Source organism: Hippoglossus hippoglossus, chromosome 23 (assembly GCF_009819705.1).
Source record: "Hippoglossus hippoglossus isolate fHipHip1 chromosome 23, fHipHip1.pri, whole genome shotgun sequence".
NCBI lineage: Eukaryota > Metazoa > Chordata > Actinopteri > Pleuronectiformes > Pleuronectidae > Hippoglossus > Hippoglossus hippoglossus.
Window position 1 is genome coordinate 3062085 of NC_047173.1, and position 60948 is coordinate 3123032.

At 42.0% G+C, this 60948-nt stretch overlaps 5 protein-coding genes and 6 non-coding genes across 15 annotated transcripts; all 11 read right to left on the minus strand.

Annotated features, from left to right (window-relative positions):
- Nucleotides 1–10027: 10027 nt before the first annotated feature.
- asb13a.2 (ankyrin repeat and SOCS box containing 13a, tandem duplicate 2) lies at nt 10028–18472 on the minus strand. Of its 3 annotated transcripts, XR_004613139.1 has the most exons (7): nt 18330–18472; nt 17301–17488; nt 16920–17072; nt 16679–16817; nt 15711–15902; nt 14407–14624; nt 10028–10953 (listed from the first exon to the last, which is right to left on the minus strand). XR_004613139.1 is itself a non-coding variant. In XM_034578726.1 (6 exons), the coding sequence occupies exons 1-6, from the start codon at nt 18370–18372 to the stop codon at nt 14497–14499; spliced, it is 843 nt and encodes a 280-aa protein (XP_034434617.1). In that variant the 5' UTR covers nt 18373–18472; the 3' UTR covers nt 14272–14496. The 3 variants fall into 3 exon arrangements, 2 of the variants coding, with proteins under 2 accessions (XP_034434617.1, XP_034434616.1); XM_034578726.1 differs by lacking the exon at nt 10028–10953 and having other exon boundaries at nt 14272–14624; nt 16679–16813; nt 16916–17072; XM_034578725.1 differs by lacking the exon at nt 10028–10953 and having other exon boundaries at nt 14324–14624.
- Nucleotides 18473–18594: 122 nt separating this feature from the next.
- Nucleotides 18595–21616, minus strand: asb13a.1 (ankyrin repeat and SOCS box containing 13a, tandem duplicate 1). Its single transcript, XM_034578727.1, has 6 exons — nt 21574–21616; nt 20497–20672; nt 20037–20193; nt 19379–19513; nt 19009–19200; nt 18595–18892 (listed from the first exon to the last, which is right to left on the minus strand). Exons 1-6 carry the CDS (start codon nt 21614–21616, stop codon nt 18735–18737), a joined length of 861 nt encoding a protein of 286 aa, XP_034434618.1. The 3' UTR covers nt 18595–18734.
- A 494-nt stretch (nt 21617–22110) lies between these two features.
- LOC117757396 (rab GDP dissociation inhibitor beta-like) lies at nt 22111–34199 on the minus strand. Its single transcript, XM_034578517.1, has 10 exons — nt 33965–34199; nt 28341–28448; nt 27971–28070; nt 27589–27723; nt 27241–27439; nt 26985–27116; nt 26591–26690; nt 25627–25798; nt 24489–24688; nt 22111–23235 (listed from the first exon to the last, which is right to left on the minus strand). The coding sequence occupies exons 1-10, from the start codon at nt 34196–34198 to the stop codon at nt 23083–23085; spliced, it is 1533 nt and encodes a 510-aa protein (XP_034434408.1). The 5' UTR covers nt 34199; the 3' UTR covers nt 22111–23082.
- Nucleotides 34200–36130: 1931 nt separating this feature from the next.
- On the minus strand, nt 36131–46924 carry ankrd16 (ankyrin repeat domain 16). 3 transcript variants are annotated; one of them, XM_034578521.1, is made up of 8 exons: nt 46914–46924; nt 40482–40857; nt 39026–39246; nt 38757–38799; nt 38357–38465; nt 38112–38273; nt 37721–37799; nt 36242–36405 (listed from the first exon to the last, which is right to left on the minus strand). In XM_034578521.1, exons 2-8 carry the CDS (start codon nt 40823–40825, stop codon nt 36242–36244), a joined length of 1122 nt encoding a protein of 373 aa, XP_034434412.1. In that variant the 5' UTR covers nt 40826–40857; nt 46914–46924. The 3 variants fall into 3 exon arrangements, with proteins under 3 accessions (XP_034434411.1, XP_034434412.1, XP_034434410.1); XM_034578519.1 differs by lacking the exon at nt 46914–46924 and adding an exon at nt 42841–42970; XM_034578520.1 differs by lacking the exon at nt 46914–46924 and having other exon boundaries at nt 36131–36405; nt 40482–40982.
- trnay-gua lies at nt 40290–40377 on the minus strand. Its single transcript is given in 2 exon segments — nt 40290–40325; nt 40341–40377. It is a non-coding gene; the product is annotated as a tRNA-Tyr (tRNA).
- Nucleotides 42260–42450, minus strand: LOC117757740. The gene has a single exon (XR_004613195.1). It is a non-coding gene; the product is annotated as a U2 spliceosomal RNA (small nuclear RNA).
- LOC117757746 lies at nt 45112–45302 on the minus strand. Its single transcript, XR_004613200.1, has one exon. It is a non-coding gene; the product is annotated as a U2 spliceosomal RNA (small nuclear RNA).
- On the minus strand, nt 46324–46514 carry LOC117757747. The gene has a single exon (XR_004613201.1). It is a non-coding gene; the product is annotated as a U2 spliceosomal RNA (small nuclear RNA).
- A 1580-nt stretch (nt 46925–48504) lies between the features above and the next one.
- LOC117757748 lies at nt 48505–48695 on the minus strand. Its single transcript, XR_004613202.1, has one exon. It is a non-coding gene; the product is annotated as a U2 spliceosomal RNA (small nuclear RNA).
- A 2074-nt stretch (nt 48696–50769) lies between these two features.
- LOC117757749 lies at nt 50770–50960 on the minus strand. The gene has a single exon (XR_004613203.1). It is a non-coding gene; the product is annotated as a U2 spliceosomal RNA (small nuclear RNA).
- Nucleotides 50961–54286: 3326 nt separating this feature from the next.
- LOC117757395 lies at nt 54287–60530 on the minus strand. Its single transcript, XM_034578516.1, has 12 exons — nt 60454–60530; nt 58803–59345; nt 58572–58723; nt 58404–58481; nt 58233–58324; nt 57698–58137; nt 57283–57592; nt 56925–57134; nt 55763–56306; nt 55440–55652; nt 54665–55348; nt 54287–54407 (listed from the first exon to the last, which is right to left on the minus strand). Exons 2-12 carry the CDS (start codon nt 59342–59344, stop codon nt 54391–54393), a joined length of 3282 nt encoding a protein of 1093 aa, XP_034434407.1. The 5' UTR covers nt 59345; nt 60454–60530; the 3' UTR covers nt 54287–54390.
- Nucleotides 60531–60948: the final 418 nt, after the last annotated feature.

Genomic DNA, 60948 nt, shown 5'->3' on the forward strand with positions numbered 1-60948 from the left:
GACCTTTATTCTACATAGACACTAATTACAATGCTGCTGTGCTTCCAGTTTATGACGTGCTAACACGCTAATGAATCCGTTAAATTCTTAACCATGATTAAGTTCATTTAAGTACTTCTTTAATGGTGCTACTCCCAACCACTGCACAGTTCACCAGGGTATAATCATAGCTCATCAACCTTAAGGAATAGAAATCACAATATTTGAGGATATATCTAAAAATATATACACATACTGACTTAATATAGCTGATAAGCAAGATAGCATGAAAGTTCCAAATAGTAGCTGAAAGTAAATTAATAAACAATTGAAATATTTAGCTAAGAAAGTAAATAATGCAAAATAAGCTAAAAATTCAATAATCATTGCAATGTGCACCTTCTGCCGCCATGTGGTTATTGTGCAAATGCAAACTTGACCAAACAGACAAAACACTGACTGTAGTTTAAATAATAAATGTAAAATAGCATCCATCTTGAAATCAAAGCATTTGGAAAGCTACGTGTTTGTCAGTAAAGAATAATTGTGTTCATCTGACCGAGCTGTGTTCACATCAGGCAAAACCTATCGGGAGCTGCTGCTGATTGGTGTTAATGGCCTCAAAATAGAAAGGTATGAGCTGCTCGTATCTATTCTTGGATCAACTCTTCATCCAACACATTCAGTTGTATTCTTTTATTTTTTGACTGTCACAGATTTATCTTTTCTATCCCATAAGTTGCTTAACAGTTGTCTCTGCTTAGTTAAACAATAGTTGCCTCACGTTGAGCTGCCACATAAATATTCGGTCTTGATGCAGTGTGAAGCGGAGCTGCAGTGGAACACTAAGTGCAAGCAGGCAGATGCTATGCAGTCTGTTCAGATGGGTTGAATGTGCTGAATGCTGCAGGAGCCAGTCGTATGACCTCCAGGATTCCAGGCTTCACACAGTGACAGCTGAAGAAGACCATGTTCCCTGGTGCTGCTTCCTCAAGGCTGGATAACGTCAAATCGTGGCTGTGAGTTCACTGCATTCAGAGTCAATTGAATTTGAAAGACATTTCAGTGAAGACTCCGCACCGTGCACCGAGCAGGCTCGTGTCCAGAAGGTTGTCAGTCCAATCCCTGAGCATGCAGAGGAAAACTGGTGGGAAGAATTCAAAGAGCAATGTCTTCCACTCCCTCGTTACCACTGTTGAAAGGTCCTTGAGTCTACAATTTCATGTTATTTTCCCTCTTCACGGAAAAAAAGTTGCTGCTGTCAAGAGATTTCTTTTGTATTTTTGAGATGCATTTTTAGTATTTATGAAATGACTTGCAGGCCGGATCAAACGCAGGATCAGTGTTTCTGTTGGGGTCTTAAAAATTAAAAATAAAATAATTTTAGGCCTCAAAAAGTCTTAAATATGTTAAAATATTATGCACTAGATCTTAAATAAGTTTTGGACGGTCTTAATTATTTGCATTTAGTGCTACTTCTGTCTTGTTTTTTTAGAGAATGCTTTAGCGGCATGTATAGTTTGTAATGTCTGTGTGTTACAGTCTTTTCTCAAGAATACAGATATCAGCACACTGTAATAAAACTGCAAACAAGAATTCATCTGAGAACACTCAGCTTGTAGTTTGTGAGATAACGTGGCTTTCGAGGGTTATTCTCTATTCAGCTACTTCGCCTTATCTTCAGTTTTTGATTCTGGGACTCCAATATTACTTCGTATCTGTCGTACATGACATAGGTCCTAAATTTATTTAATTATGATCTTAGAAGTCTTAAATTTGACTTGTTGAAACCTGCAGAAACCTTGAGGGTGTATATGGCAGGGAGGCCGGGGGTTCCCCTGCCTTACGTTGGGGGGTAAATGTGGCTGTGAAGCAGAAACGGAAAGAAAATTTGTGCTCAGTGTGTCATGGTTTTGTATTTTTGAGTGTTTATTTTTCCGCCTCTTTATTAAGTGTTTTCTGTTTAATTATTACCTCGTGTTTCTTGTACTTCCTTGTGTTTATGTTTGTATATGAGTTGTTTCGGTGTCGCATGCTTTCCCACTCCATGTTCTGTTTCCTGTTTTATTTTGTAGGCTCTGTTCCTAGTGTGTTTTCTTCACTTCCTTCTCGTCTGCACCAGTCCTCATGTGTTCCACCTGTGTCCAATTGCCCCTGCCTTCCCTGTGTGTGTATATAAGTCTCTGTGCCTCCCCTTGTCGGTTCGTTGTCTTAATGTCTGTCTTAATGTCTGTCTTCATCCCTGTCGTTATACTTCATCTCCTGTGCTCCGGTCCTCTGCTTCTTCTCGTCTTCTCGTAAAGCTTCCAGTGTTTTCCCCTGTGTGCTTTTTGTTTTTTCAGTTTTTTGACTTTTTGAGATTCTCCTTTGTTTGTTGTTATTTCTGTTGGCCATTAAAAGGACACTTTTTTGTTTAAACTCTGCGTCCTGGGTCCATCTGCTTCACCGAACCTGACACAGTGAATCTATAACAGATTTTTAAAAAGTTGTCTTTTAGTTTCTGTGAAGCCGCTGAAGTGCTTTCAATGCATACCCACATTAAAGCCCTGGAGCCTCATTCATAAAAGTGTGATTCTGGACTATACCAACAGAAGACAGATAGAATACACATATTTATAAAACTCTGCACGTGCACGTCAAATAAAAAATGTGCACACGTGGGCAAGCTTCATATTCCACCCACCTCACTCCCACAATGCACCATAAATGGTAAATGCAAAACCCCTCATGAATATTGATGTGCACACATGATGTTCCCCAGGAAACACAGCAGCAGTGTTAGCAACAAAAGAGTGTTTGAGAATGAACATGATGGCTGCAGCAGCTGGAGATGGAGTCAGCTCCTAAACACAGTGCGGGCGTCATAGGGCACAACCCACTGCCTGCACAGTTTAGGATTGACCGTGCAGATGGCGTGTAACTATCAAATACAACATAACACTGCTGCCCTGATTCTTACGATAAAATGAATTCAGTAATCATATTTTTGGTGCAAAGGGAAATGAAATGTGTGTAAAGTTCGGCACCACCTCATCATCACCAGCCTCCACTGTTTCGAAACAGGTATAAACACATTCCCCCATCATGTATTATTTTATTTTTCATAAATCTCATCTTCTTTGTGGGGAGTGCCGTGAACATATTTCAAACCCCATTTTGAGTGTTTGATTCGTTATTTAAATTGAATAAAGAGCAAAATCAGGTGTTTCTGTAAATGTATGTAAATATCAGTGTTTTCTACCTGCTGGTTGGGTCACATATGATCTAACGGTTAACTCAAGCTGTCTTCACCTTGACACACATTGGGCCAGGTCTTCCCGGACATCTTATCTTGTTGCAACAGTTATGCAACAGCTGTAATGAACACGGCCCTTGGTCAGCAGACATAGCACAGCAAAGTTTATCTCTGCGTCCTCAGGACACTGGTGGACCTGGAATTGAGATTGAGAGAGCATGTTGGTGAGCACAGTCTGTAGCTGATAGTTTGGTCAGTCTCACAGAGAGATGTATTTGAACCGTTGATTCTTGTCTCGTTTGACCTTTTCTTGAGGTAATTATGGTTGAGCAGTCCATGGGAGACCCCGGTGGGTTGTTGAGGGGAACTACTGGGAGGGACGCTGCCATGGGGTGGGAGGACGAAGAAGGGGGGGCTGGGATTTACATTTGTACAACAACAAAAAAACACTTTCATTACTTGTATCTGTCACTTTTGCTCTGGTTGCAAGAAAGATTTGTGAAAAAAAAAGGTTCTTGTCTCATAACAATCGACAAATCCTCATTTGTGGAGCAGTTTGTACTCTGATTAAAAGAGTTACAGGAAATTGGATGGTAATACGGATAATGGCTGCTCTTTACCACTGGTTAGCTCTGTCTAGACAGGTTGCTGGGTTGGACAAAATATCGCTGAGGCAATATATCGTTGTCCTGACTCATGAGATACGATGATCGATATGCTGGCACCAAATATCTATATTTAGTCATTTAGTTAAATATAGTTTGGACTTTTGTCAGTTTGTTGATATTTTACATTGGAATGATGGAACATGTGGACACTGACAAGTGGCTGTTTGTTTGTGTTTTTTTTTTTTCACAAATCAACCACTAATTTATGACTATTTGTACGCTTCAAAACGTTTTGGGGTATAATTTGTTTCATTGTGTATCCACTCCATTGTTGTTTGTGCAATGACGTTGTTCTGGTGTTGTTGTTCGGGCCTGTGTGGCATGATTTCTGTTATCTATTAACAAAGATGGGAAGTACTTGTAATTCTCTTTATTTAATTATATAACCCTAATAAAAATATAATTTAAAAAAAAGGACTTCAGAGGAAGTAAAATAAGACTTTTTGCTCTTTTGTGTGTGTTGTTTCATCTCAGTTTGTTTCAAACTCTGTGAAACTGACACCAAATTGCAGTAAATAAATGCACAAATCCTGCACTTACCTTATTAGGAGCATTGTGTATTCTTCTTTGGATTCAGTTTTGTGTGAAGGGTCTAAACAGGGTCTGGACTAAACCATTTTCTTCTATGCTCAGAAGTTTGGAGGCTTCTAGAGGACGAAAACAACCGTTCAGCTACATTGAGGACATTGAGGATATAAAAACCCTCTGAAGTTCCTCTGTCTCCCTTTGAAGAGCTGGTCAAAGCAGGTTTATTCGTTCACTCTCACCATAAAAAATAAGGAGGAACAAGAAGTACATTAGAATTCCACAGAACGACAGAAGGTGGTCCAGCCCTTGTGACCGTCTAGAACTTCGCTGGAAAACAGAGAAATGTCCAGTGGGCCACTGCTGAGAAGACATGCGTCACTGCAGCAGAAGACAAAGGACTGAGAGGGAGAGCAGGAGACTAGGAGAGAGTAGGAGACTCTGCTGACTTCATTCACACTGGAGCGACGGGAACTGAGGCAGCGCTGGGACGGGGGACTCCCTTCCCAAAATACAACCAGATGGCTCGATCATCTCGCTGCGTTTGAAGTGTCCCTGTACTGTGTGTGTGTGTGTGTGTGTGTGTGTGTGTGTGTGTGTGTGTAACCCTGGGTGCAGACTTCCAGACACGTGAATTATATTTTCTCAGACCCAAGCAGCCTCTTCGACTGTAAGCGTGGGAGCAGACTGCAGGGTGGAGGCCAGACAGAGTGACTGGGATCCTCTGGAGTCCTGCTGAAAACAATTAACTGCAGCTCAGAAGTCTTTAATTTAGTGGCATCATCAATAAATTATTACAATTACAGTGTTAATCCCCTACATCTGCTTTTCCCGTCGACATCTCTGCTGTGTTATAATTTACACGATGTGCGTTTTATGGGTTCATGACGTCTGCTGTCCTCAGTTCTTTGTGTGTTCTGCTTCCTTCCTTCATTGAGAATCCAAGAAAGTATCTTGCAAGGATACACAATCGCAAACCAGAAAAATGTATTCACTTTAATTGCGATTAACAATGTTAATGCTTTACAAACCAAGTAAGTACAGTGGAATAATTTAGTGACATCCTTTTGAAAAGTCAATTTTTATAAGTGGGCATCTTCTTTTCACCATCTCTTCATTTTCGAGATGTCAGTGGTGTATAGAAATGCTCTAAAAAGACAAGGCAGTATATGCAGGAAGATTGATTATAGGTCTTTTCCTGTTTTTATTTTTTTATTTCATGTTATTCTCTTATCCAGCATGCATCCTGTAACTTAATATACTTGTAGCATTTTGCATTAAAGTTCTGAAAGCTTACAAAAACACAAAAGAGCAATGATGTCTGCTTCAAATGTGGATTTACGTTCACTCATCGTTTTTTGGTGAAGATCTTCATTCAAAGGCCAGAGGCTGTAAATAATCTTCCCTCAGCTTCGGTGAGCTCTCTCTCTCTCTTTCTTCCTCCTTCTTTCCACATGGTTTCAGTTCTGGCCCGACTTTATGACAGAGGCACAGCAGCTGCTGCGTCGGATACTTCACGTCTGTGGAAATCAGTGTTCCGCGTTCAAAGTGTTCCTCCTTTCATTCAGCAAAGCGCCCGGAAGAATCTAATCCTGTCGTTCACGGGACTGGCTGCTGGTTCGGTCAGGACTCACAAAATCAAACGCCACGTGTGGAAGAAAAAAAAAAAACAGTGAGTATGATACCCGACCATGTGGACGGATAAAAGAGCAACGTCCAACCAATGAACAGCAACAAAGGGGCGGTTGATATACATTTCATAGACTTTTATGCTCCACATGTGATACTGTTAATCAAATCTAGAAGATTATTCAAGTCCGTGAATCTAAATTGGGATTTCATCAGTGCAGGTTTCTATTAATGCTGACACATTTTTTTATATTTAAAGTGTTATTTTGTGCCACAGTTTCTTTACAAAACATTTTCAAGAACATTCTTTTATTTTTTTTGCTCCAGTCCTTTATTGTTAAAGCACCACAGGATTTACAGGGATCTGTTGGCAGAGATTGAATGTGACATTAAAACCTAAGAATCGTTGTGTTTTCGTTTCCATGAGGTGAGCCCTTTTATATCTACATCCGGAGGGAGGGGTCCTCTTCCATGGAGTCCACCATGTTGCACCATCATGTTTCTACAGGGACTCAGAATGGACAAACCAAACACTGGCTCGAGAGATGACCTTTCGCAATTTTGTTATCTGAAGGCCACACAAGGTTCTTATAGGCTTTGAAGGCAGGGGTCAGGTGAGGGGGTATTCAACTGATTGCAGTCTTCATCCTCACCACTAGATGCCACTAAATCCTGTGTGCACCTTAAAGCATCACAGCTTTCCTCGAGAGCTGACGACAAATTGTGATGTTAACAACATTAAAAGAACAATATCTTTAAATCAAAATGCCTGGATGGACCCTGATAACAATTCTGAGAACATATATGAATGTGAAAAATGCCTCAGGAGTAATAAGACCATTAAGAAATTCTGTGAGCAATAGGTGTGTCAATGTCAACTGGTGTTAAAGTTAATTTACATTTAGGGAAACACTTTTTTGAAACTTCTGTGTGAATGTGTGTTTGTGTTAAAAAGGTGCTGATATCAATTTCATGTCCGTGTGTAATACAGAGACTGTAAAAAGAGGGAAACAGCCAGACTGGCTCCATGCAAAGTACCTACGATTTATGATTTTCAGGGGCGAGTTACATATGTGCTGAAACACACTCAAGCATTTAGAACCGCGCAGTTTGAGCTATAGCTGGAGACACTGTACATGTGGATAATGGGCTTTCAGTGAATACTTCCAGGATGGAAACCACAAATGACTGTTTCACCTTTCGACTCGTGTGTGGAATAAATAAACAAGGTGCAACCTGTTTGTCAGGGAGCTTTAGGGGTCTTTGTAGGGGTCTTTTTGAACCTTGGCTAGCTGTATCACCATGAGAGTGATATGACTTTTTCTGTCACAGTAGGAAAGTATTATAGTAAATAAAAATATGTGTCATTCCTTTAAGTCATGGGCAATGCATGCCACCTTTGCAGTAGGGTCACTGCATTTCCGCCCATAAGTGAACAAATAAAGACAACTAAGGACAGGTTGACCTACTTAACTTCCCATTTCCATGTAGCTGTGGTCGCTGAGGCAAGTGATGATTGGATGATATCCAATATTTGATATGATGTTTGGCCCAATAAATCTTTTTATACTATGGCAGCTAACTTCCCATTTTCTTACATGTTTTATCTAGCATATAATAGTGTAAATACCACTGCAGGTTTCGACCTTAACTACTTTTAATCAGCATGAAGTCATTTGGATTATTTTCTTTGGTGCTTTACTTTGTTGTTTTTGTTATTATATTGCTTTTAACCAGACTTTTGTGTCTTTAATTGCTTCATTTTATCCATTGTCCCCTGCATTAACTTGTTTAAAATTGTTATTGCACTGCATGCATTTTCTGTTTTTACGTCCTTTGAAAATACCTCCTGTGTTTTTGAAAAGTGCTACGTAAATAAAGTTGATGTATTTATTCATTTATTTATTAAAAGACACGTTTCAGAGAATGCGAATCTGCCGTTTCCTCTGATTTCCAAACAAAAGCTTCCAAAGTTCCTGTGTGTTCAGCTCCTAAAATAAACGATCTACTCTCCTCTTCTGATTTTCCTCCTTCCTCCTTCACTGCCAAGTTGTGATCCCCCTCTTGTTTATGGTGTAAGGCCGAGGATGTATTTCTCACGAGACGGAGGGAGCTGCTGTTTCCTGACACATGCGAGTAAATCAACAGGGTCTGATTTATTTGCCACAAGCTGGAGAGGGACCACAATTACAGGGGCTTGTTTTCTCTTTGTCCTCTGGGCCTGAACAACACATGGTGATGGAGAACACACGGTTGGTGTTTGACTCACTAATACTACGAGCATTTGGCTGGCAAGGTATTCCCTTATCTTTGGCACAGCCTAGTGGCGAATAAGAACATCTGATCTTAGTGAGGGGCATTCACTCTCCTCAACTTGCAGTGGACTAGTGAACTCAGGCAAATCTGCTACAAAACATCATTTCAAAGATACATGTTCATGATAAAAATACCTTTTGATTTTAGCAAATGTCTCCATTGATGTAATAAAAGCAGCAGCCCATGTCTGTCACACTTGTTTAAAATGATCATTGAATTCACATAGGAAAAGTTGGTAACATGCTTCTTTTGGTTATTCCTTATAGTTAATATCCTCAGGTGCTGTCTATGATTTCAAAACAAAGTATTAAAGTGAAAGCTGTACAGTTAATTCCTAAACTCTGTACATCCCAAAACTCACTTGAAGGTCTAAATTAATGTTCAATGTTTATGACTAAAAATAAACAAGAATCAAATTTAAAGGCACGATATGGAATTTTCTGCCACCAGAGGTCTCTCCATCAAAAAAATAGAAAAGTTGCAGTTTGGTGATGTTGAGATGTAGAGTGGCATCATGGGAGTTGATGGCTTCACCACTATTACCCAGTTAGGATCCTTCTGTGTTTATGCTTCAGGAGTTTTAGTGCAGACCTCCAGATTTAATTGAGTTAAACAAAATATATAACATCAACAAAATATATAACATACACATAGACACTGTAACAAAAGTGACCTATTTTACCTTTAATGTTTTGAAAGACATCCTGAAATATCAGGACTGTGTGGGCGGGGTTTAATCAGATTTGACTGATGGGTGGCCTGTCAACATAAACATACAGCCCAAAAGTTACCATCATGGAGTCAACATGGACTCCATGCAATGATGTCGTCTGACAAAGGAGACAGCTCGAAGGAGAGAGAATACTGTTATTGTGTGAATCAACATGTCAACTTAAAGGGCGAGAATGCCCCCTAGTGGCAAAACAAATGTTGTAGTACAGGATAAAATGGAATTTACTAACAATTTCACTGTAGAAAAAAACTTTGTCTGTGTACTAGAATCCTGAAGCAATGCACTGAGGGCTTAGTTTCTTTACAAATTTATATCAGAACATTTGCAGGTAGCCTCTCCTCTGCATAACTTACTTTTGTGAAACTTAAGATAGCATCAGCCGGCATGGTCAAGCAGAAGTTTTTTAAGAATGGTAAATGGACTGTATTTATATAGTGCTTTTCTAGTTTAATAAAATAAAAATAAAATTAGATAAATTATTTACCTATATACCTATAACTTATTTGACTATATTTACATATAACCTATATTTTCAAAATTACTGTATAATAATCCCTGTAGCTTTTGGGAAAGTTTCACTTTATTTTCCATCTCTGTGCCCCTTGTTCTTCCTACTATGTATTTAGAATTCAGCTAATTGTCTGCAAAATATGAATGTCTTATCATGGACCTGTCGTAAAATCAACAGAGTTTAATGCTTGAGGAGATGCAGCATCCACAAAAATTGTAATATTGTATCTGGTGTGTAGCCCAGTTCTCACTAATGACTCTACTGCAAAGGGAAGAGATGTTCTATCAGGATAAAGTATCAAGAACGTGCTGTTCTTGGTTTGTGTTTACAGGAATAAGTTGGCATCAGTCAGACGCCACCACAAAAACATACATGCACATGTACTCAGGTATTTATTAAAGCCAGATTTCTGCAAAAACATGACAACCATAAACACATAAGTAACAGAACAATTTATTCAATAAATCAACTCTTCAGTACAGTTTATTCAGATAAATATTTATGACACATTTTGTGGGATGATTTTTTTGATAACACATAAATCAGTGGGCTCCGAACATCAGAGCAGATTAAACCCGACTTTATTCACTTCAATAAAACATTTCAACCCAGACAACTGCCAACAAACCGGCGACTCCATTGTTCATCCTGAAGTTTAACAGCCCTGTTTAGGAGCTGGAGACATGTTTCCTCTTAGATAACAGGACATACCCAGCATGCCTGCCTGCCTGCCCTCCTCTCTGCTTTCTCCAGTCCCTTCTGTAGACTTCAAGTAAACCGTGCATGTTTTGCTGTGTTTATTTTAGGCCTGAAGTAGGAGCCCCATCTGTATCGGGGTCAAACATTTCAAAATGTTCTTAAAAGGAACTGTCCACATGAAGGAGAAGAGGTGCGTGCTCCAAGCTGCACCACACGGCTTCTTTTGTTTTTAAAAGAACAAACTATTCCAGATATCGTGAAATGATGAATGATTTGCTGTTAGGGATTTATATTCTGATCAAACAAACTTCCACATCTTGGCATGTTTATGGGGTGCAGCCAGACGATCGGCATGTTCCGGCCAGCATCGTGCAGCCCGGGCACGTTCAGGGAGCGAGCCAAGCAGGGGGGGAGTGAACCGAGAGATTTGGATGCAGATCCGAAGGCATGAAATAATGTTTGTAAAGATCTGTTGGAAAACACTCAGGTGCAGAACGACAGCAGAACTGACAGGTGACCTCTTGCTCTTTAAAGCTGCCCGAGGTCACCGCTGCTGCTGGCAGCTCCACGTAGGAGCGAGAGGTTTGAAAACTGTGAAATTACATAAAGAAATCCTGAAGGCTGATGTCAGCAAACTGCACGTGGACTTTGTTTGATACTGGAAAGCAAGAAAGGGCAAGAGAGGAAAGACGATGTTGAGAGTCCAGCTTTCTGTAGAAACATCCCTCGCTCACTGCTGCTTGCTTTGGAAAGACTATTATAACAGTGTCTTTGCATATTTCACCACATTTACTGCAAAGTAACAGCACTATGAAAGTGCACAATATGATTAGCTGGGACAATATTTCCCAATGATTTCAGTTGACAATGAAAATCAAGGTTTAAGGTTTAAGATGCTGATCATGAGCTCTCATCCCACATTTACTGTCATATCAAGGGATAATACCCTCAAACAATCACACAGTATCTCTATGGATTTACAGTGGATCTCCTCACTTCCTGTGTGTGGAGAGGCGTCTGTACCTGCCAACAACAACGTGACATGTACAGAGTAAGATCATAGCTTCGGTTAGCTCCTCGCTGCAGCAAAACCGCTTTGTGACTGAGGTTAATGGGACAGAATTGTTTTTCACATTATTGGGAAAGTTCACTGTAAAGACGGAATGAGGAATTGTTGTTTAAGATCACCAGGCTAAAAGGGACGTGGTCCCACAGATTGATTGACTGTTTGGTCTGAAGAGAAACAGAGACAGAGGTCACACCTGAACCCAGGAACAAAATGTATCTTCTAATGTGCTGCCCAGTATCCTTCACATATCTTCCAGTGTTCTGCTGTCAAACTACTCAGTGTGTGAGTGTTTGTCCTGATTCAATCCATGGTTAGACTAAAGTTTTGAAACTCTGAAACGGAGCATGTCAACATAGAGAAGAGCCGATGAATCAGCCTTAAGCACTCTGAGCCACTCGTACTGTAAACGACTTCCTGCACCTCCTTCTACAAATACCAGGACCTGACTAAGCTCTCTCTGCAGTATAAGCAGATTTAATGGAGCATCAGACACAAAGCTATAAATAGGCATCCAGGATACCGCCTGCTTGAAACTACAGTGTCTGTATCAAACACTGGCTGTCTCCATGCTCGGGGCTTCACTTACAGGAATGTGAGATGAAGCCAAGCAGCATCTGGAGAACTTCGGCCCGAGTGCTGCTGTGACAACATCACAGAGTGGTATTCCTCTACATATTCAATGTTTTCATTTTTTAAAACTTTTAGTTACTCAGGGAATGCTGACACACATGTCGGCTTTTTGATATTTTAAGTGCTACTCAGTATTTACAGTACACGAGGGAGTGTAGTGAGTTGCTTGCAATTTTCCCGGAATAATCCAGGCTTGATGGGCTCTTCCACTGACCTCATCATGAATCATGTATATCTAATCCATCGAGATCTACAGCATCGCTCGTCACCCCCTCAGCACAAAGTAGCTATTCTCCAGTATGGGGACCTCCATGTGCAGCTTATGGAATGACCACCCATGGAGATAAGGACATGACAATAGGGTCTAAATGCGAATGTTTATAATAATAAATTGTAGGGGAGGTGATTTTAATCCAATACACTTTTTTATCAAATTCTGCTAATATCTCCTCATGGTCTGCCGGCTAGACGTTCTGTGTAAGCGCTGAAAGAAATCAGGTTTAAATACAGAGGCCTGGCTTTGAAAGCTGGACGACCCAAACACCACAACACTGTTCCTGTTGGCGTTCTGTGATCACATCCCAAACAAGATAATGTGATCGTTCCTCCACCTGCTACTATCAAAGGATGAGAGTACGAGCTGAATAAGTAGCCTCAGATAACTGCTGCTTAAGACTGTACTGTTAGACACTGGAGATGCTACGACTTGAGATCAGTGGTGCACCTTGGCAATGCGCGTGCACGAGTGTGGGAGGTGGAGCTTCTGAAGGAGCACTGAAGGAAGGAGTCTATTTGTTTTGGTCTTTAGTTCAACAATTCCTCACCTTCCCCACCTTTAATCCTCTGTTAGTCTCTCCTGATTCCTCTCCCTGACCTCAGCCACTTGTTCTCTAGTTAAATAAATACCCATCTACAGTCATCTCTAAAATTAGATGCTTGTTTTTGTCTTGTTCTATTCTTTGTTTAAATTAATACAAATGTCAAACATTAATAAATAAATATTTAAGACTTTAATAGCTGAAATATTTAAATAATATTACATGTTGGCAGCTCTATTGGAAACAATACCCCTTTGTTTCCTTTACCCAGGCAGTAAAGGAAACTAAGGAGCAGTGGTAAGAGATCAATAAAGAGACGCTGCTGATGAGGGGTCATTTCCAGTTGTACGGTCACTATAAATGTCCATATCTAACTAGTTTGTCTACACACACACTATAAAGCGCTGACTTCCAATAACAGATCAGGCAATGGTGTGACTGTGATCATAGTGTTTATATGAAACACTTTTTTGTATGAAACACTTGCATTTCTTTAGTCTTTGATCTTTCTGTTAATGCAGCCAACCAGAACCCAGGACCCAGTCCTATAAATTTCGGCACCAGCCAACACTATTTCTGCCTCTCACGATGGTCGCTGTGTAAAAATAGGTGGTCGTATGTGGCACAAAACTTCTTCTACTTCTCCATGTGTACGGAGGTGATGAGGAGTACCTTGTGCTCCTGTGTGTCAGTGTCACAGAACATATCAGCACATGCTAGTATTTTTGTCAGGATGTTCTTGGATGTCCAACATGCCACACATCAGTTATCCTCGACTATGGCACAGTCCAAGGAATTTAAAAAAGCAAAGAAACAGCCCCTAGCCCCAAATATACGTTACTGCAGTTGCTCCTAAACTTTTTAAACCTTTAATATCTCTATATATTAAAATATTATATGATTATATGATCTTTTTGTGAAGTCCTCTTACTGTAGGCCGAGGCAGCCTTCACTGGATTTCATTCTTTAGGTCTGCAAAGCTTGCTGCAGAACTATGATAAGCAGCAATTGCGAGCTGTCTTGTCATTAGCTGCAGTGAAACTGTCTATTACCTGAAGGTACCACCCCTATCATAGAGTTTTCCACCTCTGCAGGCAGAGCAGGAAACAGGAAGCTATCTAATGAAAATTGATTTAAGGAAGCGATGTGGCTTTACAAATGTTATATGAGGAGAGAAATGTGTCCAGCACATTTGTAAGAGCTCAAGGAAACACACAATGTATTTTGGTGGGTTATAGAAATAATACTAATATAGAAATAATCTAAATGTTGCCTCACTTTTTAAAATAACATAAACAAATATATAACACAAATGATAATCACTGATTTGAATTGAATATTCTGCAGCGTTGGGGTAAGTTTTCCAGTTCAGGTAAGTGAAAACTATACACTCTAAAAACAGCTTACAGTTTCTGCGTGATCAATTTGTTAGTTTGCATGTAAACACAATGAATTAATTTGGGCAAATACAGCACATAAATTGAATTTCCACCACAGAAGCCGAGATACTTTCCTCTGTCTCGACTGCAGTTTGTAAAATTTCGATTCAAGTTTTGAGAAGAAATCTAGTGACAACATTGTGATTGACACTAACCTATGTTATTTGTGAGAAAATGTTGCGGCAGCTCTGTGAAATTCCAGCCTTTCTTTTGAGCTTGGATCCGACTCTTCCTCCCAGTGGCTCTCACTCATAGCAGATGTAGCTGATCATAAGTTTCGGTATGTCCAGCTGACCTGCGACCTTCAGAGCTTTGGTGCCTAGCGTCCTCCTCACCGCCAACCTGCCGAGCTCCTGCAGACTCATGGGAGTGGCTGCAGACAGGAGACAAAGCATTAGATGTTGATTTAGGCTACATCCACAACTCCTACGGATATGCCTGCTGTCCACACTACTCTGGAGTCTCTGTTCTAGCAAAAACAGAGTTTGTAAACGATGTATCCTTTGCTGATTCGTCAGGCTCCTATCACATGACCCCCTTTTGTAAGAACACTGCCTCAGCTGCCAGTGTAGAGCACTGAAGTCTGGATAATCAATTACAAGTGTTATTGACCCTGTTGTCTTTGCTAATAGCTGTTGTGCAGTTCAATTTTCTATTTTACAATGATACAACTGTTTACATGTGTAGGAGATGCTATTCTGCAAAATTGCTGCATCTCCTTTTTAGCCTAGCTTTTTCTGCAACTAACAACCAAATGCTTCCTGTTTACACTGGCACATGCATGCCTAGTGTACGTGAGTGGTCACGTAATATTCAATGTCAGGTCTGGAAGTATGGACGGGGATTAAAACGGATACGGAGCCAAAACACTGTGGACAGAGATCGTTCTGGTTTGAAAACACAAGTTTCAAACAAAAACGTAGTAGTATGGATGCAGCCGAAGATAAGACAGGAGAGGAGAAGAGAAGAGCCAGGGGAAATCACTTCTTACAGCAGCAGAGGGTCAAAATATTATTACAATAATAATGGATTATATTGGAGCTAAATAGTATTCATCACAATGATTTGATGTATCATTACACTGTCAAAACCTATCTATGCTGTAGAAGTATGTAATAAAATGATTCTTTTAAAAAATTTTAACTTTTCCAGCCTTGTTTGCTTCTATTTAAAGTCTGTGCTCCACTTTAGTTCTGTTACTGGAAAGTGTGTAATTCATCTCCCTCTCATATGAATCAGTGGCTGATGTCACCAACGGTATGTGCGAGCATCATGGTAAACAACAGGTGTCTCTAGCTGACGTTTCCTGGAAGTGAAAAATGATACTTGCTTGCCACCTGCTGGTGACACTCTGACACTGCACTGCTGTACTGGTTTAAAGGCAGTTACACAGCCTGGCTGATCAAAACAAGGTAATGTGTGTGTTACATGCATCGCTGATTTTTTGAGAATGACTTACTCTCATATAACTTTAAGTAGGCTGCAGAGGGAGAGCCTGGTGTGGTGTAGTCCACTGGTTTCTTGTCGTGCTGGTCTCTGGCGTAGATGTTGGCCCCGAACTCCACCAGAGTCTGTATCATCTCCACCCGCATGTTTTTAGCAGCGTGGTGCAGCGGAGTTTCATGTAGCCTGGCAGCATTCACTTTAGCACCTAAACAGAAAGGAGCATTAATATCAGGTGGAGGAGGATGAGGCTGGTATCTGATTTACATTTTTCAGATTGTGTCCGAATCTCATGTCAAGTTTTAAACCATCAATATCTGAGTCTCGCCCGTTGGTTCCTGCAGAATACTCACAAATATGTAGTGTCATGAGAAGTCTATTCTACATTTAACATTTATTACGACAAAACAATAAAGCTTAATTGTTAACAAACGAGAAGGAAAATTGCTAAATTTAGCAGAACATTTATTTGACACTAACGTATATTTCACTTTTACAATAATATAAAATGTGCTTTGTCTCTGCTTCAGTAGATCTGGACTGTGTTTATTAATTCACATGAAAAGGTTTCTACAAGTAATCAGCTAAACTGTTAGCTAAAATTACTTAAATGCAGACATTGCCTTATGAGTCATCATTTAAAGTATCCAGTATAGCCACATGTAAACTTGGTGCCTGGTCCCACAGAGTCAGATGAGGTAGCATGGGATATTATTACAGGTCAGGTAACTTGTCCTTAAGTTACACCACAAGTGCAATCAAAACACCCATCTACTGTCAGACTGGATTTAAAAGTGTGACCTCAAACGTCTGAGTGCAGTAAACATATAAGCAAGAGACAAATTTAACTTCACTTAGTGGCTGGTCCTGCTCAGCACTTCAATTCAAGTCACTTTAATTTCACTGGAGGGAACCTCTAGAAGAACCAGATTCATCAGCCTCGACCGGTCGGGCTGAGTGAACAGAAATGGGGGAGAGACTCACCTGCATTAAGCAGCACTTTAACACAATCTGTGTGTTTGTTAACACAAGCCACATGCAGCGGGGTCCCGCAGTAAAGGTCGTACGACTCCAAGCAAGCACCCCCGGCGATCAGGAGCTTCACACAGTCCGAGTTACCTGAGACACAAACAACAGTGTGTAAGTCATGGTTGTCTCATCAACATTAACTTGATTCCACAGAAACTAAAAGGCATGTGAAGTGAGCTGAGGACCACTCACCTCCCACGCAGGCCTCGTTGAGAGGTGAGGCCGTGCGAGAGGTGAGAGCGGGGTTGGTCGTGGCACCACGCTCCAGCAAGAGACTGACGCAATCCAAACTTCCAGCTGAGCAGGCGTCACACAGAGGGGTGCTGCCGTCTACATTCCTCGCATCCACCTGATCACAGCGGCATACGATTATACATATAGAAGACTAGAAGTACTGCAACCTACTTCCAGAAATTTACATTTCATCTTCTCAATCACTCAATTTGTCAAATAACCCTGGAAAAATGCTTTCTACATCTTTCCCCAGTCGTTGTATTTGTTTGAGATATACTCTACAGATGAAGTAGACACACAGACAGTTCCCTGATCTGGAATCTGTCCGTCCCTCTGCTTGTACCTGCGCTCCAGCATCCAGCAGCAGCTGGACACACTGGGTCTGTCCCCGGAGACAGGCCTCGTGCAGCGGCGTGATGGAGTCCAGTGCCACGATGTTGACCGAGGCTCCGCTCTGAATGAGGCGCTGCAGCTGGGACACCTGACCCTGAGAGGCCGCCTTGTGCACATCGGACCTCTCCGACCACCAGCCTGCAGCACAGCACATATATAGTACATATATACAAGTACAGTACATATATTCATATATATGATACAATGCTAGGACAACACAAATACATATATTCATATACGATAACTATGGTAGGACAACACAAATACATATATTCATATACGATAACTATGGTAGGACAACACAAATACATATATTCATATACAATACAATGCTAGGACAACACAAATACGTATTTTATATATGAAAACTATGCTAGAACAACACAAATACATATATTCATATACAATACAATGCTAGGACAACACAAATACGTATTTTATATATGAAAACTATGCTAGAACAACACAAATACATATAATCATATATGAGAACTATATTCCTCTGTATTAACCTCTGCACTGTGTTAAAAGGTCTATTCCTCACACACATTTCTTTCATATCAAAACAGAGACTTTACACTTAAATGTCCAAATACTTATGGCCTGAGGTGTGTAATTACTGTAATGTTGTTCATACGACTTTCACAGGTTTAACATGTAAACATTATGAGGCGATATGACGTAGTAATGTCACTTCATGTAAAGGAACCACAATCTGCCTTCAAACAGAGCAAAGGTAGTAGTTTACACACAGTTAGCATTCAGGTCATTATACGTATATGAAAAAAAAAGTATTCTTTAGTTCACATGTTGTACATTTTAAACACCATCTTTATTTTCCATGTTCCTAATATTCAGCGTCGCCGGTGATGCGGACACGGCGCGGACTGCAGAGGACGTGTTCGCTTACCCGCTGTTCAAACCGGGTCACAGAAATAAGAAGTCTCAGCGGCCATGTTGTTTTAATTCACACACTCACCGATGTCTCCGAGGACATAGGGCTGAGAGTTTTCGATCTCCATCCTCCTGCTTGTCGTGTAAACGCAGCAGCAGCAGCAGCAGCGAGATGTTTGTAAACAGCCCGAGCGGCGCTTACATGCGCCGGGCGTCCGTCACGTGACACACCTGGCAGCCAGAAGTGCACCCTGGGACTTGTAGGTTTTTACTAACAAACAGGAAACCGCACCCTCTGTGGAGAACGCGACCAGTTTTTATTCTTCATCTGGATACATAATGCGGTTACAGGGTTTTTTTATCATAATAATTCAACTTGACAACTTAATAGAGTTTAAAATTTGGAGCAGATATTCAGTCCATGACGTGTGAATTCAAATGGGATGTTTGAACTCGAGCAGCAGTCCCTCCTGCAGGGGCAGAAATCCCCTCATGTGTGGCTCTGCAGGGATGCCGGGCGCTCACAGAACTGGAGGAAGCTGTGGATGCGGTGGGACACGTTCAGCTGACCTATGACCTCTGAGGCCCTGGTGCCCATCGTCCCCCTCACTGTGATCCTACACAGCTGCTGCAGACTCAGAGGATGACCTGTGGAGAAGCACATCGAGTGTAGTTGGTCATGATTCAACAGTGGCAGAAGAAATAATGTCAATTTCTTTTTTTTTTTTCTATTTCTGACAGCGATTCAGAACTAAGGGATTTACATTCGTAAAACTTGAGGCAGGTGTGAGAGGGAGACGCAGGCGAGGTGTAGTCCACAGGTTTTCTGCCCACGTTGTCGCTGGCGTGCACGCTGGCTCCGAACTCCACCAGCAGCTCGATCATGTCCACCACCTGGACTCGTGCAGCGTGGTGCAGAGCTGTCTCATGGAACTTCACTGAATTCACATTGGCACCTGCAGGAGGTGGAGACGAGAGCTTTGGCCTTTTATTTATTTGTATTTATGAAAGGGGGACGTGTAGAGAATCATAAACACCAGTAGAATTAAATGAGGTAGATTACAATACAGAGGGTAAATCTAAATCTGTGTCTCCTTTTAAGCAGTGGATTATTACTTAAAGACATGTTCTGACCTGCAATCAGCAGCTCCCTAATACACTCCATGTGTCCTTTAGCACATGCGATGTGGAGGGGGGGGCCAAAGTAGATATCGTACGCCTCCAGCTGGGCGCCGCTGGCTATCATCAGCCTCACCACGGCGTCATTACCTGAGGAGACAGGAAGTTTCATTCACAGGGAAGAAGCATTTTTGGTTAAAATCTCGTTAACTGCTTCATTTTTGACACTACGTTGTGCATTCAGATTAAACTGGTTTGTCCTTATTACTTGTAATATTTGTGTTTTCTTTGTCTTTGAGTTACTGTGTCTGCTGCATCAGTCCTCCTTTCCTGGTTTGGCCAAAAGATGTAGCTGAGGGTGGGGCCTGGTTAAATGGGGGGAACAGGATTTCTTTGGATGAAGTTTAAACTGTTGTCTATTTTGTTTCCCTCTCTGATCAGCCAGCTTATGTCTCCACTTTGTCTGGTTGTTGGAATGTCCTGTTATATTAGCATAAGTATTTAGCAGAGTCTGTTTGGTCGACCTCTTTAAATGGACCCAGTTTTCTTCTTGATTTGCTTATTTTTCATTCCTTCGTATTTTGATATTCTTGGGTGAAATAAATCCCAAAGTTTGAAAAGTAATTCTGTGGTCGTTAGTCCCTTTGACTGCTTGGCCCCCCTGAAGTCGTACCCTGTATGCAGGCCTCGTGGAGTGGGGAAGCGGTGAGAGCTGTGAGGGACGGGTTCACCTTGGCTCCGTGCTCCAGCAGCAGCTCGACACACTCCAGGCTGCCGGAGGCACAGGCGTTACAGAGAGGGGTGCTGCCGTGGATGGTCCGTACATCCACCTGGAGGAACCAGAGGAAAAAGATCCCATCTCATTTTGTGTAACTTTAGAATATTTTAGTATTACAGGAAATATTACAATGTAAAAAGTGTGTAGAAATACCACATAATGCCTAAAATCCAATATCGTTCATTTTGTGTTACACTGTGTAACAGAGGTATTGCCCCAAGTCCATTGAAATATCTGAGCCTGCAGTATTTATCACTATGTACCAGTGTAACCAAAATATTTCCTCATATTCACACCAGTCAGGTTTGGTCCTCCACATACTGTGGGGGTGTAGGAACACAGAGGTCGGTCCCACCTGAGCTCCAGCCTCCAGCAGCAGCCGGACACACCTCAGATGCCCGTTTGTGCAGGCCTCGTGGAGTGGGGTGATGTTGTCCACCGTCACCATGTTGACCGAGGCTCCGCTCTCTAGCAGCTGTTTGAGCTGCAGAAACCGGCCGTGAAATGCTGCCTCGTGCAGGGCAGTCCGGTCTGCCCAGAATCCTGTTCACAGACAGTAACACATATGCAGCATTACTGAACACATTCTTTGCTCAGTCGTCCTATCATTTCATGTAAATAATTGCTCAAGCTTCTCTCCTATAGGTTTAAATTTTTTGCTTTTTTTAAAACTTGTTTTTCCAGACTAGAGGCCCTGCAGAAGAGATGTTCCCATAGACTGTGGTGACAACAGGCACAGTGTGAAGGAGGATGATGAAGGGAAATGATGATGAAAGCCCCAATTTTTGATGATGAAAGTCCCAATTTTTGGTCTCCATAAATTTCAACTGATTTCAATCATTCAAACATCAAAACTTCCAGCTTGTTCCGGACATTAATTGACTCATTTTTCTTTTATTAACCCCCTACAGTGTAGGGCATACACTTTTATTTGATATAAGAGCATGATGTGCCCATCTGCTCACCAGATTTCATTGAAGTTCAATCTAACGATTTTGAAATGGGTGGACCAACAGGGCAATGCAGCTGACTTATCCTTCTTCTTCTCCTCCTTGGCTCAGTTTTATTTAACTGATCATATTTAAATTAGTGCGACATACAAGAAACAAAGAATTACCAACATTGATCATTGAAAATTCAACCTGAACCAAAGTGATGATTCTTGTACTGAGGTGACAGTTGTGTGCTATTGCTCGTCAGGGCCAGTAGAGGGCTCCGGTACTATGTGTGTAGCAGCCTGGTTAAATCTGTTTACAGGGTGTATGCTGCACCCCCATGTTGTAATATGGAATTACTTTATTGATTCCTTTAAGAAAACCAGCAGAACTGAAGATGAAGTATCTGCATCGGAACATTGTTACCGAGATATGACTATTCTTATGGAATCAATGTCAGCTTGCTATCTGGCTGACATGACTGAGGCATGACTCACCGATGTCGCACAGAAACGAGCAGCGTGCAGCCGTCAACTCCATGTTTACTGGTCAATACAGGACACGTCAGCAGGGGGCGCTACCCAGGGAGGCTGTTACAAGTATACAGAGGAAGTAGAGAAGTGTTGGGAGTTGGCGTTCAGTTAGTGGTGTCAAATGCTGCTACTCCAATATTCTCATGGTATTTAAGAGACCCTGGGACAGACATGATCACATACAAGATATATCTTATCTCATATTTATAAAATTTCCATTCTATATATATATCAAAACGCAAATGACTTATTTCAGTTGAGTACTGTCTACTTTGTGTTGTATCTAAAACCATTTCTATATAATGATATATATGAATCTGTGTGACGGTGGTAAAGAGCTTAAACTGTTGGAGCGCTGCGATATCTCAGTAATAAAAAATTCTAAACTATTTATTAAAAATAAACACCATGGCTACAACAGTATGCAAACGTTATTTTCACTTGTATTGCACACATTCACACGGAATGAACAGTAAAAGAAAGAACAAGTCAAACACAGTCTTGGTTTTTGACAAAGTTGATTTTTTTTTTACTTTGCAGTACAGAAATCATTTGAGCCCAAGATGTTTTTATTTCAAACAGGATGACAAGATGTCACAGGGCTCTCATCAGTTCAATACTGCTGCAGTACACATTTGGTCCTTCTTAAGCAAATTACAGTTAACCACAATTCCCATTAATCTGCTGTTAATGCTCCGGGATTCCATCTTTTTTTTTGCATAATACAAGAACTAATACATCTCCACTTATGCGTTATATTAACTGACTGTTGAAAGCAGGTTCAGGTAGTTTATGCTGGACGACATCACCTTGAGGCTTAGTTTTACGGTTTTATTCTGCTGGAGATTAGACTACATTGTGGGGGGAGGGGGGGTAGAGACACCATACAATATCAAGCCCACACACCCCTGAACCATTTGATATCACAGTGACAATCTGACTATTTACGATGGCTGCCGTTGATGGGGCACGTCACCACACCACAAGATTTTATTCAGACGCACAGAACGAAGCCACTTTTCTCACACCCTAAAGAAAAATGCCTGCAGAGAAAAAAATAACTTAAGTGCAGATTTTATAAATCTTCCAAACACCTTTTATAAAATGACAGACAAATGATATTGCCCTCAACAAACACACCCACTTTGTAAGATACTACGGATTATGAATGATTTTTTTATTTGGCATCTTTGGACTATCCATTAACGTGACGAAGCAGTAGAAATGCAAGTGTTGAGTTAAAACCTCCATCTTAATTGTGATTTGACAAAGCATATCTCCTGAACCCTATCCAACAATACTATATCATATCTCTCTATATATCATGAATTTCCTCAATGGGCAAACCATGTACTTTGATAATCAGCCAGCCCATGATGTGTACATTTATGAGTAAGTTTTCTATGTTTTGTAAGATTTGCGTTGTCGGCAGCGTTGTCTTTGATAATCAGAAGTGTTGCAGACGCCTCGCCTCTACTCTGCGGCATCGCCGAAGATGTCCTGCTTCCTGCGCTCCATCTCGGCAAAGTCAAATTCGGAGCCAGTCATCCTCTTATAGATGTCCTTGATGTCATCACAGGTGGTCTCAAAGTGAGTTGTGGCATCATATGAACTGGAGATGAAAATCTAGAAGAAGATGAAAAAAAAAGATTAAATGTTGATATGCACTGGGAAGATTCAAGTCGATTAGGAAGGAAACAGAACACATGTATTTTGATGATTTCAGACACGTATCCAAGAAACAAGATCAATTTACAGTAGTTCACATTAAGTGAGAGAAGATGTGTTACTGGGATAACTTTTTATCCCGATGGCCACATTCAAAGACACTGTTAGTTTTCAAATCATGATTTTAATTTCTAACTGCGGTTAGACACTGACAATTATAACAGTATCAGATATTATCTAAATTAATCGTGCTGACCGCTCTCAGCATCCGCTTGACTGCTGAGCTAACGTTAGCTCAAGTTACAGTTTCACAGAATCACCGGACAAGTTGCTGCTTAGCTTTGAATGCTCTAAAAGTTCTAGATTACAGGGATTCAAATATTGATGCACCAAAACTGACAGTCAGAGATATCCAGCAATGAGGAGATAATGTTGGAACTTTCCTTTTTTCTTATGGAAAGATGGGGTCTGTCTATGGTGCATTGAGAGAGATACTGAGTGGTTAACTGTGTTATAGCTTAGGTGGTGTTTCTTCTACAAGAAGATCTCCAGTGTGTATGTGTGTGTGTATATCTTAGTACTTAGCCATGACTGGCATGATAAGTGTTACTGTTTGACAGCCCTAAATGTTTCTTTGTAGAAATATTACTATTATATACTATAAATATAGAGTAGATTTGCAGTTATCAATGAGCCCATTCCACTGCTGATAAATAAATAAAAATCCTTAACAGTATATTTATACTTTAAGGGAAGTTTGCAGTCAGAGGTCATTTTACGTTCTGACATTCATTCTCACAATAGCATGTTATAGCTCAAAGTACACAATATATGACATTCACCATTAGCTGTGTTGTATCACTCATCTCAAACAAGAACCATCAGGGGATGACATATCCCCCCGGCACACACACAACTTGAAAGAGCAGATCACTTGGATTTATAACATATTCTATACCTGAAGTAGTAATATTTCTCTCATGAAACCAAACATCTACTCAATTACCTGATGAACATAATTGAAGTTTTATGAAAATTCTTAGTGGTTTTTAAAGGTCTGCTCCAGAAACAAAGTGGTTTCAGAAGCATGGACAGACACACTTATCATTATATTCCCAGGCATTACATGTCCTGGTTTGTGTTGAATGGGATAAAACATGCAACAGCTGCAGTGCGGTGCTTCATGCCTCATTTTAGCCCTCTTATCATACCTGGCTTTCAGCGCCCAAGTCAGTTGGTGCATACTGGTCACTGACGCTGACGAACTTCTGCTCGATGGGCTCCAGTAGGTCCAGGGCCGGCTTGATCTCTTTCTCGGGGTCGGTTGTCTCCACTGTAGTGCTGATGATGGCGATATATTTACCGCTTGCTGCCACGTTGTGAGCAGAGGAGACCATACAAACGTAGATGTCTGGAAAGAGGAAAAGCTACAGTAAATATCTGGTGGTTTGACTACGGAGAAGTTTAACACGTATTCAATGGTATCTGTCAAATCAATTGTTGTGAGACATTAGGGACGGTCCATTTAAGTCGCCACAGCCTGTCTATAAACATCTATTCATTGTCATAGCTCTGGGGATAAACTGATAATATGAGCATAACCTGATAAAACCAGAGATTCCACACTATAAATGAACTGAACAACAATAAAAGTGGTGAATACTCATAAGCAGCTGCAACATATATGTGTATTTCCATGGCTATAACAAATAAGTGGTAGGACTGGATATAATTTTGTTCACCAGTGGGGCTTGCAGACACTTGGATGACACCACAGGAGCAGTATGGAGGCATGTTATGTCTTTTTTCTGTTGTTTTATTACGTCTGATGAAGGGGTCACCTTGGCTGCAACACTGTTTACCCCTGAGACTCCTAAAGTGTTGTGTGGACTCAGGAATGCACCCAGTTAGAGGTTTCCTTGCTCTGAGAATTCCGTTCATATCAAGGCAAAAGTGGTATTTTAAACTGAAATATGCCTTAACCAAAGCAATATTCGAACAAATCAAATGGAATCAAACCTAGATCTAGTTAAGAAATTACCTATGCATATGGGAACTGCCAGAAAAGGTATAATATGTGTATCACTGCAGTGCCAAAAGGCGCTGTGAAATATTTTGGGTGCATCTAAATGAATAAGTTAGGCACATTACAAGTACAACCTCTGAAAAATTAAGAAGATTCAGATCCAGATTATATTCCTGCTCACCCGTTGACAAAGGCTCAGTCGGTAAGAGACATGTTTGAGGGGAGGGGGGGTCTCGGTGAGTCTCCTGGATGCATGTTTTTTTTTTTCAAGTTTACAGACTTTGTAGTTAGATAAAGTGTCTTAACTTCCTGTTTGTGCTCACCGTGTTTCCTGTTGACCTGATTCTGGGGGATAATGATCTGGCAGGAGTTGATGTTGCCGGTGTTGCTGATGGTGTGATTCAAAATGCAGATGGCTCTGATCACCTGACCCACTTTCTTGGTGCGATCCACGATGTAACTGGGGTCGCAGATCAGCTGTTTGCACCTGGCGATCTGTGGAGGACAAACACAGTCAAAGCTCAGAGGACAAAGAACAGGTTTAAATGCTGGAGAAGTGGTGGAACGACTGTGCAGACATGCATTACCTTTACAGTACTGCATGATTATGCTATAGTATTAGCAGTAGATCACAATATTATCATTTATCACAATCATTTCTTATCATGACAGGCCTACCATGAAATTTTAAATAATGCACCAAGTTAGCGTTTTCCTTGCACAGTTTACAGCCCTAGTTAAGAAATTACCAATGTATATGGGAACTGTCAATAAAAAGGTATAACAGGTGTGTTATTGCGGTCCCAAGAGGCGCAGTGAAACATTTGGGTGCACCAGTGCAACCAATGTAAAAAGTTAGTCTGGAGCCCACCCAAAGGAAGAGCAGTGTTGCATTTGATTCGATTCGTGCAAGCGATATTCAACCAATATGAATAAACTTGAAATAAGCAGGGGACCTGCGCTCTGTAGCAGCAGCGACTGGGACTCATCCTCGTAAGTGACATTGTTGATTACAACAAGCGCGCGTTCACGACCAATCTGATTCACCAGTTCTGGGTTCTGTGGAGCGAGTTGAGCTTCACTGAACTTTGAGTAAACAGATGAACAGCTCTTTGTGAAGCTCTTTGTGCTTTGATTGACTTTATGTATGAGGGAGTCTTGATAGTTTAAAGTGATCTTCATCTGGAAAAAATGTAATAAAATCTTGTATACACAGATAGGCCTCTATAGAATTTACATGTCACTCAAATGAAAGGCTTCTAAGACACATATCTTCTAAATGCTCACCTCTCCCTCAGACTTGACTCCCACCACCTTCCCATTTTCCACCACAATCTCTTCAATGGGCTTGTTCAACATATACGTGCCTCCATAGATGGCACTCAGCCTGGAACAGAAACACAATGCAGCGATGTTACGTTTAGTTATCAAAAGATACATCCTCAATGAATAGCGGGGAGCTATATGAACCTAATCTGCTATTACTAATATCACAAGACTACAAACACATCATTACTGGAACTTGCTGGTTGTAAAGATGACATTTTTTCACTTGTTTGTTAAATGCATTTTAAGAACAATATTTCAAGTTATAATAATTAGAAATTAACAACAATGCAGGAGGTTGTGCTGTAACATATCACAAACACATTTTTCATACAGTCATACAGATGACCCCTACCTGGCAAAGCCTTGTGGCAGTTCTCCCAGACCATACAGTGGGTAGAGGTATGGGCTCTTGCCATATCTGGCCAGAGACTCACTGTAAAGCTTTATCCTGTGTATTGTGCTGATGCAAGGTTGGTCCAGGTATCTGAGAGCAGAGAGATGGAGACCGTTTTAAACTATTGAAATTGTATGATTCATAAGGTTGGGACACATGGCATAAAAATCACATGCATTAGTGTATTATAGTGTATTTTAATAATAACACTGACTCATCTGTGCGGTAGAGGGCGAGGGAGTGGCCAGTGAAGTCAATCACTTCCTGGCCAAGGCTAAACTTTTTGAAAATTTCCCTCATAGTTGTCTTGTTGGGGTCAACGCTTTCCATGGTTTTGGGTTCCTTCTCGTCAAAGCTGGCGATGTACATCAGGAATTTTCTGAAGCGCCGTTTCTCAAACAAACCCATTAGACCTTTCCAAGACAAAGGGAGACGACTTAGAGAAGAATAAAGCCACCTAAAAAGCAATGCTACATGCAACCAGGAAAACTAAAATTATAAAACCAGTGGACCGGAAAAATACTAAAATAATATAAATCGAAAACGTTCTCCAATAACTTACTAGATGACAGAGCCTCAGTCTCAGTAGAGGGGACCTTATAGATTTTCCCCCCTACGTACACATAGCTGCCCTCAATCACTTTGAATTCCAGGTAGCGAGTCACCTGTGTGATCAGCAGCATGCGGACCAACTGACCTGTGAGCAGGAGACACAAACATCATTCGTGAAAATATTTACCAGATATGAATATCCTTTTTGACATTTTGACCCTTCATTGACATTTTCTCTTTCACCCCTAGATGTCACTAAATCCTACACACTGAACCTTTAAAAACAGACATATGCATTTTGACACTTTTCGTGAGCTCTTCGTCTAAAGATCAGAGGTCTGGGTCAAAGGCAAAAGCCGTATGTAATAAAAAGATGAGTGATCCAAGTGTACCATTGGCCATTAGGAATTTAGGGATGAGGTCCACATTCCATTCCCGAGTTTTTCCCATTGAATCAGGAGGGTTGCCAGGAAGGTTGAAGCGCTTGTAGAGCTGTAGGGAGACAAAGAACCAGACTTTATTTACAAGCCAAGAATGTCCACAAATGTCCATAAGGCAAGGTAACCATTAAAGCTTACTTCAGCCCTATTTTCAAGGAATACTATTTCATAAAAGCATTTATCTAAACTGCAGGTAATGGTGAATCTATTGTCTTTCAGAGCAAGGTTGGTTAGGGTGTAATCCAACATGTTAAAAAGCCACAGGTCGTCCTAAAATCCAAAGTTTACATATAGATGTTTACAAAGTCAAAAGTCAGCTCACATCTTCAAGTGGCGTGATGGACGCGCTCTCAGCTCCATAGTAGGAGTTGCGGTCCATGTGCAGGACCTTCTTCCCCTTCACGGACATGATGCCTGATAAAATGCATTCCTGTTGAGAGAAACAAAAGAGAGAAATAAGACAATGATGAATTTGACCTATCCTGCACTCACGATTCGATTATGATTCAGCTGTCAAGGATTTGAATGCAAAAGGATTCATCAATGCATTTCAATGTATCACATCCTAAATATTCTATATTACTGCAAATGGGTGCTTTTTCATCAGTTAATACAATAAGCCAGTCAAATATGAACTCTCTTTTTATTTAGATAGTGCTTTAAAAAGTATTGTAAACTGTTTTTACAAGTGTTACAAGGCCCCCCCTTGGCAGCGCCACTGCACTGATGCGCATTAGTCGTCCACACCTCTACTGCACTCGTAACAACATACATATCAGTCAGCTCTGATTACTTTAAAAACAGAGGTTGAAAAGATTTGGGCTGGCCCAGTTGGATCGGAACCAAATCAGAAGGAAAACCTCTTGTGTAAAGTACGCTGCAGACAGTCCTAAATCCTAATAGTTGTTTTGGTCAGCAACCCAGTTGGGTGATAAATCTGACATTATAAAGAGCGTGTGGATAATCACTGAATCAATTCTGGTTGACATTTAGCAGTAATTAGAGATACTCCATGTCTAGTTAAGTTGTTGCAGGGGGCCATTTTACAATGGCTTATTGAAAGGATTGTGGCTTGTATCTATGTAGTCATGTCATTTCATTTTGGTTCCTTTTAACACTGGTTCTCTGTTAGCTGTGATGTATTTTACAGTCAAATATTACAGAAGTGCCAACAAAGCTATCTCTTTTGTCTCTCGGTCATAAATAAATAATTGAGGATAAGTGTAAGGCCACTGAAGAGAATGCTAAAAATCACTGAACTGGACTTCCTCATAACACTTCTGGATATTGATGGGGTATCCTGATAGATGAGAGCTAAGATGCATGTCATTATTAAAATCCAATTTTCTTTTTCAGACAGGCATTTTGTTGCATGTCATGTGCTAACAGATTATACATGTATCAGAGATTTTAAACATTAATATTGGGCCAACAACTATTATTGTTTTGGTAGGTGCTATATTCCACATATCCAACTTGCAGCTTTTACAAGACTGCTTTCTGACAGAGACAATGTTATGAATGCAGGTTTTGTGGTGAGTGAGCTGATAGCTAAGAAGCTGAAACCTCAATTATAAGGGGAATTTGAGAAGGAGAAGGTTGCTGCTGCAAAGCTGCTAGAGCCAAAATAAAATCGTTCCAAAGTTTGCCTTGAAGAGCCGAAGAAGAGCAGCTTGGTGAAAAAAAAAAGTGAAGGACACAGCCAGAAATTTAGAGTTTTTCCCTCTGGCCTGTGATGAAGCGACAGACATTATAAACACAGACCAACTAGATACGGGAAGTGATGTGTTCAAAAGCCATTTGGATCACAAACTTTTCTAGCTAACACCAACTGTGATCATGAGCGCCATCATCACCACCATAGAAAAGCAATTTCAGCCATTACAATACAAACACAAGCTTAATATACAGTCTCTCTGACAAATTTTGGAATTTTGCTGTACACGGAAGACAATTGGGTTCAAGATCAAAAGATGAAAATGTCCTGGTATTTAGATCTAGATGTGTTGAACTTTACGTAAATAAATTATCATTTGGTTACATAAACCTCACTTGCAATAAGGATACACTAACATCATCAAACTGTGGCATTTGTCATTTGTGGCAGCCTCTTTCAGTTCTTGTTTTTGTTAAACCAGACACACTGGTCTGTTCTTGGCCACCAGAGCCACAAAAAAAATGGAATTATACTCAACCTAAGGAATTAATAACAGTCCCACTGTAGACAGCTGCATCATAGGTTTTGATTTATACCTAACACCAGATTATTGGATTAGCGCCACTGCAACACAAATACAAAGTGATGAATGGACTACACATGATCTCATATAAATTAATTTACAACAATAAATCCTGCACCTTTCCCTCATGTTAGATTGCATTAACCTAAACAAAGGAATGCTGGCCGCCTCAAACATCACAAGACTAAACACTAGTGGTGACCAGAGACCTCAAACAAAAACACCATTTCTGAGTCAGTGTAACCAGACATAGCCAGAACTAGGAATTTAGTTCTGACACACCCAATGCCCACATAACGACGGTGATCACTCTTCAAATTGTAGTTGAACTTTCAGGGGCTTGGTTATGATGATGAACAATGTCTCATGTTTGCTAGAGTCTGGAATTCCCAAAGGCCGTAGGCTTTAATACGATTACGGCCGTGGTGTTGTAGATGCAAGAAAACACTGTGTGCATCATGAGACTTTCACTACTGACGGTACGTGGAATAACTTGTTTGTCACATGACAAAAACAATGCATCATATGTTTAAATGAGTGATGTCACCTTGACCACAGACTGTGGTCTGATAGGGTGCATAAATTAAAGTTAATTAAAAGGCCCAAAAACATTCAACATCCATTTCATTATGGTGAATTCAGTGTCAGAATCCTTAACAGCTTACTGCTGACAGCGAGCGCCTCAAGTATGGTTCAACACTTCATCAATACAGAGCGGGGGAAAAAGGAAATCTTCCTCTAACTAAATCTTTGTTGTGCTCCCTCAGACATAAGCTGACAGTTGTCAGAGAGAACTCTTCGGTCATCAATAGAAACTTGAGATCAAAGATTTTACTTTAACACCACCAGCAGCCACTTTATAGGGTCACTGACCAGAGTGTCAGATATTTTGAATAGATTTCTCACAATGGTACTGTAGCAGTGGCCCACTCTTAGAAACAACTAAGTAGATCCTGTCCCGAAAGGACCCAGAATACTGTAGCAAATGTATGTAACGGAAAACGCAGTTAACGCACAATCAATTATTCGGCTTCATATAATCAAGCCAAAAAAAATATATATACATTCTACGTTACCAGAATCTCTGATCGGATTTGTTGCACCTCTAAATTGTCATGTCAATTTTTTATATTTTGTGATGTTTGTTTTACACTGTGGCCTACTGTACAGTACAAGACTACACTGCAAACTATAGTTTACTGTACTTCTTTACATTGATCTGTTACACAGCAGATTAAAGTGTTACAGGCAAAAACATGTGATAAGCTTTTTAAAATGAGATAGGAATGTGCTGGCTTCAAAGGATTCTGTTTATTATGTCTGTACTGTAGTTTATAGCAACATTAGCTTCGTATAAAGTGAGTGATGGAAGATTTATGTTTTGGAAGTCATTTTAGCAAAGGTTCTACACACACTGCTCCTCCTTATATTTTATAGTGGGAGGGGAGGCCACATTTAATTAATTTCCTTTCCTTTAACACAACTTCCTTCTGTTGACAGGCACAAAGCAGCAGCTGTAATCTGGTTCTGGGGAAAGGATTAGCAATGCTACTCTACATACTTCAGTATATTTAACTTAAGGTCTGTACCAGACATTAATTGCATTGTGAAGTAATCTGCCAGTTGTGTTGTTAACGGTGGGAAACACAATTTAAAACCAAAATCCTTAAATGATATTTAAAGAATAATATTTTTGTCTGGTCTGACCACCAGTCCAAAATCCTAAAATATTCAATTTAATGTCATGCTAGATAAAGAGGAGCAACAAATCCTCATGGTGAAGATGCTGGAGCCAAAGAAAGTCTGTCACTTTTTTCTTAGAAAATTATTTAAAAGATCAAAATAATTAAAATAGATACAAAATAATCACTCTGGAGATCGACAAACTTAGTGTGTAAAAGTTTCAGCTACATTGAATCAACCTTTGGTAGAATATTATTACACTAAAACATGAGTTTTTCTAGTAGAAGTCAAATATTTGTCCATCACTTTACTGCAACACCTGATAGGTTGATACTCCCACTAACCTAGAATGTAGTAAGATGAACAGCACTGATTGGAATTTTAATTATAAGCCTATTCAGATTTGATGTAACCTGTTGAGTTACTGGACTAACTGGTGTTAGTGAGAATCATGTAGGAGGAAGCTGTTTAGCATAAGGGAACTTAAAGCCATGCGAAACGACACTGTGAGGCCTCTGTGGCTTTGCTTATTTTTGTCGGTGTAGCTCTCGCTTAACAGAGCTTAACAGACTACTTCTAGTGTACTTTCGGTTCCTGAGTCTTGGTAGAACCACACCCAAATGTGAGCTACACCAACACCCCACCCACCCAAATTTTAAACCAACCCTCCGTTCTACTTGGCTGCTCCTGCTGTTATCTCTGCCTTGCGCTGAGCTTGAAACCAAACACTATGACAACATGAGCTGTCCTAATGAAATATTCCGATTCAAAAACTGATCGAGGCTGAGTTGAGCTGCTGACAATATTTGCAGCACAAGTGTGCACCGAGGTTCTCAAGAGCCGGGGCATTCCAGGAAGGGCAGGGGACGCTAGTCACTCAGATTTGACAGGAAGCTGCTCTTTGGCTCGGCACGGTTGTAAAGACATCACGGGATTTCCACGACGTGCCTGTGCCATGTCAACCTGACAGTCAGGAGGCCTGTCAGGCAGAGCAGCTCCGTCTGCGAGGTTATGGCACGCTTTAGAATAACACAGTTCATTTCCGGGTAAACAACCCTTACTTTAGCGCGATTAGCTCATACACTGGCACCTCATTTTATACGGGATTTAATAGATTTTGACTTTTCAATGTGCAACTGCGATTAAACAACAACGTCCAACTTACATGTTAACAATCTATTACTTAGGTTACAAGCTGCAAGTTGAATGAATCACACACATCTAGCAGTTTATGATAAGTAGTAGGTCAGATCTTCTCCCGAAATTACTTCTTGCTTATGATATTCGGGGCCATGGCTTCGTAAACCGTTAGCTCGATTCAGCCTGCGGGGAAACTCGGTTGTTTTCCCGTCAGCCTGTTGAATCCTCCGTACGAACAGGCGCTCAACTTCAGGTCGCTTCAGTTAGTCGGGGAGCTAAAGTAGCTAGCTTTGCTAATGACACCCAGGAAGAGAGAGAGTCAACAATCGCGTTTCCCAGACGATGTTTATTTATCGATGGAGCTGTGACACGTTGACAGGCTAATCGGTTAGCATCATTTCTGGTCGGCTAACGTTAGCGGACCTCTCATCCGCTTTATAACCTTTTCTTGTCTGACAAAACCTGCCGGAAGTGGCGTTCGACATTTAAACGACCGGATAAGTAACCGTGTTTACTGCCCCCCCCCCCCCCCCCGGGGGTCGACACAATACTCAGTGGGCACAACAACAGATACAGAGCTAGGACTCTTTTTTGGTTTAAGTCAAGCGCTGGTGTCGTGAACTCCCCCAGGCGCTGATAGCAGCAGCCGATAGCGCGCTGCTAACAGCTAGCATTAGCGACTACGCTCGCAGTTTCCATTGGGTGTCGCTCGGCGGCTAAGCTAGCTACTTAGCGCTAGTCCCGCTGATTAGGCCCAGTTAGCTCTGAGCGCAACTGTCAAAGTGCTAGCCGCTAAGGGCTAACTGCTAAGGGCTAACTGCGCCGGTAAACAGCGTGTGAGGCGCCTCGACGCTGCGGAGCGCGACATTAGATTGTGTCTCACCGTGAGCCCGGTGCCCAGGACGATAACGTCGTATTCTTCATTCATTTTTTCCGAGTCTTTTTTCCTTTGCTCCTCAGTAGCGGGGAAAGAAAATGGAGACCAGCGGGAGTGGAGACGAGAAGAGGCTTCAGCGTCAGGCGCCTCGGGGGCGGGGCCTCTCCGCTGTCGATCACACTGGGGAGGCGGTGCGAGGTGTTTGAGTGACAACTCGACGGCCAATCCCGTGGCTCGCATTGGTTCCGTTGCTGCCTGTGGAGGAGTGTTGGGTTAAAAGGCATTTATATGAAACATGAGAGGAGGAAGGTTTATTTAACAAGGTCAAAATCTCAAGAAAAAAATCTGAATGTTGAAGATCAAGTCAAACTTTGCATTTAAAGTCAAAATGTTGAAAATAACCTCGAAATTGCGAGGTTGGAGTTGCATTTTTGGGAATATATCCAACTATTAAAGGGATAGTTCACCCAAAAATGCATATTCACTCATCTACATCTACACCACTATGCATATGGAGGGGTGGGTGAAGTGTTTGAGTCCCCAAAACACTCTAGGAGTTTCAGGGGTAAACAGCGCTGCAGCCAAATCTAATTCAATTGAAGTAACTTGGGATCAATTCTTCAAAAGTAAAAAAGCAACAGGAAACAAACATAAAATGCCTCCGTGTCTGCAAGCCCCGACATTAAAATTAGACTCAAAGCGGCATCATTTACACCATGTTTCTCCTCCTCTTAGTTACTGCTGCGAGAACTCACGATGGCTGCAGCTTACGGACACTTGGATTTACTTCAATTGTAGTGGATTTGGCTGCAATGGTGTTTGACCCTGAAACTCCAAAAGTGCACTGACGTGTAGAGCTTCTTGGTAGCAGTGGTATGTGTGTAAAAATCTACAGTACAGTACAGTTATTGGCGTAATTAAATAACATTCTGTAGAGCTGCAACTTATCTAATAGAGAGAGGAATTAGATAGGGTATGTGCATGTTCTGAGCATATGGATAGCATTTGAGTCATTGCTTACAGAAGAACTCATCAGGGGCACAGACTGGTAATGGTAAACCCGCCCAATGTAGCTTTGATGTGTCTTAAAGCTAACATTATGGTAACTCTTGTTCAGCAGAAGAGAAATGGAAGGAGAGAATGTCTGTTGCTTTTAACTTGTTACCATCTTGGCTTCTTAACTGGTTGTTGTGTGATAAAGAAAATCTTACTCCTAATGTTTTTCATTACTGCCCTAAAACTCTTCCATATGCTGCCATCCTGCACCTTAACAAGAGGGCCACAACGCATAGCCAAATGGCATATTAAATGTTACAAGAAATACAATTTAAAACCTCATCTTTAGTTCTTGATTTTCACACTGCCATCATTTTACATTTTTCTTGAAACAAATCAAAAATAAAACAATAAAATAACAAAGGTTCCATGGGTTTTGCTTTCCAACCAAATGACCACAAGCACTATAAGAAATTATTTGTTTGGTTGTGTACTGTTAAATAGTCTCAAATTCTGAGGGTCCAATACACCTCCCACTCACTTTAGCAGGAACTCATCATCGTCTCACATGAAGCTCCGTGGTCAACACAGCTGAGCACAGAGACCGTCATGACGAGAGTCTTTACATCACTAAACCACACTGTCATAACCACTGTCACTGTCAGCCAACAAACTGACAACTGTGGTGGAGGATTTAAAGAAAAAGGTGAACATCTTATATTAAGGTGCAGAAACTCGTGCAGACACTCAAAGTGAAGATACAACCTAAAGATAAAAGAGGCCTCTTTAAAAAAAGTTTAAATAATTATACACATCTCATACATTTTACACATAGCAGTATTCCAGTGGAACTATCTGCTGATGTTTAAAGCTGAGGGTTCAGCTTCCTGTCCTGACAAGTCAAGAGGGTTTGTGATGATATCAGAAAACAACCAGACATTCAAGCTCATCTCAAGTGTGATCATGTCGAAACTTTTTAAACAAATAACTTTTTCTCATGGAGCAGTGTGGTTGGTCCTTCTGGCAAAAACACAATCATGGCTTTTTCCGCTTTGGAGACGCTTTACAAATTATTGCAGTTGAAGTCAGTGTCACAAAAGCCAGGTCTGATGTAAATATACTTAAATTCAAGTCATGTGACCCCCCCCAGTCCTGTCACTTAAGAAAACACTGCACAACATATCGCAAGTAAAGATTTAATGTCATCCATACAACCTCAGGTTCTTTTTTTCACTTAAATCAATGGAGTCTTTGGCAGATCGGTGTTCGGTTTCATCATGGTATCGTTTATGATGTGTCTGCTGAGCCGGATTCAAATGCTGCCATTAAGTCTGGTTTCCTGGCGAACTGCCGCGCCTTTGTGCCAGATGCATCCTCCGAATCTTTGAGTCCGAGCTGCTGAAGCAACCGCGCTGCTCCTGCGTGCTGCCCGATGCAAGCCATGTGAAGAGCTGAGAAGAGGAAACAACAGTAAGAGAGTGGTTAAAACCACGCTGAGTGCACAATGAGTTTTTTTTTTGTTTGTTCGATTTCCTACCCTTCAGTCGACCACATTTCATTTTAGCACAGAGGGATACAGTATTTATTTGCTGTAACATGTTGTATCACATCACAGAGAACACAAGCATCTACTTATCTTTTCATCGTTTTCCTTAGGGTTTGATTTTTGGACTGTGAATAAAATGCTGCTCAGTAGTTGATTCTCTACGTCTCTGCTGCAACTTTCATATCTCACTTTTCAGAAACAAACCAAACCTCGTCCACAAAAATGACATTCATTGTCATTAAAGGCCCTGAAAGTCTTTTTCTCTCAATCAGCTTTTCTTCTGTGATCAAAGTGGTCTGACACAAACATACATTCTTTTGTCTGGTCTGTTTTATCAATGCTTGTCTCACCTGTTTTTACGAGGACATCTGTGCACCAATCACGATTTGGCAAATTCAATTGACAGTTGTGGTTTTTTTTGCTTAACGCTATCAAATCAAACCACACCCACAGCAAATATTAAGTATTATGCAAAGACAACTTAACAGATTTCCATGAAATTTTGTGGGGTGGAGGGGTGGAGCATGACCCAAAGATGAACCCATAAGATTTTGGTGTGAATCCGGCCTAGGGTGCTGTTAAAGGACATTGTGAGATGGGACATATGTCAACATTTTCTTTGATTTCTCAACGAATAATAGATGAATCTTGATGAATAAATAGACATGTTAAGGAAACTGATATTTATGAGTGTGTGCAATCTGGTGCCAATCCAAATAAAAATCTGGACCTAGTGAATGTTAGTGTGGTTTCATAAGGAGACTTTTGGGTCTTGGCCCAAACTTCAACTTTTATTATTTATTTTATTCGTATAGCCATAGATATTTAATGTTAGAGTCAAAAACTTGGGCTGCGCATTGTTGCAGTGGTTAGAAATGTCGCCTCACAGCAAGAAAGTTCCATGTGAGAACCTGACAGCCGACCAGGGTGTTTCTGTGTGGAGTTTGCATGTTCTCCCCGTGTTTTTCAGGTACTCTGTCTTCCGCCCACACACGCATCTTAGATAAACTGAAGACTCTAATCACCCTCAAGTGTGAAAGTGTATATGAATGTTGTTGTTCTTGTTTTCCTCCATGTGTGAGCCCTGTGACTGGTTATCTGTCCAAGTGAACCCCTCCTCTCACCCCAATGTCAGCTGTGACTGGCTCCAGCCCCAATGACTAAAGCATTCCCCAAATTCACCAGTGTAGCTGAAGTGCAAAACACATGCCGTTGCTCACCAGTTCTTCCCTTTGTGTCCCGAGCATGAAGATCTGCTCCCAGCTCCAGCAGTGTTTTAATAGTGGACGTGTGGCCCTCCTGAAAAACAGGTTGAAATGAGGAAGTAGAGTTTATTTGTGTTAGTTGGTGTGTGAATATTTCCATATTGTAATGTAACCGCTGCCACTTCTCCCTTCTCTGTAAATGCAAAACCTAAGGGCATGTCTGTCCATCATAGAATATAAAGTTTTGTATGTGGTAAAGATTGTAAAGCGCTTGACATTAATATTTGACTTTGGGATGTAGTAGTCCATTAGTCAAACTACTCCACAATCTGCCCAGTTACCCCAGAGCTACCGCAAAAGTACCCCTGGGGTAAAACTACCAGTGGTTGGGAATCACTGGTTTTACCTTTGCAGCGTAATGCAGGGCACTGAGCTGAATGCCTGTCGCTCTCTGGTTGACGTCTACACCGAGGTCCTTCACCAGGAACCGCAGCGCCTCCTCCTGGCCAGTGACAGCTACCTGGTGCACCAGCTGAGCCCCGACTTTGTCAGCTGCCGTTGGTGACGCCTACATGCACAGGCACACACGTCAGGTGGGGAAAGTGCATCAATATAATAGCTGAAACATTGGTGATTTGACATGTGCTCTACCTGGTGGTGTTCTAAGAGCAGCCTGGCCACAGAGACGTGTCCGTTCCTGACAGCATCCATCAAAGGGGTGACTCCACAGCTGTCTGTGCTGTCTGGGGTGTAGCCACATCTGGAAGAGGGCCAGTGAAGGTGAGGATCAGACAGACAAGAGTAGTTAGAGTATGTGCTTCACTTTCCCCTACCAGGGTTTATCTAGACTAGACCTATCTAGACCAGGGATCTAAACTACAACATCTGGGTCACAATCATATGATTATGATTTTGAGTATTATCAAGTGTACTTATTCCATTCCATATTATTGAAGGCCTTCAAACAGAGTTACATATACACAAGTTACACTTAAGACTTTGAATATGATTTGTTTTAAGTAAGTAGTCCTCTCCTAAATGTTTTACTTACCTCTCTAGCAGGATCCTGACAACCTCCTCACAGCCGTGCATCGCTGGATTATCAATAGAGAGAGCAGGGGTTACTATCCGACACTCTTCGGTATCAAAGCACACAATCATATAGATTTAACCAATCTCTTTGGATCTTGTAAAGAACAATGTAAGAATAGTTTGATATTACGACACATTCTGCATTTATCCTCTGGATGTGGGATGACTCAGTTTGTCTTTCACGTAACCATATCACATGATGAAAGTGGGGGACGGGAGACGCTTCACCTGCAGTGTGCAGCGGTGTCCTCCGTGTCTTGCTCTCCGTCCTCCAGACTTCTTGCGCAACAAGGAGCAGGTGCTGCACGACCAGAGGGTCCCCCTCCCTGCAGGCGATGTGGAACGAGTTCCAGCCGTCCTTGTTCCTCAGTGCAGGGTCGGCGCCGTGACGCAGCAGCTCCTGGATCACGTCAAGGTTCCTCCGAGTGCAGGCCATCATCAGAGGAGTCCTGAGAGAGAAAAGGATTCAGGAATGTGTCATCTGCTCTTTGTTCTACATGATGAATGAATGAAGGTACAGACTTGCCTCCTCCCATTGTCCAAGTAGAATCCCTTGAAGTTGGTAGTTACATTACAGTCTTACAAGATAATACACAGTGGTATTTTTTAAGGTGACAATCATTTAAAAATAATATAATGAATGATTTTTATTTATCCATTAACTTCATAAAAAAATCAAGAGAAAAAGCCTCAATCAAAATCAGTGTCAGTGAGTGACCCTGTTTCGATACCTGCTCAGTGCAAATCTAGATTTGACTGAGCTGAAGTCATTTCAACTTCATAAAATCTTATTTGCTAAGATGGAAACTGGAAGGGTCATTTTACTGCTGTTTTTCATGCGTCAACCACAAAGGGAAAAAAAACTGTGAACTGTCGTTTTAAATCAAACACTTGAGGCCTTGAGGCTTTTCCTGAAATGTCACATGAGTAAAGCACTATAGTATACTACTATTTAGTATGCTACTAGGGAATTATACCCATTTATATGTAAAAACTATGTACAATTAGCATTTTAACTCATATTCATATTGTATACCTTACCTGCCTATATACTTATAACAGAATATATATACATCCTTGTGCAATCATCCTGTAAGCACTTCACTCATGTACATTTCTCTACAAATAATATTTATGTCTGTAGTGACAGCTGTTATGTATATCTACTCAGTATTTTTATGTCATTGCCTATTTTATATTTTTCCGTTATCACATCTTTTCTTGTCTTAAAAGCAGAAAACAAATTTCTTTCGTTTCCCTTTAACTGTTGAATATAATAATCATAATCATCATCTTTATTTGTATAGCACCTTTCATACAAGAAATGCAGCTCAGAGTGCTTTACATAAAATATTATAGAGAGTAATCTAACTTCACCGTTAAACACGGCTGTAAGCTGCATTATTTACTTTTTTATTTTACTGATACATCACGTGTTCAGTGATCGCTTTGTAAAAATGTATTCACGTTCGTCTGCAAATTAAAAATGTTCTCCTTCGAGCCGGATTCGAACCAGCGACCTAAGGATTTCAGCATTATGCCACTACAGTCCTCCGCTCTACCAACTGAGCTATCGAAGGGAGCTGAAACCTATGGGAGTGCAGTTTCCTTTTAAACCACCAAGCGGCGCAACGACCCAAAGGTTGACCGCCCTGTCAATTAATCGGTAGGTGCCCACTCTCACCAATCCGCCCTCTTCAGGCTGTCCACCGCGGCGCCCTCCCGGAGCAGGTAGCCCACACACGCCCGGTGACCCATGGACGCAGCTTCGTGCAGCGGCCGCTTGTAGTCGTTGTTGTTCACCTCCACGTCCATCCCCACGCTCTGCACCAGGTACTCCACCGTGTCCAGGTGTCCGTGTCGGGCCGCGTAGTGCAGCAGAGTGTCCCCGGAGCGGCCCAAGTGTCCCCGGCACACGCTCCGAGCCGCCGCCGAGCCGCCGCCGGGCCCGATGAGCTCCTCCAGGGAGCTCGTGTGTCCGTCCTGAGCGAGTTTCACCAGCAGCCTCTCCGTGTTGTCCGCGTCCATGTTGGCTGCACGTTAAATACCAAACCCCGCAGCTGCAGAGCAGAGGGAGCGAGTTAGAGAAGCTGCGGAAAGACGAGCTGCAAACTACTGATCACTGCCATTATCACCACAGGCACATGAAATGACATGGTCGACCATGACCTTACACGGGGCCGGCCCCACACACACAGCAATAAAAAACACACGCATTCGATTCTACTTTATTGCAGACACACTAATTATTGTATTAGTTAGTTTTATTCTATATAAGATACAAACACAATCAGAGCAGCCCACAAATACAAGATAAATAGATTATTGTTACGACACAATCATTGTTCCAGTGTTTCCTGAAACCAGAGGAATACCTTGTGTCACTATCGAGTCTCAGTTAAGGACATGTGTTTAATCAATTAATCAACACAAATGTGTAAATTTAATTCCTCAAGACCGCATGGAAAGTAGTCAGGTCATTATTATTATTATTATTATTATTATTATTATTATTATTATTATTAGTAGTAGTAGTAGTAGTAGTAGTAGTAGCAGCATTAACATTTTCATGGATTTATCGAAACATCAACATCAAAATCAAATAACTTATCTAACATAATTCTAACCAGTTGTAAAACAATGAATAGCCTTATTAAATGTAAATAGATTATTGTATTTGCTCATTGTAACATAAGTAAGGCACATATGCATCTATGAATACAATTAGTGTGTGTTTATGCAGCTACTTAAGGAAATCCTTTAAATAAGGTTTTAGACACATAAGTACTTAAACATTACAAATTTTATAATACACACATTTTCTTAACAAATACAACTACTTAGTGCAAGTATTAGGATTGGATGGATTCGATATTGATTTAAGAAATGTTTTCAACTTTCAAGCATTAAAGGGATAATCTTTAGTTGTCCTCTCCAGCAGAGCGACGCCGTAAGCATTATGGGAAATGTAGTTTTTTATTGACGACATGCGATTTGGGCTCACCTCAACCGTTTTTGATCAGTTCTTTGTTACAGGATAGTAGTATTTTGATTTGTGTTTGCTTAATCGTTAATCTACCACTGTAAGTGTTTGCTAAAATTTAGCCTGCACTTTACTGAAGAACATTTCTTTACAAATATTATTTCGGTCTGTAGTGACGGCTGTTTATAATGTATATCTACTCTGTATTTTTAATGCATTAACTATTTGATTTGATTTTACACTTTTAAATGTCATCATGTCTTATAAGATAAAAAGAAACAAATAGACAGTTGCTCAGCAAGTTTCAATGTTTCCCTTTGACCATCGAATATAATAATAACAATAATTTTCATATTAATAAGCTTCATTTGTACAGCACATATAATTTCAAAATCGCAAATCAGTGTAAAATATACTTTCTGTGATTATGTCGTTATTGCATTCTCAACAATATATAGATATTATATTTGACAAGGTTAGGGGGGTGCACCGTTCCTGGAGGTACTGCAATACCAGGTCGATGCGTGGAGTGGACGGAGCAAGCCCCTATTCCATCTCCCAGTTCCAAAAATCAATTTAATATATGGTCCCCGGGTAGGGGACGTATCAGATATTAAACTGATAAGAACAGATACTACACTTGATCTTAGCCAAAAGGCCGAGAAGCGATACTGAAGAAGGGGCTGAGGAATCCGTCTGCTTCTCCTCACAGTCCCCTTCACTCAGAGGTCTGAAAACACGTTCTAAACACAGTCTGTCAAACTGGAACAAAATAAGTCCCTGAATCACTGGGAATCCAACGATCTGACAAGTGAAACAAATACAGAAATAAGTGTTTCATACAAAGGCTGACAAAGATTGTTCACGTTATTTCATGCGATAGATTTCCCATCATGCAATTCGACATTTACATACCGCTGAACTGTCTTTTAACTCATTTAACTCCGAAAAAAACACACAGCAGCTCAACGGTCAGTTCAAGTGAATCAAAGCTGAATAAAACTGATACAAATGAGGTTTGACCCACATCTGGAATTCAGAGAAAACGGAAAAAACTCACAAAGCAACCCCCATAGCACCACTTCCGGTTTCTTTGGCTACTAGTTTGTGGGTGACTAACATCCTGACTGCTGCCACCTACTGTCCTGGAGTATGAACAACACGTTGACAATAACTCCTCAGCTCCTTTGTCATTGCTGCTCCCTTCATCTCTATCAAACATTTTCATTTTTTTATACAGCGGGTAAAATAAGTATTGAACACGTCACCATTTTTCTCAGTAAATATATTTCTAAAGGTGCTATTGACATGACATTTTCACCAGATGTCGGTAACAACCCAAGTAATCCAGACATACAAAGAAAACCAAACAAATAAGTTCTCGAAATTAAGTTATGTGTAATAAAATGGAATGACACAGGGAAAAAGTATTGAACACATGGTGAAAGGGAGGTGCAAAAAGGCATGGAAAGCCAAGACACCAGCTGAAATCTATCAGTGATAAGAAAGCAATCCTGCCCCTTGTCAGTGCAAATGAATATCAGCTGGTTTAGTCCCAACTGATGGCCTATAAAAAGGTGTCTCATCACCAAGGTGTCACACAAGAAACATCTCATGATGGGTAAATGCTAAGAGCTCTCTCAAGACCGTCGCAGCCTTATTGTAGCAAAACATACTGATGGCATTGGTTACGGAAGGATTTCTAAACTTCTGAATGTTCCAGTGGGCACTGTTGGGGCCATAATCTGGAAGTGGAAAGAATGTCATTTCACCATAAACTGGCCATGACCAGGTGCTCCTTGCAAGATTTCTGACAGAGGAGTGAAAAGAATTATCAGAAGAGTTGTCCAAGAACCACTTGTGGAGAGCTTCAGAAAGACCTGGAATTAGCAGGTACAATTGTTTCAAAGAAAACAATAAGTAATGAACTCAACCGCCGTGGCCTGTATGCACACTCACCACGCAAGACTCCATTGCTGAAGAAAAAAGCATGTTGAAGCTCGTTTAAAGTTTGCTGCACAGCATTTAGACAAGCCTGTGAAATGCTGGGAGAATATAGTCTGGTCAGATGAGACCCAAATTGAACTCTTTGGATGCCATAATACACACCCTGTTTGGAGGTCGAATGGCACTGCACATCACCCCAAAAACACCATACCAACAGTGAAGTTTGGAGGTGGGAACATCATGGTGTGGGGCTGTTTTTCAGCATACGGCACTGGCAAACTTCATTTAATTGAAGGAAGGATGAATGGAAAAATGTACCAGGACATTCTTGATAAAAAAATCTGCTGCCATCTACCAGGATGATGAAGATGAAACGAGGGTGGACATTTCAGCAAGACAATGATCCCAAACACACGGCCGAGGAAACTCTCAATTGGTTTCAGAGAAAAAAAATAAAGCTGCTGGAATGGCCCAGCCAATCACCTGACTTGAATCCAATAGAAAATCTATGGAAAGAACTAAAGATCAGAGTTCATAGAAGAGGCCCACGGAACCTTCAAGATTTGAAGACTGTTTGTGTGGAAGAATGGGCCAAAATCACACCTGAGCAATGCATGCGACTAGTTTCTACGTACAGGAGGCGTCTTGAAGCTGTCATTACCAACAAAGGCTTTTGTACGAAGTATTAAATCAATTTCAGTAAGCATGTTCAATACTTTTTCCCTGTGTCATTCCATTTTATTACACATAACTTAATTTCTGAACTTATTTGTTTGGTTTTCTTTGTATGTCTGGATTACTTGGGTTGTTACCGACATCTGGTGGAAATTTCATGTCAAAAGCCCCTTTAGAAATATATTTACTGAGAAAAATGGTGACGTGTTCGATACTTATTTTACCCGCTGTGTGTATATATAAATAACAATTGCCATTTTGCTACTCACATTCATATTGTATACCTTATCTGCCTATATACTTCCAGAAAATCTATATGTCCTCGTGCAACTATCCTGTAAGCACTTTACTCAAGTACATTTCTTTAGAAATATTATTTCAGTCTGTAGTGACGGCTGTTTATTATGTATATCTAATCTGTATTTTAATTGCATTGCCTATTGTATCCTATACTTTTACATGTTATCTTACTGTGTCTTTAAGCAGCAAACAGAAAAATGCAGTTGCTCAGCAAGCTTCTATTAATATTCCTTTTGACCTTTGAATAAAATAATAAAATAAATATGTAAAGCACTTTTTATACAAATATCGCAGGGCAAAATGATTTAATATACCTACAAATAGCATACAGCTAATGCATGATATCTAATTGAAAACACTTAACAGCATAAGCTTTGGCATATATATTATTTAGTATTCGACAAAGTGAGGGGGGTGCACCGTTCCTGGAGGTACTGCAATACCAGGTCGATGCGTGGAGTGGACGGAGCAAGCCCCTATTCCATCTCCCAGTTCCAAAAATCAATTTAATATATGGTCCCCGGGTAGGGGACGTATCAGATATTAAACTGATAAGAACAGATACTACACTTGATCTTAGCCAAAAGGCCGAGAAGCGATACTGAAGAAGGGGCTGAGGAATCCGTCTGCTTCTCCTCACAGTCCCCTTCACTCAGAGGTCTGAAAACACGTTCTAAACACAGTCTGTCAAAGTGGAACAAAATAAGTCCCTGAATCACTGGGAATCCAACCATCTGACAAGTGAAACAAATACAGGAATAAGTGTTTCATACAAAGGCTGACAAAGATTGTTCACATTATTTCATGTGGTAGATTTCCCATCATGCAATTCTGCATTTACATATGAAAGGCTGAACTAAAACCGTCTTTTAACTCATTTAACTCCAAAAAAACACACAGCAGCTCAACGGTCAGTTCAAGTGAATCAAAGCTGAATCAGACTGAAACAAATGTGGTTTGATCCAAATCTGGAATTCAGAAAAAAATAAAAATTCAAAGCACATTTTTCAGCTGCTGCCTGAGTTCTCCTTTCGACAGCCTCCCCAAAACTTCCATAACAAAACCTTTCCAAAAAACTATTAAAGCTTTACCTAAAATGTCCAACACGTTTTCACTAGAGTAATGCACTAAAGTATGCTAATAGGAAATTATGCCCATTTGTGTATATATATATATATATACATACATCAACAATTGCCCTTTTACTACTCACATTCATATTGTATACCTTATCTGCCTATATACTTCCAGAAAATCTATATGTCCTCGTGCAAATATCCTGTAAGCACTTTACTCAAGAACATTTCTTTACAGATATTATTTCTGTCTGTAGTGAAGGCTGTTTATTATGTATATCTAATCTGTATTTGTATTACATTGCCTATTCTATCCTATTTTATACTTTTACATGTTATCTTACTCTGTTTTAAAGTTGCAAACACAAAAAGCAGTTGCTCAGCAAGCTTCTATTAATATTCCTTTTGACCTTTGAATATAGTAATAATAATAAAATATATTTGTAAAGCTCTTATTTTACAAACAACGTAGCTCAAAATTATCTAATGTATCTACAAATAATGAAAGGCTGATTTGAATTATTGCTTGGTATTTGACAAGGTTAGGGGGGTGCACCGTTCCTGGAGGTACTGCAATACCAGGTCGATGCGTGGAGTGGACGGAGCAAGCCCCTATTCCATCTCCCAGTTCCAAAAATCAATTTAATATATGGTCCCCGGGTAGGGGACGTATCAGATATTAAACTGATAAGAACAGATACTACACTTGATCTTAGCCAAAAGGCCGAGAAGCGATACTGAAGAAGGGGCTGAGGAATCCGTCTGCTTCTCCTCACAGTCCCCTTCACTCAGAGGTCTGAAAACACGTTCTAAACACAGTCTGTCAAACTGGAACAAAATAAGTCCCTGAATCACTGGGAATCCAACAATCTGACAAGTGAAACAAATACATAAATAAGTGTTTCATACAAAGGCTGACAAAGATTGTTCACATTATTTCATGTGGTAGATTTCCCATCATGCAATTCGGCATTTACATACGAAGGGATGAACTAAAATCGTCTTTTAACTCATTAAACTCCTAAAAAACACACAACAGCTCAACGGTCAGTTCAAGTTAATCAAAGCTGAATCAGACTGAAACAAATGTGGTTTGATCCAAATCTGAAATTTAGAGAAAACGACAAAAACTCACAAAGCAACCCCCCACCCGCATTGAACCACTTCCTGTTTCTTTGTCTTGCTAGTTTGTCGGTGACAAAGATCCTGAATGCTGCCACCTACTGTCCTGGAGTATGGGTTAGGGTTAGTCCTTACTTTTGTTAAGGGTTAAACCCAGAGGATGACGTACATTGTTAATCCAAATGAGACAAACTGTGATTTGTGAATATTGGCTATGCAAATTAAAGTTTGATTGATTGATTGACACATAATCTACATTTTTCAGTATGTAACTCACAGCAGGAGGAAATAAATTAGATAAAAACAAGAAATTAAGGACAATTAGCTTGTTTTGTTTTGTTCAGTCAAGAGAAAACAGGGTGTGAAACAGCAGAAGCAGCAGAAATGACTCATCAAATGTTTTGATGGAGAGAGGTTAGATTTTGGGTTCGCCTCAACAGTTTTTGATCAGTTCTTTGTCACAGGATGTAAACTTAGTAGTATTTTGATTTGTATTCTGGTCTCCTTGATGCATCAAGTCTACATTAAAATCTTCTGCATAAGATATCAGCTGCTGCCTGAGTTCTCCTTTCACCAGCTTCCAGAAAACTTCCATAACAAAAACCTTCCCAAAAAGTATTAAGGCTTTACCTAAAATGTCCAACACGTGTTCACAAGAGTAATGCACTATAGTAAGCTACTAGGAAATTATACCCATTTGTGTATATACAGTATATATACATATATATAAAACAGTGGCCATTTTACTCCTAACATTCATATTGTATACCTTATCTGCTTATATACTTCCAGAGTATCTATATGTCCTCGTGCAATTATCCTGTAAGCACTTTACTCAAGTACATTTCTTTAGAGATATTATTTCTGTCTGTAGTGAAGGCTGTTTATTATGTACATCTACTCTGTATTTTTATTGCATTGCCTATTCTATCCTATTTTATACTTTTACATGTTATCTTATTGTGTCTTAAAGCTGCAAACGGGAAATGGCAGTTACTCAGCAAGCTTCTATTAATATTCCCTTTGACTATAATAATACAATATATTTGTAAGGTGCATTAAATACAAACAACTACTGATGTGTCCGTCCGTGTCGAGGCTTCGAAGTGTGTGTCGAGTAATCCAGGAAGATTTGTGTGAAGCGCGTATCGAGGCTTGTGTTGATGACGTTCAAAGCCTCGCAAGCCGGCCGTACCACGTGACTGAGTCAGGAAATGGTTCGCGGGTTTGGCGTGCGATTCGAAATAAAAGGGGCAGCGAAACGCACTTTCCCTTTTGACCCCGCCATTGTATCATAAAGACAGACACCATATTGATAAGTTCATAATTTATGTATTGGCATCACAAACATCATTCATTCATTTATTGAATTCAAAGCGTCACACACCAAAGCCATGGTGTCATTATAATCACTCTGCCTGTTTTACATTTATTGTCCACTTGATGGCACAGTAGAGCAAATGAAGCACCATGAAGCTTCAGCCCATGAGTGAACCAATTAGATGGAAAGCTTCAATGCTTCATGAAACTTCATCTCGCCATCACTACTTAAAGGTGTAATCATAGCAATAATTTGAACTATTGCTTAATATTTAACAAAGTGAGGGGGGTGCACCGTTCCTGGAGGTACTGCAATACCAGGTCGATGCGTGGAGTGGACGGAGCAAGCCCCTATTCCATCTCCCAGTTCCAAAAATCAATTTAATATATGGTCCCCGGGTAGGGGACGTATCAGATATTAAACTGATAAGAACAGATACTACACTTGATCTTAGCCAAAAGGCCGAGAAGCGATACTGAAGAAGGGGCTGAGGAATCCGTCTGCTTCTCCTCACAGTCCCCTTCACTCAGAGGTCTGAAAACACGTTCTAAACACAGTCTGTCAAACTGGAACTAAATAAGTCCCTGAATCACTGTGAATCCAACCATCTGACAAGTGAAACAAATACAGAAAAAACTGTTTCATACAAAGGCTGACAAAGATTGTTCACGTTATTTCATGCGATAGATTTCCCATCATGCATTTCTGCATTTGCATATGAAAGGCTGAACTAAAATCGTCTCTTTTATCTAATTTAACTCCAAAAAACACACAGCAGCTCAACGGTCAGTTCAAGTGAATCGAAGCTGAATAAGACTGAAACAAATGTGGTTTGATCCAAATCTGAAATTCAGAGAAAACGAGAAAAACTCAAAATTGCAGATATTATTTCTGTCTGTAGTGACGGCTGTTTATTATGTATATCTAATCTGTATTTGTATTACATTGCCTATTCTATCCTATTTTATACTTTTACATGTTATCTTAGTGTGTCTTAAAGTTGCAAACACAAAAAGGCAGTTGCTCAGCAAGCTTCTATTAATATTCCCTTTGACCTTTGAATATAATAATAATGTTTAAATATATTTGTAAAGCTCTTATTATACAAATAACGTAGCTCAAAATGATATAATACACCTGCAAATACCCAGCAGCTAATGCATGATATCTAACTGTGAACACTTAAAACTAGTGATGTGTCCTTCGTAGTCGAGGCTTCGAAGCATGTGTCGAGTAATCCAGGAAGATTTGTGTGAAGCGCGTATCGAGGCTCGTGTTGATGACGTATGTGGTGACGTTCAAAGCCTCGCAAGCCGGCCGTACCACGTGACTGAGTCAGAAAATGGTTCGTGGGTTTAGCGTGCGATTCGAAATAAAAGAGGCAGCGAAACGCAATGGATCCCCCCCCCCACACACATGTTGTGGACTTGGGACTTTATTGCGCGTTTGCCTGAAACCCAGCACTGTGGAAAAGTTATTTTTACATAAAAATGAATAAAATGTTGTCCCTATTTTACGTGTTACATGTTGTCCCTAGTCACAAACCAAGTAACACAATCAGAATCAGAATTATTTTTATTGCCAAGTATATTTACACATACAGGAAATTGCCTTGGTGTGGTTGGTGCATTTTGACATAAAAACAACAATCGGACATAAAACAACAATATATACAGAAAGAACAATAAGTTATGTTATGGGCACGTGCGGTGCTAAGGTGCTAAGGTGCAGTGATTGGTTGCGGGATAGTGCCACTAATATATGTTATAAATTATGTGCGGGGGGGGGGGCAGAGTCAGTGTGATGCAGGGGGCTTGTTTGTGAGCCCCACTGCCATGGGGAAAAAACTGTTCAGGTGGCGCGAGGTTTTGGTCTTGATGGCCCGGAACCTTTTTCCAGATGGGAGTCTCTGGAATAGGTGGTGGCCGGGATGGGAAGGATCAGCAATGATCTTGCCTGCTCTCTTACTGGTCCTGGAGTGGAACAGGTGTAGGAGAGCCGGCAGGTCACAGCCGATGTAGACGACGCAGTTCACATCACAACCCTCTGCCCAATTTGTTTCCACTTTCCCTTTTGACCCAGCCATTGTATCATAAAGACAGACACCATATTAATAAGTTCTTAATTTATGTATTGGCATCACAAACATCATTCATTCATTTATTGAATTCAAAGCGTCACACACCAAAGCCATGGTGTCATTATAATCACTCTGCCTGTTTAACATTTATTGTCCACTTGATGGCACAGTAGAGCAAATGAAGCTTCGGCCCATGAGTGAACCAATTAGATGGAAAGCTTCAATGCTTCATGAAGCTTCATCTCGCCATCACTAGTTATCTTACTCTGTTTTAAAGTTGCAAACACAAAAAGGCAGTCGCTCAGCAAGCTTCTATTAATATTCCTTCTGACCTTTAAATATAATAATAATTATTAAATATATATTTGTAAAGCTCTTATTTTACAAATAACGTAGCTCAAAATTATCTAATATACCTACAAATAATGAAAGGCTAATTTGAATATTGCTTAGTATTTGACAAAGTTAGGGGGGTGCACCGTTCCTGGAGGTACTGCAATACCAGGTCGATGCGTGGAGTGGACGGAGCAAGCCCCTATTCCATCTCCCAGTTCCAAAAATCAATTTAATATATGGTCCCCGGGTAGGGGACGTATCAGATATTAAACTGATAAGAACAGATACTACACTTGATCTTAGCCAAAAGGCCGAGAAGCGATACTGAAGAAGGGGCTGAGGAATCCGTCTGGTTCTCCTCACAGTCCCCTTCACTCAGAGGTCTGAAAACACGTTCTAAACACAGTCTGTCAAACTGGAACAAAATAAGTCCCTGAATCACTGGGAATCCAACAATCTGACAAGAGTAACAAATACAGAAATAAGTGTTTCATTCAAAGGAGGACAACGATTGTTCACGTTATTTCATGTGGTAGATTTCCCATCATGCATTTCTGCATTTCCATATGAAAGGCTGAACTAAAATCGTCTTTTAACTCATTTAACTCCTCAAAAAACACACAGCAGCTAAACGGTCAGTTCAAGTGAATCAAAGCTGAATAAGACTGAAACAAATGTGGTTTGATCCAAATCTGAATTCAGAGAAAAAGGCAAAAAGCTCCCCCGCACCCGCAATGATCCACTTCCGGTTTATTTGGCTACTAGTTTGTGGGTGACTAACATCCTGACTGCTGCCACCTACTGTCCTGGAGTAGGAACAACACGTTGACAATAACTCCTCAGTTCATTTGTCATTGCTGCTCCCTTCATCATGATTGATTGACACATTGTCTTCATTTTTCAGTATGTTACTCAAAACAGGAGGAAATAAATCAGATAAAAACAGGAATTCAAGTAAAGAGTGGTTAGTTTTCCCATCATGCAATGCTGTATTTCCACATGAAAGGCAGAACTAAAGTCGTCTGTTTTATCTCATTTAACTCCTAAAAACAGCTCAACTGTCAGTTCAAGTGACTCAAAGATGATTCATCCTCTCAATAGAACCCCTTCCTGTTTCTGTCTTTACCCACTTAAGTGACTGACATCCTGACTACGGCCACCTACTGTCCTGAAGTGTGAACAACACTTACATCAACATGTTTCTCTTACAGTATATCTGTATTTTCTTTTGATCAGTGAGGAGAAAACAAGCTGAGAAACAGCAGCAGTAGAAAATATGCAGAGGGGATTTTCACATCATGAGAACACTAAAGCTAAACAAACACTGTCAAACACCCCCCCAGGTCTCACTCAGCTGTTACTAGTTTAACTCCTTTAGAAAAAATCTAATACCTGTCACCACTTTGTAGAACAGGAATATTATTCATCCCTTTTATAGGAATTCAATTTAACAAGATATTAGGAACTTTTTCCAGTAAAATCCAATTAAGTTGAACAGCAGCTCCACAATGTACAGCCTCCAAAATGACCATTGAAATAAACCAACATCCTTTAAGACAGATTCACCTAGAATGGTGCACAATAGAGAGCAGACCTCCGCCAAGGCCCAACAGCCCCTTTCAATTCAATCTAGCTGCACCTAATTTCACACACATAGATATAATACAAATAAAACATACATAAAACAGATAAATATGCCTTTTATTCCCATCAAGATCCATGAATTCTCCCTCCCACATCCAGATAAGGTCAATTTTTGACCAATCAGAGGCGGAGATTGTAAGGATAACCCAAGTTGATCCCAAGAGGAACCGAACATCGGCCCCCCCGGTAACATTCTTCTGCTTTACTGCCCGGGACCCCCACACGGTATCGAACCCCCGGGCTCGGTGTCCCGCAGGGTCTTTCCCTCCGAGATTCCCTCTTATGCAAATTAACCACGCGGTCTGTCGGCCTGCAGTGGGCGGATGTAAACACACAGAGCAGAGGAGAGCCTCTACCCCCGCCTCCCTTTCGAGTATCAGGATCCATTCATGAGATGGATTTATTGAGGGAAGCATGTCTGACGATGTGTTTTGCTGCACTGATGTCAAGGAGTCGTCATGTTGTTTAGTGCACCAAGCCAGTGGCAACTGGGTTCAATCAAAGAAACAAATGAGCAGTCGGAGAGAAGCAAAGTTCAAAAAAGGCTTTTTACTTAAATATTAAGAAGATACTCCCTCCTCCTCCTCCTCATCTTCCTCCTCATCCTTCTCTCTCCTATTTTGTGCCAGCCAGAGGTTCACACTGATGCCCTCACAGGGCACAGGAAAACAGTTTTTGGTCTTTTACATTGAGTTATCCTCCCTCTTCTTTCTCCTGTGCAGCGAGCAGGGGTACTGCTGGTGGAGGCACCAGAGGTGGAGGCAAACGGCCCAGGTGCTGTCATCCACACTGGCAGCTGACGTTTCTTTCTTTCTGTCGAGGCAGCCGAGGTGCAGGCAGCAGGGTCCGATGGTTTGTCAGGCTGCTGCTGACCTCTCCCTTTTGCCTTTTCCTCAGGCACTTTTTGTACTCCATCCTTCACAGGAAGGATTAAACAAAAGCAAAGTACATTTTTGTAGTTTCACACAGGCAGTACACCACAGTACATTGAGACAGAGACATTCAGCACTAACCTGGGAAAGTTCTTGAAAAGAATGCAGTTGTTGCTGTTAGGCTGAAGTCCTTGTAGCAGCTGCAGAAGTTCTCTCTAACCAACCACTTCAACACCAGGTGTCTTTCAGCATCAGAACTGTCCCCCTGCATTTTTACAGCAACGCCTTTGGCAGGACTTTACATGCTCATTTGCATGGGGACGAGGCAGTGGACAGTGAAAGGCATTCAAAGGGGGCCTGACCATGGGGCATCTTCCTAAACGGCCCCCCGGGGTCAGCAGTTTGTGAGGGGGGGAGGTTCACAGGATGCTGTGTGTCTTGGCAGGAACAAAGTAGATGCAACAGTCATGTTTTTGATCTGATGGTGTCTGTTTACGTGGCTTGTGTGCATGTGTGAGAGAGAGAGAGTGAGACAGACACACATCCCTCACATTCATATATTATAACAACATTCAGTCCTGTATGTTTAATTGTTATTATCAATTAAACCTGTTTTGTTCATATTTCTTATAAGTAACTGAAAGCATCTTTTCATAAGACGTTCACTGTTTCGGACTGGAAACTTTATTATAACTTACAGCGCACCGTACACGCGTATTTTCTGTTATTGTGTTTTTTTTACACCCAAAAAATGCAAAGTGAAGCTGGAGATGAAATACAATAGCAGATTATTCTAGGTATACAAGCAATATTTATACTCACTAACTGTTTGAGTGTTTTGTTTTCAATAAAATATGTAACTGATTCATGTCTTCCTCTTTGTTATAATTGTGTCATTGCACAGGACTTGGTTGTGGAGATTTAGGAAGATACAAAAATCACTATTTGGCCCAGATGGCCTGGTTTTATTGTAAACAAGCAAAACTCAGCGGTCAACACTAAACATTTATACACAAATTATTTACAGAAAGCATTTTGATAACTATACGTGGTCTCCACTCCATTAACAAATTTACATGGGCCTCTTCGGACCTTTCTCCTAGATCTACTTCTGTCCCTGCCGGCTCTCTGTCTGCCTGGGGGACTGAGGAGCAGGCGGCAGGACAGGTTGTTGGGCACGCTGAGGGGTGGCAGCCTGGGCAGTTTTAGTCTGCAGAAAACAAGATTAACAACATGGTTAACAAATGTCTGTCCACATGTTACAACAGCAAGAATGACAATAACAATGGTGTCTAGTTGATGTCGGAAGCATGTCACTGTGCATAAAATCCGGTAACTGACCTGTGTCTGTTTGACGTCCTTGTCTTTCTTCTCTGCCAGCCAGTCCTCCACCGAGCGGCCCTCAGCCCGGGAGCAGAAGTGCTCTGCTCTGTAGCGACTATGGCCATATTGTTTAGTCTTTGGCTGGCCACAGCGCTTACAGAGGAAATGTTGACATCTTTTCCTGCTCTTAATGTAAAAACCTTTCTCCCGGGCCTGCTGTAGCTGTTCCTCTCGAACCTTCCTCTGCCAGGCAGTAGATCGAGGCACGGCAGGGGCAGGGGCAGAGGTGGAGGTGGAGGCGGAGGCAGGGGCAGAGGCAGAGGCAGAGGCAGGGGCAGAGGTGGAGGCAGGGGCAGAGGTGGAGGCAGGGGCAGGGGGAGAGGTGGAGGCAGGGGCGGAGGCAGCGGCAGGGGCGTAGGGGACGACAGGGGCGTAGTTGACGACAGGGGCGTAGGCGACGACAGGGGCGTAGGTGACAACAGGGGCGTAGGTGACGGCAGAGGCAGTTTTTGTGGAGGAGGAGGCTGCAGGGGCCTGGGTGACGATGATATACAAGGTTTGCGCCAGGGGCCCTTTGTGTGTGGCAGCCTGACCAGAGGCCTCCTCAGGGAGAGGGACAGTGAGAGGCGGCTGAGGCTGTGTGGGAACGGCGGCAGGCTGAGGGACAGGCTGTGCTGGGCGGAGCGGACTTAGATTTGTTAAAAGTTTAATCCCATGCATGTCCTCCATGCACCCCTCATCCAGCTGCTCCTCATCTTCCAACTCCTCTTCAAGACTGTCTGTCCCATTCGAAGCATCGGGATCCCGGCCCACGTCTTGCGGTAGCACGGCACCTCTCTGGGAGTACAGGTATTCCAACCCAATGAGCTCCCCTGAACAGAGAGTAAAAAAATAATTGTGGTTTCTACATTTGGCCTGTGACAGCCTGTGTGTGCCTGTATGCTAAATGAGCTCTTAGGTTACCTGTGTACTTGCTAAGCTGGGTGTAATTCTCAATCAGCGTCAGACCAAAGACCTCTTGGCTGAGCTGGATGATGTCGTTCTGCAGCTGGGTACTGTTGCCACACAGCAGCGTCTTTGGGTTATCCTTCAGTGCTGCTCTGGCGCAGTTTTCATTCCACCTCACCAGGCCCTCCAGCAGGTACACCTGGAAGTTCAGGGCGTTGGCAAACGTGCCTGTGACAGGACAGAGAGAGGGAGAACATTAGTTAATTACACACACACACACACACACACACAGAACATACTTGTGTGCTGTGCTTCAGGTGTACGCATTTCACACTCACATGGAAGGAACCTGCACATGTGGCGGTGGAATGACTCCAGGGAGGTGGTGCCACGGGCACAGCGGAAGACAGGGAGCATAACACCCCCCATGGTCACCTCCCCCGTCTTCGCATACAGCTCCACTCCTGGTGGGTCCTGGATGCACTGGAGATGACGGCGCTGCGTGCTCCAAACCTCCTCCATCTTAGCACGGTCGATGAGGGGGATGCCCATAGCGTCCGTCGCCACCCAGAAGGAGTCCAGCACTTCCTGAATGAGCCGCTCTGTCTCCAGCGCACCCCTTGTGCGGCGGCGGCAGTGGGAGGAGAGCTCCTTGGACGTCAGCTGGACGTGGGCGTCTCTCCCCTCCTCAGATTGCTTGGCCTCCTCCAGGCGGTGCAGGTCGCTGCTGTCCCACTCAAAGATGGCAATCGACAGACGCGTCATGAAGAGGCCGTACAGCTGGTGGCTGTCGGCGGTGAAGCCCCTTGTGAAGCGCTGCATGAGGTGCCAAACGTCCAGCCGCACCACCAGCTGCTGCCACTCGCCGAACATGGCTGCGACCTTACAAAACGAGCAAAATACATTTTGAGTTATCTGCAGTCTAGGAATTAAAGTGGTTGGTTGACTTTAGAGGTGTGCATCTTCACTAGCATCACGATTGGATTACTATTCAGCAGTCAACCACTATGCATTTCAATGTATCACATTCACTATTTCCTATATTACAGCACAGGGCTGCTTTTTCCTCAATTAATACAATCAGTCAGACAAACATGAACTCTGTTTTTATTTAGAAAGTGCTAGAAAGTATTATAGACTGTTACAACAATTGTGCCATAATTTCAGACTACAACAGTAAGTGAATGACGGTGGTCAGTGCTCTCCACACTGATTTGACATTCTCTGTTTACACTTGTGTGCTGCAACTAAGGCTTAAAAAGGACAAACTCAGATTTTAGCCTTTAATGTATCAAGGTGCCCCCCCCACTGGCCCCCCCCTTAGCAGCAGCACTGCACGGATAAACGGGGCGTCGCTTCTTCTGCAACAAAGAAGTTGAGACACCACGTTACGTTGTAATCTGTGGAGTGTGCGTGTGTCTCTGTGAGTGTGTGTCTGCTCGACTCTGTCCCTCCTCACACATGAACTGATAATCACATGTATTTTCGCACATACGGTACCTTGGACTGTCCAACGGTGGCACAGCAGTCCCGGGTCACGTACAACACCCGAGGAGGGGCCTTTCCGGCGTCTCTGTAACGCTGCACAAGTCCAGTCACCATGGGCAACAGTCCGTCCCCCTCCGAGTCAGTGAGAACTGACATGAGCACCTGCCTGTGCTCGTTGCCCACATTAGTGAACCAGGCAGCATCTCCCGCAAGCTTCGTCATCTGAACAGGAAAATAAAGAGACACGGCCATGTTACATTATGTCATAACTCTTAAAAGTGGTATGTAAGGGTATGTCATGTAATCATGTGTGTTATGTTTTACTAATATTCATAATAATTCACAACATCCATAATAATCAAAAGCTCGCCTTCTTGGTGGAGTCCATCTTTAGGATGTCTCCGAAGATGGACGTGGCCCTGGCTTTGGTCTCCTCCAGTTGATTGAGGCCCTTCCTCACATAAAGTGAAATCAGAGAGGGCACGCTGGGTACCGGGTGCATGGGTGGTAAAGACACCTGCTGCTGAGCCACACCCGGTACTTGAAGCTCGTCGAGCACGGAAAGGTACTTCACCGACCGCAGCATCCACTCTTCGGTGTGCTGTCCCTCCAAAGTGTCGTGGAGGCTAGACAAAGTGCGCCATTTCAGCATCCCAATCACCATCTTGTCGCAAGACCACCTGTGGGGGGGGGACTCAGCTCAATTAAAAACAATGACACCGTGTGAGTAAAACTTTCCTTTCATTTAGAGAGTGAGATGACCAGGTTTTCATATCTCTCCTTACTTGTACGTGAGAACAGCTGGAAAAAGCTGCTTGTGTGCCATGTCCAGCTGTTCTAAGATGTCCTGCGCCCACGCCGCATACTTCCTCTTGCAAGACCCGCATTCCAGGCACTCCGTGCCCATGAAGTACCAGCTGTCAAGATCCAGGACCCGCCGGACAGTCTTGTAAAGACCAGCGCCGGTCAGTTTGCACCCACAGTTGGGGCACGTGAGCCTGCATGCCCACATCTGGTAGGGCGCCCACAGGAAGAACCTGCACTGGAAGAATACATAGGCAGAGGGGGTCTCCGTGTAGAGGGGCCAGGCTTCCGGGGGGACCCACCAGAGGCGCAGCTCACTGGTGAGGACGGGCTGCTTGTCCGTGCCCCTGGTGAAAAGAGCCTGGCCCACCCAGTCCTGCTGTTCCTCTGGCAGCGTCTGCCTCCAGCCCTCAGGCAGCAGCTTCAACAATCATATCACATATCAAGATTAAAATCAAGCAGCCAATATGGACAACTACATACAAGTCTGCACACATGTAAGCAATTCCCTTTTACCTGTGCGCCAGTGGACAGCGGTGGAGTGTGGGGCAGACCTGGTCCATCGTCTGCAGGGTGGACAGCAGGCACGGGGGGTCGAGCCACGGAGACTGGAAAATACAGACTCTCAGTTGTCACACTGTTACAGCTGATATACTAACAGGGATGTTTAAAGTCAAATACACTCACGCTGAGTGTTGACCTCCACCGTGGCGGCGAGGAGCAAGTCATCCGACACTTCTGAAGAAGGACCAGCAGATGCCACGCCTGCATCAGTGCAGAAGAAAAATGTATGTGTGTATTAACATTTGAAAACACTACTCATGAGTTGCATGTAAACAGACCGACAGATCTTACTCGATGGAGGCTGTGGAGCTATCTGCTGAGCCGGAAGAGCAGCCGATGGTCCGGCTGCTGGCACCTCGTTGTCCCGGCCGAGCACGTACACCTGCAGTGTGTGGATCAGGGTCCCCCCCTTGACATTCAGACTCTTCAGCCACTTCAGGTAGCTGCAGACATGATAAAAAGAAAACATTAGCTGACATGTCCTCTCCCATGCTCACCTGCACAGGCAGTCGCAATACTTACATACGACAATCACTGCTGGTCGACTCGTATAGGTCTTGGAATGTCAGATCGGCGAACACTCCGAACCCCACCAGCGTCTGGTCCTTGCCTCTCACGGACAAAGACCCCTCGCACATCCTACGCCACTGTATCACCTGCGTGAGCTCTGGGAACAGTTGGGCATAGGAGGCGAGGGCATCTTTGTTGACGGCCAGAGGCGACTGGGAGGTGTCCCCGGCTTCCCTCTCCTTCTGGTGGGACATCAATACACCACAGGCGTGGCCCACATCGTGGCTGAGCAGCCACTTGAAGGTCTGACCCTGGTACTGGCCAAACTGGAGCTCACTCTCACTGAGCACCAGCCGCCAGCACTCAGGGTCTCCTCCGGCCAGGAGGACACGAGCCTTCGCCTCCTCCCTCACCGTCTCAGGCCTCTTTATCTCATATGACACAGCTGACCCTCGCCTGTGGTAGGCTCGGGCCAACGCTGTCGCATCAGGTGAGGGCTCGAGGGTGAGTTGAAAGCACGGAGACTGTTTGCAGAGCTCCTGATCGGAATCCATTCTGTAGAGAAAAATTGGACAAGAAGCAAAAGTATTGTTTAACGAACCATCAGAATATAAATAGAGACATTTAAATGTCAGCTTAAGGGGATAGTTCATCCAAGAATGAAATTTCGCCGAAGGAGGGGTGGGTGAAGTGTTTGAAGCCACATACACTTGTGGAGTCTCAGGGGTAAACTTTGTCAGAGCAGAATCGCTGTTTTAAAGCCTAAATGTCCACTGATATATTCCTACGAGCTACATTCAGGGAGTGTCCGAAAAGCTACGTCTGCTAGCTTAGCCACTTCTGGTGGAATTTTAGGCTTAAAACACAGTGGGAATGACCTCGTTTTGAGTCGAATGTGAATGTCGGGGCTTGTGGACACTTGGATGACACCTCACGAGCAGTACGGAGGCATGTTGTGTTTTTTCTGTTGTTTTATTACTTCTGAAGATAAGTCACAAATGTCTTCAATGGTATTGGATTCAGCTGCCACACTGTTTACCCCTGAAACATTTGTGGACTCAAACACGTCACCCACCCTCCCATCGGCATTGGGGTGAGTAGATGAGTTAATTTTCATTTGTGGGTAAACGATCCCTTTAATGCATTGTATTTGTGTTGTTATTTAACTGTTCTCAATATTAAATAATTATAAGCAACGTGGTAATTAGTATTTTTTATTAAAATCTGTATGCTTTGGCAGTGTAAGCACGTATTAATGAATTTAATGATAAAACACATACAACACTGCAGTCATCAAAAAAATCACAGAGGCTGAATTTAGTTTGCAGGCGGAAGAAAGTTAAAGATGGCACCGCAATGACGACACAGTTGACCCTGACTGTACGCCCATGATTTAACCGTGAATATCTGGTTGGAAACACCACAGGCCTGAAACAACCCTGGAAAGTGTAAACCTGCTTTCTGACTAGCATGTTTAGCAGAGATGCTAAAGCTACAGTCGACGGACACAATTTAACATCCACCTCCTCACGGTGAAAAGTTCGCAAAACACGAGAAAAACTAACAACCGTCGTTCTAAGTGAATAACCAACAACTATGAGTTACATAAAACCATGAAAGCGACAAGTATAAAGGACGCGGACATTAAACGTTAGTTACTCACATGTCGCACTTCGGCACTTTTCGAAGTGAACTGCACGGAGGGAAAGTGCGGAATAACCGGAACTGCCCAGGTAGCGGCGGGACAGCAGCCAGTCAGAGAGCGAGGATTTAAATAGGACAAGCCAATCGAGGTTTGCCAGAATCTGGAGCCGTTCGATTGGCTGAGGGTAATGTAAGGCAAGCCAATAGGAGAGATGTGGGCGTTAAGACAAGAGCAGGACACTAGTAGGAGGAGGGGCTGAGAGGAAGCTGTTCACGTGTTCCGGCTCCGCGACTCCCGAGTTTCCCGCCACGACAAGGGGGCGAGGTCCCTCTCGTGCAAAAAGCTGAGGATGCAAGAGTCATGGTTTAGATCTGATGGTGTGTGTGGGTGTGTGTGTGTGCGTGTGTGTGTGTGTGTGTGTGTGTGTGTGTGTGTGTGTCAGTCTGGGGGGGTTGCCTGTGAGAGAGAGAGAGAGAGAGAGAGAGAGAGAGAGAGAGAGAGAGAGAGAGATCC

Excerpts from the sequence above, each read along its gene's own strand:
- asb13a.2 (XM_034578726.1), bottom strand. The coding sequence starts at position 18,372 with ATGGAGATCGAAAACTCTCAGCCCTATGTCCTCGGAGACATCG. Across the intron at positions 17,489-18,329 it reads CTATGTCCTCGGAGACATCG|GCTGGTGGTCGGAGAGGTCC; the intron begins GTGAGTGTGTGA and ends GCTGTGCTGCAG. Across the intron at positions 15,903-16,678 it reads TAAAGTGCTGCTTAATGCAG|GTGCTAAAGTGAATGCTGCC; the intron begins GTGAGTCTCTCC and ends CTTTCTGTTTAG.
- asb13a.1 (XM_034578727.1), bottom strand. The coding sequence starts at position 21,616 with ATGGAGTTGACGGCTGCACGCTGCTCGTTTCTGTGCGACATCG. Across the intron at positions 20,194-20,496 it reads TGCTGGAGGCTGGAGCTCAG|GTGGATGTACGGACCATCCA; the intron begins GTGGGACCGACC and ends TGGTTCCTCCAG. Across the intron at positions 19,514-20,036 it reads CCACGAGGCCTGCATACAGG|GTAATGACGCCGTGGTGAGG; the intron begins GTACGACTTCAG and ends CTGTCTCCTCAG.
- LOC117757396 (XM_034578517.1), bottom strand. The coding sequence starts at position 34,198 with ATGCGAGCCACGGGATTGGCCGTCGAGTTGTCACTCAAACACCTCGCA. Across the intron at positions 26,691-26,984 it reads CTGCCACAAGGCTTTGCCAG|GCTGAGTGCCATCTATGGAG; the intron begins GTAGGGGTCATC and ends TTTCTGTTCCAG. Across the intron at positions 23,236-24,488 it reads ACTTGGGCGCTGAAAGCCAG|ATTTTCATCTCCAGTTCATA; the intron begins GTATGATAAGAG and ends ATCTTCTTCTAG.
- ankrd16 (XM_034578520.1), bottom strand. The coding sequence starts at position 40,825 with ATGGACGCGGACAACACGGAGAGGCTGCTGGTGAAACTCGCTCAGGAC. Across the intron at positions 38,800-39,025 it reads GACACCGCTGCACACTGCAG|CGATGCACGGCTGTGAGGAG; the intron begins GTGAAGCGTCTC and ends TTGATAATCCAG. Across the intron at positions 37,800-38,111 it reads CCCTGCATTACGCTGCAAAG|GAGGGCCACACGTCCACTAT; the intron begins GTAAAACCAGTG and ends CCTGTTTTTCAG.
- LOC117757395 (XM_034578516.1), bottom strand. The coding sequence starts at position 59,344 with ATGGATTCCGATCAGGAGCTCTGCAAACAGTCTCCGTGCTTTCAACTC. Across the intron at positions 58,482-58,571 it reads AGCTCCACAGCCTCCATCGA|GCGTGGCATCTGCTGGTCCT; the intron begins GTAAGATCTGTC and ends GCACTGATGCAG. Across the intron at positions 55,349-55,439 it reads CCAGCTTAGCAAGTACACAG|GGGAGCTCATTGGGTTGGAA; the intron begins GTAACCTAAGAG and ends CTCTCTGTTCAG.